A 60,489-nucleotide genomic window follows, 5' to 3' on the forward strand; every position below is an offset into this window, starting at 1 on the left:
TTCAATAAATTAGAATGTAGTCTGTTCAAAGGAATAGTTATAAAAACATGTTCAAAAGAGTATCTAATGACATTTACATGGGAAAACATGAGAGTTTGGGGAAAAAAAAGCAGAATACAAAATGTGTACAACTGTGATATAATATGTGTTTAAAAGCTGAAAGAAAATACATCAATATGTCAGCAGTGATTACCTCTGGGGCCATGAATTATTAGATAATCTTTTTTGGTCATATTTGTTCAATTTTTGTTCAAATGTTTTACAAGGGTTACCTTTCTCTTTTTAAAGTTGGGTTTTGTTTTCTTTTAACCTTCCAAAGTCCATTGAAACAGTCTAGCCAATATCTGTTATTCAGTGGGCAGAGGCATTTGAGGGTGTGGAGAGAGGCTCCAATTATATTCACTATACAAACCACTCACCTTTTTCCACCAGTAGCTGCAACTTCCTCCTTTCACACTTTTTATCTTCCAATATAGCTTCCCAGCTTCCCGGTCCATATCCCTCAGGGACATTTATTGAGGTCCTTTCCCAGTCACGGCTTGACTACCCTAACCCCACCCTCCCCAAAGCCAATCCACTTCCTCCTTCCACACCAGGCACAGAAGTCCTCTCCTCCGGAAAAGTCCCTGGACCTGATTCCATCCTTCTGCCATCACTCCTGTATTCTTTGTGCCTTTGGAGAAACCACCTCTTTTCTCAGTTTTTGACTGTTTTTCATAGAGATGGTGGTTTTCCCACTTGAATTACCTGAGAATGACCAATCTCCTTGTTCATTTTATTTCCCATACTTCCACTTCCTTTCCTGTCTTCTGCCCAACCCTGAGAGCAAAGAGCCCAGAACTTAACACCTTGTAAGCTCTGGAAACATATTAACCAAAGTAGCTTAACTTATTGATGATCTGCTAGATACTAGGTGCTTTCGGGGTGAGGGGATGGTATCCAAGTTAATTCTCTCACAACCATGCAGAGTAGATGTTAGTGCTTTAATTTTGGAGCCAAGTAAACTGTGATTTAGAGAAATTAAGAAGCAAATCAAAGGACAAAGAAAAAAAAAAAAAAAAGGACATCCAGCTACAAAATCAACAGAGCCAATATTTGAATTCAAGTCTTTTACTCCATTTCCAAATTCTTTCCAAGGCTTTCAGAGACTTAGTCTCAAGGCACTTCTCACACCCAAGTCCCACCTCAAGGCATTCTTTATCAGAGGTCAAACTGCATTTCAGTTCTGTCTTCCATCTAAAGCAGCAGTGGTGACTGTGTGAAGGGAGGATATTGGTGCCCTCTTACATTAGGATGAAAGACTTACCTTCAGTGGGGGCGTTTCTGTCGTACACAGCCCTTGCTGTTTAGAACATGTATGGGATGAAGATTTAAAATTCAAACATGAAGTTATTTACATGCTGGACTTCACGCAGGCATATACAGAGGAACCCAGTCTGGAATTCACAAAACTTCAATAAAATAAAAAAGCCACACTGTGAATGCCTGGTCGAGTGCTTACCTCCCCTACCCACAAGGTGCTCTGGGGTCACGGGGAGCACTGTCTCACAGGATCTCAGGGCCAATAACCAGATTACAAAGTTGACACCATGAGTTACCTCTGCAAATAATTTCTCCATAAATAAGCCCTTCTATAATAATGAATGAACACAACGTAATGAAATGCTCAGTCAACCTAAGCCACAAAAAAGGAAAATGGTAAGTTTGTCCCTCTTCTAAAGGGTATATGAGGTCAGGTTAACAGATTTAGAAAATATTCCATTCTCACAAACAAATTTAGTGTGTATTTCTACTCCTGGAACTATGAGACAATTGGATTTTTAAGGATTTAAAAATAAACAAGTATTATGTTTATTTAAATATATATAATTAAGTATATACCAGGTATGAGTACATGTACATAATTATTCATACCATTTCGAAAAGTGCGTGCATCTTAATGCATGTATGAAATTGGTTGGTGGGGTTTTTGTTTGTTCATTTTGCTGCAACAGACTTGTCTCTTCTGATATGTCCAATTCATGTACCCTATAATGATTCTCACTTATGCTAAACACACTAGCACACTAACCAAATAATATTCAGAGTAAAAAGACACATCACCCAGATTTTTCTATTAGAAGCTACAAAATGTTGGAAACTCATATTATCTGATATGTATATGCAGGTCTCAAGCCCATAATAAACACAATTATGTTTCTGCAGTAAAATGCATGACTATTAACATTAGGTTGAGTTAACAAAGACTATAAATAGCGTCGCCTCTGGCTTTGCCACAAAATGGATGCAAGTCAGGCCAGGTTTTGCCACCCAAATGAGTTAGAAACAAAATTTTTGGTTTTCAGAATGTTGCAGACTTTGGAATTACAGAAAAGCATGTGTGGAACCGACTGTATAAACATGAGAAAATTTTTACAAATAGATGTTTTTAGGAGTCAGATGAACACATCTGAAGCAACAGACTAGAAATGTCTTTTTATTATTTTTTAAATTTTTATTGAAGTATAGTTGATTTACAATGTTGTATTAGTTTCCAGTGATTCAGTTATACGTGTGTGTGTATACATACAGACTAGAAATTCTATTTATGGAAATACCATAAAAACACCATTGAGATGGGGCTTCCCTGGTGGTGCAGTGGTTGAGAGTCCACCTGCCGATGCAGGGGACGCGGGTTCGTGCCCCGGTCCGGGAAGATCCCACATGCCGCGGAGCGGCTGGGCCCATGGGCCATGGCCGCTGAGCCTGCGCATCCGGAGCCTGTGCTTCGCAACGGGAAAGGCCACAACAGTAAGAGGCCCGCGTACCGCAAAAACAAAAAACAAAAAAAAAACACCATTGAGGATCTCCATAAAGGCACTATATGAAAACCATGACCCTATTACAGTGGGGCAGGTGGGTCCTTCCCTGGTCCAGAGAACCATATGTACCATTCAAATCCTAGCAGAAGGCAATGCCTAGAACAGCTGTGAAGCAAGCTCTGCTTTTAGCAACCTAGAGTAAACAAACACCTGCTGAGTTTTAACTCTTCCCTATTCTTCCAAGCCATCACTCTGAAACTCTAAAAACCAACGTGACTCATCCACACCTTCCGATGCTTTCAGTATTCATTGCACTTAGATCAGCACAGAAACATAATACCTTTATTAGTGCATAATTTACAAAGAACTCACATCTCTCTTAATCCTTTCAACTGCTTCAGTGTGGTAATATCTCCATTTGTCACATGAGAAAACTGCTGCTCAGAAAGTTTAAATGACCTGCCCAAGGTCACACAGGCAATAAATAGCAGAGCTGGGCAAAAAACCCAGGTCTCAGGTCCTCCCTCCTCACTCACAGTGCTCCAGCCATGCTGGCCTGATTACATTTTTTAAGCTGCTCAAATACAGTACTTTCAAATCAGGAGACACCAGTCTCCTCTGCCTGGAGATGCCCTCCTCCTCCTCCACCTCCCCACCCCATACCATCTTCACTTCATTAACAGCTTAAATATCACCTCCTCAAGGAAACCTTCCCTGAATTCCTCAGACTAACCTAAACCCCCTCCCCACCCTGCTAAGTGCTCTCTTGACACACTGTATTCATCATTCAAAGCACTTATCTCATTGGTAATTAACTTAATTGTGGAATCATTTACTTAACATCTGCCTTCCTGACCAGATCTTAAGCTCCATGAGGGCAGGGACTTATGGTGCCCATTTTTTCCCTCCTACGAGAGCTGCACAGTGCCTGCTATTTGGTTAGAAGTTTGATAAAAGATCAATCAATAAAAACATCTTCTGACTCAAAGATCAGTATTCACTCCACTGTACAGAATTATCACACCATTTTCCAAGCCTATTACCCTCTTGGTGGTCTTTGTTGTTTGTCAAAGACCTTCTAGTTATTGGTGAAATGGGTACTTTATTCCACAGGCCATAATGGTGATACACCCTCCACGCGTTTAGGTCTTTCCACTCTGTGAGTTACAGGGTCATAATAATAGCATTTATTATAAACAGTTTGGGGTTGTGTACTTTACTTGGATTGTCTCACTTGCTCCTTATAACATTCTCTGACATAGATATCTTTATTTCCATTTTGTAAATGGGGAAAATGAAATGCAAATAAATGTAATAATTTGCCCAATGTCTCACACATAATAAGCCAAGATGTGAACATTTATCTGACTTTAAAGACCCTGCTCATCCTGATGACCAGCTGTGGGAAGCATCCCCAAGGCACCTAGGGGTCTGTCTGAGAGTTATCTGCACATCAGCATTGCTAATGTGGATAAAACCGACGGGGCAATCATTATGTGGGTAAGATTTCTGTTAGGAGTAGATTCACCCTGCCACAGAGCAGGGAGCTTGGTGGGGACACAGGCAGGGTCCCTCTCCAAGAAGACTTCTCCAGTGTTTTTCTGTATGTTCCCTTTTAGCAATATCTCTACTTACTTGCCTTATTTGCAGGTGCTGTTATTTAGCTGTCCACAATGCTGGGATGCCCATACCCTTCCCTTGCTTCCCAGTACCCTTCCCTTACTGCCCAGTAGCCCTTACGGTTAGCAGACTGAAGCTCCCTCACCGGCATTAGGCCTGGCAGGACCGCTGCTCATCTCCCACCACTCACAAGTCCTCTAATGGCATTACGGGTATAATTTCTGGTGCATGCATAAGTTTACACCCACATGGCAGCTCTAATGGTGGCCCAAGTCAGACCACTCTACTAGTACAGCAAGATGCTACCAGGAAGATGGTCCTGCTGCCTTTCCTGCTGCTCTTAAGGAAGTGCCCTTCCAAAGATCAGCCTTCTTGGTCTTATTCCAAGATCCTGCTGTGAAATAGGGACAAAGGTGGAGAATTTCCAACTGTATCTGGAGCAAACTTTCATTCTGTCTTGATAATTACAAGTAGGACAGAAGAAGGGGACAAATAAAAAGAAGAGGGAGACCAAGACCCAGTAGACCTTAGGAGAACAGGTGACCCTCTTGTCCCTGGTTGCTGTAAAGCAGCCAGCAGGCAAGACAGGGTGTCTTCTTTCATCTTCCTTCTGTACTCACTGTCCTAAATCCTAGAACCAATGCCCTTTGAAGTCTCCCTCCCTAAATCCAACCCAACTGAAGCTATTGTGGGGAACTTTTTAAATAGCAGGAATGTACCAAGCAAGTATCCCTGAATTTGCTAGCTTCTTACCAACATGTTACTAAAGGGATTGAGGGTAACAATGTAGCCTCTAACTCTAGGGGCCCATGATGGAAGAGCACAAAGTAAACTGGAGGTTAAAGTGGGAAGAGCAGGATGGTGGTCAGGAAGGAGGATGAAATGGCTCCAAATAGAAGCACGACTAGCATGGGCTGAGCACCTACAACCATTTTTCTCGATTCTAAGTCCTGAGTAAATGTGAGTTCATTGATGCATTAATATTTCAGTAAGTATAAGCTCTGTACAACTTTGTCAAACGACTATGGTACGTCGTCCACTAAGTACTCTCACTGGGGCAGATCCCGACTGAACTCCACCCAGTGTCTTCCCAGCGCTAGCTTTGTGTCCAACCTCAGAGCAATAACTTAACCTGACCACTAGATGGCACTAGTTACAAGGCAACCTTAGATTCCCTCCAGAAACAGTATTTTTCCCAACTAAGGAGAATTTCCAGGTTTGTTTGTTTTGTAACTTTTAAAAAAATCATAATTATAAAGGCCATATGCTCACTGTGAAACTATATCAAACAGTGTATGAAATAAAAAGGAAATGCCTCAATTCTGGCAGTTTCCTAGCCTTGATTTGAATACAATAGTGTGTAGCCCTGATTAACCCCAGTTAGGCAGAAAGCTGTGCTGGGCTAATATGGCTATCACCATAATATCTCAAGGCCACACCAGAGGTATAGCCATACCCAACACAAAACCACTGTACCCAGGACTATCTCCCCCCGCCCCGCCCGCCTCCAGACACACATGTCTCCACATTCAACTCCACTCTCACTAATTTTAAGGCCCCAGTCCCCTTTACAGTTTACCATCTCCTTTTAAAATCCTTGTCCTTCTTTGAGGGAATAGCTTCACCAGACTAACTGAGCTGGTTGAACTTCTGTGGTTTGTTAGTAAGTCAGTACCTGAATCAACGGTTTCAGGAAGCGTATTTAAAATCCTACAGTCAAAGATATTAACATAATAGGTTTTTTTCCTCCTCTATAACATTTTTTTCTGAGATAAAACTATACCTAACATGCCTCCTTTATCAGATGACTTGGCAACACCAACCATTTGGAATGCTGCTGAGAACCAAGGGTAAATGGGAATCAAATTGCTCCAGTTGGTCAAAATGGCTGTCCTAAAGCTCATTCAACAAGAAAGACTAAGTTTGAGTCAACTTGATTGATTAAAAAATCTGGACATCGGTTTTCTCATCTGACATTTGAAGGATTCTTGAGCAGCTGGGTGCTGTGGCTCCAGAAGCCTCAATGTCCCCTGAAATATACACAGAAATGGGATTGCTGCTGGTGGGTAAAACTAATGTCTTCCTTTCCTGGAGCAGCAGGGAAGATGACACAGAGAGGAAGACTTGGGTCCTGTGAGAGTCTTGGAAGCGGTGGAAGTGGCCGTGGGGAATAACATTAAGAGAAGGGAAAGGTGAGGGGGAAGGGAGAGGAGATGCTGGCTCCGGCTAAACCACCTTTGGCCCCTGAAAATCAACCAAAGTCATTTATCATTGGTCATCCTTACCCCTCAAAATAGCTCCCTCCAGGCTAGCAGACACCTGAAGTTCCTCATCACACAAAGCCCTTAATCCAGGATTCAAGGTCAAAAGTCAAAACTACTAACCTCTGGGGACTTCCCTGGTGGCGCAGTGGTTAAGACTCCGCGATCCCAATGCAGGGGACCGAGGTTCAATCCTTGGTCAGGGAACTAGATCCCACACGCATGCCACAACTAAGAGTTCGCATGCCAGAACTAAGGAGCCCGCATGTCTCATCTAAGACCCAGTGCAACCACACACACACACACACACACACAAAAACTAACCTTTGAGTTAACAAGTTGGTGTGATCTAGATTAAGTAAGAGTGTAAATATTGACCTAGAGGGATTACAATGCAAGAAGGTGCATGAAGGGGGAACCCACAGCCTGAAAGGGAGGAGACTACAAAGCTACAAAGCGAGGAGAATACAAAGGCTGGAGATCAGAAGGTTAGGATTCCACTTTGCTGTTCATTCTTTCCACAAACCTATTCTATTATGTATCCCTCACTCTTCTAGCCAAGGAGGATACAGGGAAAACAAGATAAAGTCCTGCCCTCATGGCTTGACTTTCTATGCCCAGGCCCTGCACAAAAGGTGTTATTACGGTTTTTGAGAGCCAGACACAGACCTAAGTACTTTGCGTACCTTATATTCAATCCTACACGGAAGTAAAGAAACACGGAAGTTTCTTTACTTTCCAAGGTAACAAGTCCTCCCCCAGGACAGTAAACTGGAGTCTGACATCAATCAGCTGCATGGAGCTGAAATTTGCATCTGAGCATCCAGGTTTATATAGATATATATTATATATATATATATAATATATATTATATATTATATATATTATATATCCATATTATATATATTATATATATCCATATATATATGGAGACGCAGGTCCGCCATATTCTGGAATAGGGATATAAGGAGTCCTGAAAGAGCTTTAAGATTTCCATACTACAGAATTCTCTCTCCATATAGTTTTCTCTGCTGGGAGGCCGGCGGGGTGCTGTAGTGGCCAGGCTTTAAGATGATGGCCAAAATGACAGTCGCCCAGCTCCAAAATGGCCACCACTGTGTTTTCCTTCTATCGGAGCAATCGTGTAGTGACTGAAGGGCCATCACTGGTGGGTGCTCTCAGGAACTGGGCCAGATGCCAAAATGGCCACCTGGGTCTTCCCTCTCCTAAGCTATTCGCCCCGCAACATTTTAGGCTTCCATAATCCAGGATGGACAAAAGCAGAGGAACGAAGCGGACAGGGGAGGAAGGCAGGTAACCAAGGGCGGTGGGTCTGAAGTGACAGGGCAAGAAAGGTTTGCCCTTTGGAACTGGATGTCACTGCACGGTCCGCAGGCGCCTCGCTTTTGCCGGAATATGTGTAGTCACCGCCTTATTCTCCGCCCCCAAGGGCTCCTGGCAACCAATTATCGGCGGGAAGTTGAGTACGTCAGCTGTTGCGAGGCAGACTGGGAGCTCCTCCTGGGCCTTCCCCTGCAAGATCCTTAGGGAATGTTGGTGGAGAGTGAAGGCGTTGGGGAGATTGTAAGGAGGCGGCAGGAGCGGGAAAAAAAGACGAGAAAGGAAAAGGTATATTCTCGTAGGGTCTTATAGCTAGGGAAAAACCTTAGAGTTACCTAGCCTAACTTCCCATTCTATGTTGGCTGGATGTCCAGGGATGGGAAGCTCGCTCCCTCAGTCTCTGCCAGGGCTGGACGATTCTGATGGAGAGAAGATTCTCCTTTGTATTGAACTGAAATCTACGTTCGAGGACTTGCACCTAATTGTTTTACCCCACGAAGACCTGCAGAACAGTTTAATGCCTCTTCCATAGGACAACTCATAACATTTTGCTCAAAATCAGCACAAATTCATTCCCATTTACTGGGGGGGCGCGGGTAAGTAAGCTTAAGTGTTTGACTCACCTGATTCATAACAAGCTGAATGTTTTTCTTTTTGAAAAAATGAAAAAATTTCAGAATAATAACAAAAAAGACACCAAAATGGGGGAAAATGTTAATAGATAAAATGTAAACCTTTGGGTACAAGAACTCACTTGCTGGGTACCTGCATCAGCTTGATTCAGATCAGTGTTCTCATTTTTCCTGCAGACCCATGAAACACTGGGCTAAACAGATATAAATTAGACATTTTACAGCCTATCGGTCACTGAGTCTCCATGGAATTTGCAGACCAGTTTAAACACACATATACTATGAAAATAAGACCACAAAAGTGGAAAAGAAAATATCAATCTCCTCCTGAGATTTATACCACTAGAGGGAGTTCCAGAAGAAAAATCACTGCAAGTGAGAGCTAATAACGGCACTTACAGAATGTTTACTGTGTACCATTCACAGTTCCCATGGGTCATTCATGTAATTCTGTTCACAGCCCTAATGAGGTGGATGTCAGTATCCCCCATTTACAGAGGAGAAAGCTGAGAGGTATAGTGTGTCCACCTGTACAAAGTATACAACTTTGTGCTGGGTAATTTATCAACATTTATTAAAACTGCAATTGCACATGCACTTTGAGCCAACAACTTCACCTGTGTAGAAGGCAGTGAACTTCATGGGCATTTGACAGGCAGTCACACAGGGCCCATGCTTAGGAAGGGACACTATGTTTGGGCCATGATGCTCTGTGTCACTATCTTGAAATTCTTAATAATTTTCTTTCAATTTGTGTTTTGTAAGTGAAGTCTGATGGGGTAATAGAACATGTGCTGAGGGCTTGGAGCCGAGGTTCAAGCTTGATCTCACTTCTCAGCCTCCCCAGGACTGGTTTTTAGTTGCCTTCAACTCCCCCCAGGAACCATTGCCACTCTCTGTGCTGCCCTCTCCCAGCAGGAGCCTGGGCACAGGGGAGAGGTGGGGTCAGACATATATACCTGTCTTGCCAAGTTTAGAGGCAGGACCCCAGGCACATGGGAAGGCCTGCATTCACCCCCCTAAGTATCCCAGTGCCTGAAGGAATGTGATATTAAATAGCAAAAACAAAAACAAAGCCACCATGACAGGTCAAGAGTGAAACCACAAAGAAAGCAAGAACATTCTTGGGAATTCCCTGGCTTTCCGGGCTTCCACTGCAGGGGGCCGGGGTTCGGGAAGCTAAGATCCCACAAGCTGCAGCACAGGGCGGCCAAAAAAAAATGCTTTTTTCTTCATCTTACTGAAACTTTTACAATCAGAGCCTAATATAAAGCTTGACACACATCGTTTCTGTTAAATATTTATTGATGTAAATTAATTGAATACATTTTTATTTAACCTAGTAAAATGGATATTTTAAAAATTGAAACAATCTAAATGTCCTGGGAAACTAGTTAAATAAGTATGATACATTCATGCCATAAAATATTGTGTAGCTGTGTAAAATAACAAGAATGTTCTTTAGGTACTAATATAGATTGTCTCCAAGATAAATTGTTGTTACCATTTATGTTAAAAAGGGAGGGAGGGTAGATTAGTTCTCACACGAAGAAACTTTCTTGTGGGGCTCCCTCTAGTGGCACATATGTGGAAGGATTCAGAGAAAACAAGTTGGCCCAGGATGGCTGGGCGATTTTCAAAGTATGTCATTTTATATCTTTTGGATTTGGAAACAGAAGCAAATGAACACCCAAATAAACAAATAAATAAGAACTCATTTTCAAAAGTTCAAGAGGGCTATATTATGTATTAATATGGAATTATGCATTATTAAGTAAACACCACAAGAAGAACACAAGAAGCAGAACAGGGCATGATATATATTTTACACATTGTCTGGAAAAGCTTACGCAGTACTGCTATTGGGTAACATCTAGGTAAGCTCCCATTTATTGAGTGCTTACTATTTTACATACGGATAGTGTGTTAATATACACGTGAACATATTTATAGTATGTCACTTTGCATACATGACTGTGTACACGGCCTGTTATCAGTCCTGGTGAGAGGTGTAGATCAAATGGAAATTACTGAGGAGAGTAAGAAACAACCCAAGAATATTTGCAAGATCATATAACATACGCCACACAAAATTAAAGTAACTTTTAAGAGCTGAAGGAAATGACCAGCCTGACCAACAACACAGGGTTGTTAGACACGTCCACACCATGCACCATGCCCAGCAAAACCCAGATGTTCCTATACCCAGATTTCTGTAAATGGCAACTCCACTGGCTTTGTTTTGCTGGTAGCCCTGCCCCTTTCCCTTGTCCAGAGACCATGTCATCCAAGGGACTGCTCGCCCCAGCTCCAGAAATCCACCCCCTTTCCAAAGATGTGAGGCAGTCGAGGACGTGGAGGCAAGTGAGGTGAGCTCTTCAGAGGTAGGTGGTGTAGTCGTTATAAGTGGTTTTGGTTGGTTAGCTCCTGACCCTCTCTGATCTTTTAACCCTCCACTCCACCCTGATCTCCTATCCAGCTTTTTTTTTTTTTTTGTGGTACGTGGGCCTCTCACTGCTGTGGCCTCCCCCATTGCGGAGCACAGGCTCCGGACGTGCAGGCTCAGCGGCCATGGCTTACGGGCCCAGCCGCTCCACGGCATGTGGGATCCTCCCGGACCGGGGCACGAACCTGTGTCCCCTGCATTGGCAGGCGGACTCTCAACCACTGTGCCACCAGGGAAGCCCTCCTATCCAGCTTTTGACAACTGGACGAGTGCCAGACAAATTCAAGCACCTTACGACCCCCAAACCCTGTCCAGGAAAGCATCTTGTGCATAACTTTCTTACCTGAACCTGAACTTGTATCTTGGAGGAAGAGCATCACAGGATATGTTAGGTTCTAGAAGGAGAGGATCCCCACGTGAGAGGAAGTCAGGCAAGCACAGAAACTCCTCTTCCCACCTCATTCATCCCTCCAGACCTTGACTTTCACCCTCACGGCTTCAGAATAGCCAGCCTGCTTGTGCCCAAACTACAACCGCCTTGCAGAAAAAAAGAATACACCACTCCCAGACTCAGCTGACTGGAGTCCATCCTTCTAGCCCCTCATGCTCATCTCAGACAAGAGCAGAAAATGTCTGTCCCTGTTCTGTTCCTAGCCCTTGAACGGTGCTGCCCAATATAATTTTTTGTGATGATGGATATGGTCTATATTTGTGCTGTCCGATGCAGTAACCACTAGCTATATGTGCTACTGAGCGTTTGAAACATGGCTAGTGCAATCAAGGAACTGAATCTTTAATTTTATTTAATTTAAACGGGCACTTGTGACTAGTGATTACAGTATTGGACAGCATGGCTTTAAATTGTCCATCCTGACTTTTTTTTGATGAGACATCCTTAAGATTGGAAAATATATTTTTCAAACTTGGTGCTGATACTGGTCTCACTCTTTAGTGATCAGCCAAGTCTGGGGATAAGGAGAAAGATCGTATTCCCATCCCAGATCTCACTTTCCCCTGTGACAGAGGAAATTGGAGAGTGATGCCCAGGCTGGGGGCTGTGTCCCGACTGCTGATCTGTCCTCAGTGCCTGTACTGATTGACAGCCACTGACTTTGCAGATCTTGCTTTCTTCATGCCTGCTTCTTGGAGCACAGGTGACCATCAACTCCTGACACTTGACTTGTGACTTTATTATTTTTTTAAATGCATTACTTTTATATATATATTTGGTTACACCAGGTCCCAGTTGTGGCAGGCAGGCTCCTTAGTTGTGGCATGAGAACTCTTAGTTGCAGCATGCATGTGGGATCTAGTTCCCTGACCAGGGATCGAACACAGGCCCCCTGCATTGGGAGCATGGAGTCTCATCCACTGCGCCACCAAGGAAGTCCCAACCCCGTGACTCTCTGAAATGTATTCTTTGGGAGGGAGAAGCTAACTAAGTCCAAGCAACACATCTGAACATAAGGAAGGGCGTTTGGATTTGCGGTGGGAGAGAGAAAGGTCAAACATCAAGAGGAAAGAATGCCCTGGTAATGACAGTTATGAGACCATAGAAATAGGAAACCAAGTCTAAATGTTCCTTCCTTTTTAAAAATCCAACACAGATCCCTATCTTTTGGCTAATACCTGGAGGAGAGGGATTGAAGGGACCTTGCAGGTTGCACCGACAAGCTGTAGCCTGCGGGCCAGTGAGTGATCCATCCCAACAGGTCAGATCCTAGAAGCCCCCTCAAAGGCTGGCCACCGGGAGAGAGTGGGGGAGGAAGGCCTAGTACCAGGCAGCCTCTGCTCCGTAACTCTGAGGGGGTGGGGAAGGCAAACCCTGGTCATCCCCTGGCTCTGTAGCCCTTTTGTGTAAGTGCCTGGCAAGGGTAACGTGGGGCTGTGCCTGGGAGCACAGCTGCGACTCTGCTGGGGAGGAAGCAGGGCCAGGGCAGCTCTGCCCTCCCCGATCCTCCCCTGGGGCTTCTTCAGCCGTGGGGACACGCACCCCGAGGGCCTCTGTTGGCCTGACCCTGCTGCAGGGGCTCTCTTTCCCCACTGACAGTGGAGATGGCCAGTTTTTTGAGCTCCTTTCTGCCCAGCTGCCTCCCCTCCCTCCTCTTCCTCCTCCAGCTGTCTTCCAGCTCTGCAGGTAAGATTTCTCTTTATTCCTGCCCTGGGGAGACCCTGAGAACAGGAAGGCTAGTTCCCTGGGCTCACCTCCTTCAACTCACCCTCAAGTTGCCATGCAAGTTATCTTTTCGAAACATAGATGTGCTGACATGGTTCCCCTCAGATACCGCCAGTGCCTCCCTACAGCCTTCAGAAGGAGACCCAAATCCATCATGCGACCTTAACTCAGGGCTCTCCTTGAACTTGGTCTTACCTATCTTTCCAACTTTGCTTTCTCACCTATCAAATGGGGAATATCATAATAACAGCCTCTTGGAGTTGCTGTCAGGGTTCAATTAGATAAGGTATATATAATATGCTTAGTTGTGCCTATCCCATGGTAAATCATGATAAATGTTTGTTGAGTTGTAGTGTCTCATCATGTTTGAGAGTTCTGTCTCACACTATCAGGCACTAATAAGTTTTTACAGAGGATCCCTGCTCTCTGAAGACAGATTCCCAATCTCAGGGAGCTGCCTAACAGAGAAGGCTCAGAACATATACTCCCTCGGGAAATGGCTGCAGGTCTAATGGAGAAACTAGCTTCATCTTCTAGTAGCTCCAAGGCTGACAAGGAGATATATCCCATAGAGGAAAAAAGACTGGGAACATGTACAGGGCAGGGTCCAGGAGCTGTAGAGAGGGCTGAAGATACAGAGGAAAAGAAGGAGGAAAGAAGGAAAGAAGATCCTCCACCTCTAGGGTGGAAGATCTCAGAGGAGAAGAATTTGGGACCAGGGTGTGAACAAATACAGAGGGCTGAGAAGTGATGGAGAGGTGGTGGTGGAGGAACGACCAAAGCAAAACCTCGAAGGGGAGAAGAAGGATCAAGTTGGCCAAGACTGAACAGGGAGGCCCATGGGACAGTTAAACTGCAAGATACTGGACCACATTCCAAGGTGGGACCTAAAGGCTGGGATGACCACATGCTAGAATGTTCTGTCCAGGGAACTCACGGTATCTCTATAACCAGAGACCTTTAAGAAAAATTGAGCTTCTCCCTGGCTCTAGAATTCTATTTAAAAATCAAATGTCTTCTTTCCCTGTTTAGAAGCAGCCCTTCCCATGAAGGGTTTGTTTGTCAAGGTTCCCTCTGATGCTCAGTTTCTTTTCTTTTGTGTCTTGGATAGGACAGTTCAGAGTAATGGGACCAGGGCAGCCCATCCGGGTGCTGGTGGGGGATGAAGCGGAATTGCCCTGTCGCATATCTCCAGGAAAGAACGCTACAGGCATGGAGGTGGGATGGTACCGACCCCCCTTCTCCAGGGTGGTTCATCTCTACCGAAATGGCAAGGACCAAGATGAAGAACAGGCGCCTGAATACCGGGGCCGCACGGAGCTGCTGAAAGAGACTATTGGGGAGGGAAAGGTGACCCTCAGGATCCGGAATGTAAGGTTCTCAGATGAAGGAGGTTTCACCTGCTTCTTCCGAGATCATTCTTACCAAGAGGAAGCAGCAATAGAATTGAAAGTGGAAGGTGAGTAGTGTCTATAATAGTAGGTATTGTCTGTTGGGTGGCCAGGACGTCCCTTTGAGCCTTCAGTCATTCTCTCAATTGAGATGAGATCCTTCAACCCAAACAGCTCATTCCTGGGAATTAACTCCATAGAGATACGCACATCAGTATCTCTGGGAATTCATATGCTCACATTGTCCGTTACATCATTATTCTGTAATGATGTAAGGAAGCCAGAATCAGAGTCCGTGCCCATGAGCAGGGAAGTGACTGAGTAAACACTGTTACCCATACAGTGAATATCATGCAGCCATTTAAAAGATTGTTGTAGGACCATTCCAGACAGCTTGGAGGCATTTTACAAGGTATTGTTGAGTGATAAAAGCAAGCTACAGAATCTAGGGAACAAAAAATTTATCCATTTATATAAAAGTGTGTATATAACATGCACATTTGTGGGTACGTATAGAGAACTTTTAAAACTTTTTAAGTAGAAAAAATGAAAAATGTAGGCAGCAAAATCCAAAATAATCCATTTGTGATTATTTTGTGCTACTAGAGGGGAATATTACTTATCTGAAAGATAATCAAAGTATCCAAGTGGACCTTCTCCTTTCTTGTTTTGCTTTGGATTGTCTTTTCATTTATTTGTTATAAACAAGGGCCTTATTCCTAAGGAGTCAAACCCTATTACAGTGTATTCCTCATTTGATGTGTTTGTGGTGTTTTATTAGATGAGGAACATTATTAAACAATATATTCCTGGTAAACATCGTTGCAAGGAATTAAACAAGTAGAACTAATGTCTGAATATAATCATAAAAAGAGATGTTACCTATAGATTTTACCTCCACTGATTCCTTTCTCCAGAATTTCATTTGTGGTATGTTTGGCTTTTTGTTTGTTTGGGGGTTTTTTGCCGTACGCGGGCCTCTCACTGGTGTGGCCTCTCCCGTTGCGGAGCACAGGCTCTGGACGCGCAGGCTCAGCGGCCTTGGCTCACGGGCCCAGCCGCTCCGCGGCATGTGGGATCTTCCCGGACCGGGGCACCAACCCGCATCCCCTGCATCGGCAGGCAGACTCTCAACCACTGCGCCACCAGGGAAGCCCTGTGGTATGCTTTATGTGAGGGATGACTTTGAAATTTATTTTTTTGTTTTATCCCCGAGGGGTTAAGACACGGACAAGGAGGGGGAGATTTGAAAGTTAATTGCTATTTAATTGAGGAACAAAAATATTCTGAGGCCTGGGCCTCAGGTCATTTCCCTTCCCTCCTCCCCACCTGCTGGGCAAACATCAGACAATTGATCACTTTTGTATCTCAAGGGCCACTGTTGCAGTACTGGGACCAGAAGACGGCATTGTATGCAGGATAACAAAGCACTATTTCTAGAGACGGATCTCAGGGATGTGAAAACAGCTTTGTGTGTCACAGAATGTTCTTCATACAGCTGTTTACACTGGGGGATTTTTACCTGCAAGGAAGTTTGATAGTGAGGATCTCTCTGGTTTTCCGATTTTCCTCATTCCTGTTCAGTAGCTTCCAGGCTCAGTAACTGCCTCCCCAAGTACATCCCCACCCCACACCAACAAGCAAACAAACAAACAAATGAACTGCCTGGGGAGAAAGTTTTCCTTTCGGTGGATTTCCACATTCCCACCCTCTTCTCCTTTCTCATAATCTGCATGCCTAAGAGTCTTTTAAAAAAGAGAGTTTAATGGTGGACCACCCACCTAGCGTGAGGAAGCTGAGACAAATTTAGGACTGAAATGCAGTAACTATGTGATTGTCAGGTTTCAGGTGTAATTACCTCACCTCTTTCTCTAAAGAGTTTCTAATCTCTCCTTCTAACTTTGTATTTTTCTTGTCAGTTTTGTGATTTTATTACTAGTTGTCTCTAAACCTTTCTTAAAACTCTTCATTATGAAACTTGAAAACATATACAGAAGTAGAGAGATTATTATAATGAGCCTCCAAGTTCCCACCACCTGACTGCAACAGTTATGACCCAAGGACAGGCCACCTGTTTCACTAGACCCCACTCATCACCATCCTCCCCAAATGAATTCCTCCGGCAAATCCTAGGCAGCATTATTGTGTCGTTGCTAAATCCTCAAAACCGTATGTCTCGAATAGAAAAACTCAAAAACAAAACAAAATCATAACCAAAATACTATTATTACAACTTTAAAATTTAACAAAAATTCTTAACAATACTCAGTCTGTGTTCACATTTTTATGATTGTTTTATAAATATATTTTTACAGTTGGTTTGCTTGAATCCAACCCAAACAAGATCCACAGGTTGGTATTCGCCCTGTAGAGTTTCCCACGATCTAGATTTTGCTGATTTCATTCCCACGTTGTTTAATACAGTGTTCCATACCTTTTATTTTCTGTAAACTTATAGATTAGGATATGAACAATCAGATTCAGGTTCGATTTATTTTGTCAAGCATATTTCATAGGTGATGCTATATACTCCATTCATATCACTTTACATCAGAAGTCTCATAATATCTCTTTTTCTCTCTTTTTGTGATCCTAACCCTTTGTTAAAATATAAAAGGTGTACAAAAAAAGGAACTAAAATATGTAATTGTTAAACATGTTGCTCCAGGTAACTTCCAATGAGAACTTTGAAAGTAGAGCTGGCTGTGTTTTCTTCTGGGGAACACAGTAACAGACAAGAGCCTGAAACCGCAGCTTGAAGGATGGTATTTATACCTAAGAAACCAGTTTGATGTTGTTTGCTGTGACTTAATGCCTACCCTGATGGCAGTATCTTTATCTAGCCCCCTAACGCAGAGAACAAGATGTCAAGGGCCGGCCCTGAACATTGAGATTATACAGGGAAAGCTTTGGGGCACTGAGCCGACTCGAGAATGGGCAATAGATGGCGCCAGAGAGCCAAAGGTCATCCCCTGTCTATCTTTCCCACTCCATGTCCGCTCAGTTACCAAATCCGGCGGATCTTACTTTCTCAAAAGCTCCAGAAGAAAGGTTCTTAACTCTTCTTTGTGTCATGCACCCTTTTGTCGGACCGGTAAAGTCATGAACCCCTTCTCAGAAGGATATTTGAAATGCATAAAACATACTTGTACTGAAATACAGTTATCAAAATATTAAAGTAAGATATGGGGTGGCCCTAATAATAGTGTCATTTCAAAATGAACATAAGTGACATTTTGAGATTTCTGTACCGTGATATGAAAATATTTGTGATTTTTAGGGATGACAAAGTCTCAGGTTCTGTTCATATTGTTGTGGAGTATTTCCTACAAACATAATTGAAAGAAACACTAAATTTCAGCTTAAAGTTTACTGAAAATATGTATTTTTTTCCTATTTAAGTTCACCTTGACTTCCTACACTGCCACCACTGTCCTAGGCTCATGTGTTTTACTTTCACCATTACCATGGCCTCTTAATTGACTGCCTTCGACCCCCTCCTCCAGTCCTGCAGTCAGTAAATCAGACCTTGTCACTCCTCAGCATGAAATGCTTCAGTGTACCCCGTGACCTTGAGGATCAGATCTAAGTCCTTTTCGTGGTTCTCAGAACTCTCCGAGACTGGCCCAGTATACAGCCTCGACTCCTGTCATTCTAAACCACTGGCCCTTCCCAGAAACAACCACTTACTTTTCCTTTAAACCTAAGCTTAGGTGTTAGTTCTGAGTCATCTTCTGTGATCCTGACTCATGGAGCTGTGGGCACTGTGCTGGGTGTTGATGACGCAGTGCTGGGCCCCCCGGTTCTGCCTTTCAGATCCCTTCTACTGGATCAACCCTGGAGTGCTGGCGCTCATCGCGGTTCTGCCTGTGCTCCTCCTGCAGATCACTGTGGGCCTTGCCTTCCTCTGCCTGCAGCGCAGACTCAGAGGTACAGGCTGGAGGGTGGCTGGCTGGGGACCCTTCCCTGAAGTCCCTGGTCTCTTGGAGCTTGGTCAGCTAACGTTTATTTTTGAGGGACTTCTGGGTTCAGAACTCCATAACGACAAGTTTTACATCCTACCGAATGTAAATATCATTTAGATAATAGGGCCTTTCATTTCCCTATGAGGTAGGGCTGATATATAATAGCCCCATTTTAGAGAGGAAGCAACTGAGGCCTGGAGTGGTTCAGAGATTTACTCAAGCTGGCACAGCTTATAAGTGGCAGAGCTCAGGCCTAAACCCCTATCTTCTGGCCCCTGAAACATACACAGCAGCTTATGCAACTGGGGGAGTGTGAGCTTCAGAATCAGGCAACTCTGTGCTACTAGGTTTAAATAAAGATACTGTAAGTAAAAGTCCCTACCACATAGTAGGTGTTGTTTCCTCCTTTTCCATCCAACACTGAGGACATGTGTTCAACCGCCTGAAGCTCCTCTCTTGTGCCCAAGAGCTTTCATTTTGAGACTTCTCCCCGCCACCAAGCATTCTCAAAGCCAAAGCCCTCAGGGCCTCCAATTCTCCTCCGCCTCCCATTCCTAAGAGGATAAAGCAGCAAGGATGGCTTGGAGTATATGAAGGGGGATATTGGTGGGATCTTCTCTTCCCTTGACCTCATCCCAGATACTCAGTTACCACTTCTCCCACATGAGAAAGGTCTTCAGCCCACATGGCTGAGCAGAAAGAACCTGATCAGTGGAGTTGGCCAGCCTGGGTTTAGATCCAGTTCAGACAATGACGGAACTCTCCAAGCCTCAGTTGCCTAGTCTGAGTCAAGTAGAGATAACACCCTCCCTCCTACAAGTTATGGGAGGATTAAAGGGGATAGTGTTATGTAAAGCATCTAGTACAGAGCCGGTCACAAAGCAGCGGCTCAACTAAAAACTTAGTTCCTTCCTTCCTCATTCAGATGTGAAGTAGCTTTAGATTTACTAAGTGACAACCCAGCGGGGTGGAGTGACCTTGTGAACTGAGAACCAGCAAGAAAAGGAGCAGAGAGCAGTGGGGGCGGTAATAAAACCTTAGATTCCTTTGGGGCATTGGTGAACATCGCTGTCTACTGAGCTTCTCCACTTTCTTTAACCCAATATTTAACCCAGGCAATAGCCAGGGAATGAGCCTGAACTCCTGCTTTCAAATCTGGTGCTCTTCTCACTCTAAGGGAGTTCATGGGCTACTGAGAAACAACCTGCACAAAGGCCCAAGGCAATGGGTGTGGAGGGGCCCCATCTAGTGCCTGAGCTGGAACTAAAAATGTCGCCTTTTTCTATTTTAGGAAAACTTCCAGCAGAGATGGGTGAGTTCCAGGCACCTTCCCTTCCCATGCCTCCCTCCAGGTCTTCTGGTGTAACTGAAATGGTCATTTTCTCAGACCATCTCTGCCTCTGTCCCAATACCCTGTGCTCCCTTCAGGCGGGAACTTCACTATTAAAACTCCTATAACCAGTCATAGAGTCTCATTCCTCTTCCCTGCCTTCAGCCAGAGTAGAAGTAAAATCCTACAGCTTCCTTTCCTCCATCGTGCATCACTTACAATTTAAAGTGACTAAATAACAAAGGCTCAGAGGAGAAAAGATTGTTTCGAGTGCCATACTAATAATCCCTTTCCATTTGTTCTTTCAGAGAATCTCCACCGGACTTTTGGTAAGTCCTGGGGTACCCAGCCCCCCAGGTCAGCTTGGTGCTTCACTCGGCTCCTGTTACCTGGGGATGTAAGGACCCCTGGCTTCTGGTTGGTTTCCTCCCTCTTGTTCTTTCTTTGAATGTCATCATCTGCACCTAGGATGGGTTAGATAATAGCAAACACTTACATTACGCTTTCATGTACCTGGCACTGTAACAGCTTCCCAAATGTTAACGTTCTGGGAATTACAAGTACTTTATGTACATTACTTCTTTTTTCAGGAATTACAAAGGGGAGGTAAACAGATCCTTTGCACGTCAACTTGATGTCTAGTTGGGGAGGTGATACATATACATAAATTACTGGAGAACAAAGTACATATACATCACCGACAACTCACAGAGGAAGGAGTTTTCACAGTACAGAATGAGTAACTACATGTGACTCCTCAGGGAAGGCGACTTGGGGGAAGAGTGAAGACATCAAACCCCACTAGAATGTTGGCCTGGACTTCCTGGTGGTCCACTGGTTAAGACTCTGCACTTCCACTGCAGGGGGTGAGGGTTCAATCCCTGGTGGGAGAACTAAGATCCCGAATGCCATGCAGCAAAAAAAAAAAAAAAAAAAAAAAAGAATGTTGGCCCTAGGACATCTGTCCTTTTTATTCACTGCAGATTGTCCAGTGCCTAACGACAATGCCTACAATAGAAGGGCACCCAAATATTTGTTGAATGGGTGTTGCAGAAATTATAAGATGGTCCCTGCTCTGAGCAGACTTCCTGAACAGCCTCTCCTCCTGAGGCTGGAGGTGCCCCTGGCTCCACGCTAGCATTTAATCAGTGTGCAGGAAAAACAACACACATAGTCTGCAACTCAAAGGGAAGGAGCAGGATCTTTGTTTTACAGGATTCAAAAAAACAAAGGTCTTAACTTTTTGTACTCTTTGGCAATCTGGTGAAGCCTCATGGACCCCTCCCTTCCCAGAATGTTTTGAACTGTACACATAAAATATAACACATAGGATTACAAAGAAAACCATTGTTTTGAAATAGTTTTCGAAATATAAACCAATTTGTGATAAAGTAACAAATGTACATTAAATAATATACACTAAATACAAAATATACATTAAATAATAAAATGTAGCAGCAGGTCTAATAATTTGGTGATTTCAAAATATTGATAAACAGTATACTGAGATTTCTGCAACAACTTTGAAGGGAATGTTTCCATTGGTGATAAAGTCACAGGTACTGCCGATAACTGGTTTGTTAGCTACATTTTTAGTGTAAGAAAATGCTAAATTCAGTTTGAAGTTAGTGAAAATAAAAATGGAATGCTTTTCTCATCCAAATTCATGAACTCCCTGGACTCTATCCACAAACTATTTTGGAACCCAGGTTAAGAACCTCCCCCCTCCACCACCCAAAATAAACCCAATAATAAATGGAGAGGGGTGGGTGGGACACAAGGGGGAACACATGTTAATCCTGTTTGTTCTGTGGCAAACGATTCAGATCCCCACTTCCTGAGGGTGCCCTGCTGGAAGATAACCCTGTTTGTAATCGTGCCATTTCTCGGACCCCTGGTGGCCTTGATCATCTGCTACAACTGGCTACATGGACGACTAGCAGGTGCAGTGCTGGGGCAGCAAACAGGACCACTGGGCAGCAGGGGATCAAGCCAGCCCTGAGTGGGAAACATAAAGAGGGTGGATATGGAACCAGGGCTCAAGATTCAGAGCTGGAATTTCCTTCCTGCTCTGTCCACATGGCCAACTCCAGGCTCCTCAGAGAATCCATAAAGAGCCACTTACTGAGATCTGTGGGGTCCCTTAGTGGAAAGGGGGGGGGGTGACTATGAATTCCACAGGGAGGATGTGGGAGGAGTTAGTCATCTTCCACTCATCACCTATTTCTCTTTGTTTTCAGGGCAATTTCTTGAAGAGCTAAGTAAGTTTTCTTCTCTTTCTTATAAGCTGAGAGCAAAAAAAAAAAAAAAAAAAAAAAACAAGGAAAGCAGCAAGAGGAAGAGGGGGCTAGTGAGGGAGCAAAATCCCAAAGGAAAGGAAGGGCTGGTGAGCCTGGCTGGAGGGAGGATTCCTCCTCCACCTTCGTGCTCCAAAGCAAGAATCCCACTCCAGCTGGCCTCCTTTCTCAATTGTTCCCTACAGCAGCTGCCCTGGGCCTCCCCTCCAAGGCCAGATGACTCCACAGGGTTTTCTTCTCCCTGGTGTGACAGTTTCATGACAGAAACTGTTGACAGCTTTTTCAAGTCATTTTCTCCTCCTTCTAGGAAACCCCTTCTGAACGATGTCGCATCTAGGCAGGGTGGAGAAGAGCCTGGTTGGCCCAAAGACTGGTCCTCGGGGATGTCACATCCATCAAGTTGCACTCACTGGCCTCTTTGCTGTGGGGACATTCCAATCTGCACTTGCAGGAACGCTCTGAATTCCAAATAGGATCAACTTCTCTTCTGTCATCTACTTTGTCTCTCCCTTTCCCCAGCTCCTTCCTTCCTCTCCCCCTTTATGCTGCCCACATATTTCTACTCCTTGGTCTATCTTCCATCTGGAAGCCCTCTCTGGTTACAGCCAGGCAGCTGCTCTTCTCTCCATCAGAGGGCACCTGTGCTGCAGAGTAACACAGACAAGAGGGTCTCTGCCATGAACCTCCTCACTGCAAATTATAGTACACCAACTTTGCAAATGGTGGTCGTTTCTTCCAAGATCTCAGCCCTGCTGGGAAGGAGCAGGAAAAGTCCAAAACATCCAAGACAGTGCCAAGTGACCTGCAGAGTGAGGACATGGGGAGCCCTAACCAAAAACAGGAGATGGGGAGAAACCCGCAAAACACTGGCCAGAGCTCCATCTTGCCCCAGGCAGCCTACCGAGGTGCCAGGGGAGCAAGGGGTGAGAACTGGGCCACACACCTGCTTTAAAATGCCTCCCTTCTACATCTGGCCCAGATGGGTCCCTCACACTCTCTCCCCCACTCATCTTTTTTCTCCCATCTTCATATCTATTGGAGTGTCCACTGTTGTCTTCAACAACTACTACTTGATGGTCTGTCAGACACAAAGAAACAAGCTGGGTGCTAATTAATAATACTACAAGTTTCCATGTACCACCTCTTGTCCCTTTTCCTTTCTGTATTTCCTTCATTATTCCTTCACCTCTCTCTTCCTCTACCCCAGTCTCCTTACCCTGGAGGTTAGCCCTCAGGAAAACCAAACAGAGAAAGACCTTGGGTGAAAAGGCCATTTATTTACATTCCCAGATCTTCACTGCCTTATCTGCTTTCTTTCCTCTGTTGCCTTCTCCCCTCCCTTCCTTCCCTCTCCTGAGGGTATGGATCCAGGAGAAAGATCCGTCTCCTCCCCTGCCACAGTGGGCGCATCGGGAAAGAAGCCAAGCGACTGACCCAGGATCGCCCAGCATTTATGGGGACTGCCCAGGCAGAGCCCCTTGCCCCTGTAGCCCCCCCAGTGACCCAAAAGGTCCTCTTTCTCCCCAAAGCAGACGTCGCAGATAGGGCAACAGTAGAGCTTCTGCTTCCAGTGAGTCTGCTGGTGCCTGACCAGCCCAGAGAATAAAGTGAAGGACTTGCCACAGTGGAAGCAGCAGTTGGACTGCTCTGTGAAGTGGGCCTTCTGGTGGCTGGAGAGACAGCTTTTCTTGCTAAAAGTCAAGGGACAATGAGGGCAAGAGAAGACTTTGAGTCTTGAAGGCTTTCCTGGGTGAGAGCTGGACTTGGTATCCAGGCAGGCGGTTCTCGTGTTGGCTGCCTGGGTCCTGGTCACAGGCTCTGCAGTTGTAACGACTGGGCGCTGAGCCTTCCCAGTGACTACCTGGTTCTTGGTTGCAGGTGCCGGGCTCCTGTCTATAGATGGCTGGGTCTGAGCCTCGGGACCGGCGGTTTTAAATGAGGGTCCTTGGGTCCCGGCCACTGGTGCATTGTTTGCAGTTGCCAGCCCCTGGAATCCAGCTGTGTTGTCTGGAATCTTCAGGATATGCTTCTGGTTTCCAGCCCCCAGCTCCTGGCCCTGGTGTATCTTCTGGTGGCGTTTGAGCTCAGACTGGTCCCGAAAGCACTTCCCACAGAAGGGACACGAGTGGGGCCGGTAACCCAGATGGACACGGCGGTGACGGCTCAGTCCAGAAGCATCACAGTAGGTCTTGTCACAGAGCGAGCAGCAGAAGGGCCTCTCCCCAAGGTGCTTGCGCCGGTGGTAGCTGAGGTCCTTGGGGTTCAGGAAGGACTTCCCGCACTGGCCGCAGCTGTGAACAAACTGGTGGTTGTAGAGGCTGGAGCGCTTGCTGAAGCACCTGCCACAGGTATGGCAGGTAAAGGGTGGCCCAGCCCAGGATGCTGGGGACACTGGTGTCCTGTCCAGGGACCCAGCTGGAGCAAAGGATGGGCCTGCTCTTCTGCAAGCAAGGGAGACCTTCTTGTCATCGCTATTTCCCTCATCTCCCAAACTCTGACTCTGTTCTTGAAGTTCCTCTCTCTTGTCTCCTGTAGGGAATGAGGAAGAATAGCTCACCATGACAACCCCGACACAAGCTCTCAGTCCAAGCTACTTCCCCTCTTTCTGCCCTCCCCCTCCCCCCCGCCACATTCATGCTCACTCTTAGACCTCAGAGGCCAGAGATAAGAATAAACTTTGGGGTTTTCCAATTAAAAGCAAATAAAAATTTAACTGGAATCTTCCAAAAATATCAGAGATCAAAATTTTAACCACATTTCTTGAAATCCATTTCATTTTTTTTTTAAATTGAAGTACAGTTGATTTACCATGTGTGTTAATTCCTCTCATTTTCAATTTTGTTCGTACTCCCAGAAATCCCAGATACCTAGAGGTGACCTCATAATATATCATGCAAATTGGGACGCTTGAATGACGGGAGGTGCTATTAACAATCAAGCTAGGATGAGAAGCATAAACCAGGACTGTCCTGGCAAACCAGGAGTGTGGTCAGCTCAGACTTAAATTTCTCTCAAGTCTTTATTCTACTCTTAAGAACAAGTCTCCCCTGCTCCAACTCAGCATCAAGCTCATCTCCCTTCCCTTTCTTTTCTTTTGGAAAAGACTCTAAAAAAAAAAAAAGAAAAATTTATTTACTTATTTATTTTGGCTGCGCCAGATCTTAGTTGCAGCATATGGGATCTTTTAGTTGCGGCACACATGTGGGATCTAGCTCCCCACCCAGGGATCAAACCCGGGACCCCTGCATTGGAAGCATGGAGTCTTACCCACTGGACCACCAGGGAAGTCCCGGAAAGGACTTTTTAATCAAGGCGGTATCACTGACATAAGCAACTGACATGGAATCTCTCCATCTCTAGGAACTGAAGATATTCATTTGTCCTGAATGCTTTAGATACTCATCTTCTTGAAGCCAGGGCACTTGAGCAGATGAGGTCAAGGTTTCTTCCAGCTCCACGTCTGACCAGGCAGGAAGGATGCAGGCTCGGGGCAGGTATGCAGACCCCGATCCTCTTAGTCATTTCTATCCTCCCAAGGCATGTCCTGGGTCCTTTTCACCCTCCTCTCTCCTTTGCAATTCTTACCTGAATGAAGGCCTTCTCCGTTTGGGGGACGGAGACCTGCTCTCCACTGTTTCTCTTCTTGTTCAAACTTGGCGATCAGGTCTGGATTAGACAGAAAGATTCTGACTGGGGAGTGGGAAGGAGAGGAAGAGTTGGAGTCCCAGGCTCGGCCCCTTCACACCTGATGGGGATAACAGGCTACCTTCTTCCGTTATCTTTGGTTTAAGAGCCATAATCTGGGACACTTAGGTGCAGGGAGGAGACACGCAAAAGGCCAGCTCTTAACAAAGTGCCTGGTATATAATAGGAGTGACTCAGTAAATACTAGTTGGATGAATAGGCAGATTTGCATACTTTGAGAACATTATTGTCATGTCACAAGCCTTATCTTTGCCTTCATGCAAGCTTTCATTTCTTCTTTCACCCTGAGCCTAGTAACCCAGATCTTGCATACCTGGAACGTATAGAACCAAGGATCAGTGAAGCTAATTGTGAGCTGATCTACCTGCCCAGGGAAACAAGATGTCCCAGAGGCCTGGGACAGAGGGCTTGTGAGGAACCCCAGCCTCTTACCCACAGACATCAGGTTTCTGAAGGTCTCTGACATAACGTCCTGGTAGAGGACCCTCTGACTGGCATCTAGACATTCCCACTCTTCCTGGTTGAAATTCACTGCCACATCCTCAGAGGTGACTGGCTTCTGGAAGAACAGGAGAGATTCAGAGAGTCTGTATATAGACAGACAGACATCCTGTCTCAAGATTCAGACAACTAACAGAAAAAGAAAAACATGGAAGGAAGGGAGAAATAGGAAAAGACAAGTACAAAGCCAGCAACTTTAATGTACAGACAGGAAAGGAAGGATGGAGAGGAGGGAAGAACAATGTGGGGGGAGAAAGGAGGGGTATATACTGAATATAAGTAGGAAGAACGCAAAGGAAAAAGGCTGCCACTCTGATGAATTTCAGCAAGGACTCCTTGAAGGATGCCAGGGTGGTGTGGAGTCTGAAAAAAAGTCCTTGAAACCCCTTCTCCTGAGTGCTGTTTATCTTGGAACACTCTTGAGATTCCATTTGTTCTGTAGACAGGATAATGGATGAAAGAGCTCCTGGAGTCCAGGACCCAGCCCCTCCCTCTGTCTCTCGCTAGGTCTCCTCACCTTCACCCATGCCTTCCACCAGCATTCTCCCTTCACGGCTTCCTGCAGGGCCTCCTCATCCACCTGAGGGAGCAGCTTCTGTACAGGTTCAGTTGGCTTCAGCAGGTCAAACACCACCTCTTCCCTGATGTCTCTTTCTAGCTTTATCCACTCCTGGTCTGGCCCCCAAGGCTGACTGGGCTCCTTCCTGGGGCTATCTACCTCCCAGTGACTGAGCAGATGGAGAGACTTTGAAAAGGCCCCAGGGTTTGATGTGGCCTCCAGTGGCAAAGGTATCTGCTCCAGGGGGCTGTCTTCCTTTTTTGTCCTGCTGTCCAAATTCTCCTCTTTCACAGCTGAGAACATCTTTGATTCTCTCCAAGCCTAGGCCACAGAGTTCAGGAACCTGGTCACCCTCGGCTCAGCAGCCGCTGTTCAGTAATGCCAGCTTGGGGCTCGGAAGGTGTCGTCTGCCTTCTGCTTCACCTGTTTCTAGCCGCTGGCTGGTGCCCACCTCTAGGAACCTGAGGTCAGAGAGAAATGGTATCAGCAAGAGGGGGAGTGAGTGAGGAACAGCAGTTTCCTAATTTGGTCAGGGAACACCAAGAGTTACTGAACTCCTGCTTTGTACCTAAAACCCCTCAGCACTGCCCCATGAGGTAACAATTAATGACCCCATTTTAAGGAACCTAAAGTAGAGATGCTAAGTAATGTGCTCAAGGATACTCCCGGTCCACAGCAGAGTTTGTGTTCAAAGCCTTGACTCTACCACTGAGGACATGATTGCCACTGTCCCAAAGCCCTCTCTAGAGCAACATCACGGTATTCTGGAAAGAAAGCATGTGCCTGAGGTAACCAGCCCTGGATCTGCCACAAACCACCTTGTACAAGTTTCTTCATTCTGATCTGGTTTTATTGGAAAGTAAGATTAAAGGAGACTCTCTAAGATCCCATCCAGGACCCAAAAATATACGATTCTGTGGATTTTTAATACATACAGATACTTGTAAAGAATGATAATGGAGGGACTTCCCTGGTGGTCCAGTGGTTAAGAGTCTTAGCTCTCACTGCAGGGGGCATAGGTTTGATCCCCGGTCCGGGAACTAAGATCCCACATGCCTTGAGGCATGGCCAAAAAAAAAAAAAGAATGATAATGGTAACAACCCAACAGCAAATGCTTCTGCAGGGCTCCCAAGGAGCCCGGCGCTGGGCTGCCTGCCCAGCCCAGGAAGTTCCTGCTCTGCCCACACGTGGCTGAACTCCCACCTCCTCCTACTGACAGCCACTCACCCCGCTTCTCCTCCCTCCAGATGGAATGAAAAGAATGAAGACATAAAAACCTGTTGACTTTCTTCCTTTCACTTCTTTGAAAGGTGGTAGAATTGAAAATGCCAGCAAGGAAAAGGGCATTCAACAATGGAGTTAGTGGGATAGCTAAAAAGAAAGCTGACAGGAAAGGTGCATTCCTGGGAGGTGAAGTTGAGTCCCTCCTTCCCTCCCTCCCTTCCTTTCTTTCAAGACCATCCACAATCATCGCGCGAGAGGGGCAGATCTGGATTATTCTCCTACTCTCCAGCCAAACATAATGAAAGTAACACTTCAAAACAGTCTCAGTAATAGTATCCTCAAGGTCCTGGCTTTCCCGTTCTCCCGCAGGAAAGACCCACCCCTGTCAGTCATTCTCAAAAAGCATTTGCTGCAGGTGGTAGCCTGAGGCCCTCGGTCCAGATTCTAAGCTGGTTCTCTGGTTTGGGAAGGGAGCATGACTATGGAGACTGAAATTTCTGGCAGCTGCTGCCTGCCTCTGGCACTTTTATCTCGATAGTACTTTCTACATCCACACGCCCCAGAGCTCAAGCCGGCTGGGCCACGATGGAAAGAGGCTGGATATAACTCAACAGACTTTCGGCGCAGACCGGTTTATCTGTTCCCGGCCCGTCCCTGCCCTTCCAGAATGTAAATTCCTCGAGGGAATGTGTCGCCATTTTCCAGTTCTCTGAGTCCACCCAATCTCTCTCTAACCCCAAACCCGTCCATGGTTTCCCATAGCAATTCTGAGAACGCCCGAAATCCCCACCACACCTGCCAGGCTTCGTGGGGTCCGCCCTCGCCTCCCCCCACCGTGGTGTTCCAGCCACTATTGTTTTCTGCCTTTCGGCAGAGCAAAAAGACCCTCGGGCATTAGCCCTTCTCACCCGGTCTTCGGGTCTCTGCTCTGTCCTCAAAGACCCTTTGCAGCTCCTGCCCAGCTCTACCGGACCAGATCGCGAGCCCACAGGGCGTACCTCCCGTCACTGCGCGCCCAGCCCCACACTCCGGTCTCGGGGCCTCCCGCGGGCAGGGACGGAGAGTTTCGCTCACCACTGCGTGGCACGCTCGTTAATACCCACTGGTTGGGGTTTCTGTGCGCTGAACTGGTCCCGTTGACTGGGACGGCACTGCCCGATGCCTGTCTGCCCCGAAACTTCGTTGCTGGGATCCCGACTTTTTCAGCACGTGCCAGGAGCCCGTCCTCTTCGCCAAGTCCCCCACGCGGCCGGAGTGGTCGGCGCCCTGGGCCATACCCTAACCCAGGTTTCCCCATGGGCCCCAGGGGTTGGAAGCTCCCCCAAGATGCGGGGCGCGATGCTCCCCTCGCCTGCCGAGGTCAGGGACGGAAGGTTGCGGCACAAAGACCCTTCACTAACTTCCACCACCGCGAGCTCAACTACCCTCTGTCCTACTCACCCGCCGCTGCCGAGGACCGGGACTTTGGGACGCAGGGTTTCCGAGGGGCCAGCGGCGAGCCCGCTCCCCTCCAGCGCACGTTTACCGGCTGCCCAAGACCCCGTCCCGGCCCCACCAGTGCCTGGCACCGGCCTCGCTCTCCTCGCCGGTTTCCGCAAGGCCACCGTGCACCCTGTCGGGTTAAGCTTGTGGGCTCGCCAAGGTCAAGAGTTCACAGTCTAGGAAGCTTAAAAGGAAGAGGACTCGCCCCGCCCCACTAGCCCATTCCTCCTACCAATTGCAGCCGCTGGTCCCACCTAGCGCTCGGATCTCATTCCCAGTCTTAATTTAGTCTTGGGGGGTAAAAAGGATTAAATTACCTCTGATTAAAACACATAATCACCAACCACCATCACCTAGAGCCCAAAGGAGAAAACTGAGACCTTTACGCGCTCCCAGAAAGAGACTTGGAGGCACAGAGCACCTTAAAAAAGCAAAGCAGGGGTTTCTGGTGGCACAGTGGTTGAGAGTCCGCCTGCCGATGCAGGGGACGCGGGTTCGTGCCCCGGTCCGGGAAGATCCCAAGTGCCGCGGAGCGGCTGGGCCCGTGAGCCATGGCCGCTGAGCCTGCGCGTCCGGAGCCTGTGCTCCACAACGGGAGAGGCCACAACGGTGAGAGACCCGCGTACCGCAAAAAAAAAAGCAAAGGCAGGACTGCACTGGTGGCACAGTGGTTAAGAATCCGCCTGCCAATGCAGGGCACAGGGGTTCGAGCTGTGGTCCAGGAAGATCCCACATGCCACGGAACAACTAAGCCCGGGGGCCACGACTACTGAGCCTGCGCTCTAGAGCCTGCGAGCCACAACTATTGAGCCTGTGCTCTAGAGCCCACAAGCCACAACTACTGAGCCCGTGAGCCACAGCTACTGAGCCTGTGCGCCACAACTATTGAAGCCCGCGCGCCTACAGCCCGTGCTCTACAACAAGAGAAGGCACCACAGGAAGAGAAGCCCCTGCTTGCTGCAACTAGAGAAAGCTTGTAAGCAGCAAGGAAGACCCAATGCAGCCATAAATAAATAAAATAAAATAAAATAACTTAAAAAAGAGGGAAAGAAAGAAAAGTGAAGGCAAACCACTGCGACTTAAATGGTGACAGCAGACAGAGGTAGGAGAGCAGAGAGGATATGTTCAGGTCAAGTTCTACTTACCTTGGCCACTTACCCAAACCCAGTTTGACCTTTATCAGTAATGCCTTTTTTTTTTTTTAAATCAGCTCAACGGAAATCACATTTATTTCCTTTCCACTTAATTAGCATTTACCATATACCATTTTGTATCATGATCATACTTTTTTTTTTTTTTTTGCGGTACGCGGGCCTCTCACTGTTGTGGCCTCTCCCGTTGCGGAGCACAGGCTCCGGACCCGCAGGCTCAACGGCCATGGCTCACGGGCCCAGCTGCTCCGCGGCATGTAGAATCTTCCCGGACCGGGGCACGAACCCGTGTCCCCTGCATCGGCAGGAAGACTCTCAACCACTGTGCCACCAGGGAAGCCCCTATGATCATATTTTATATTTCACATTGGCATGGGGTTTTGCAATTTACAAAAAAAAAACCTTGTAAACATAGCCTCCATTAAATCCCCACAAACATCTTGTGAGGTAGGAATTTGTTATTCTGCCTTCACAGATGAGGAAACAGGCTCAGAGATGTTGAGCCTTGCCAAAGCCCACATCTGGCTGTACTGGGACAGGAAACCAGATCCCCTGCTTTCAAGTCTGTACACTGGAGTCTTGGATCCATGGTTAGTACTGGATGGCTGGCAGATGCAGGTTTTAAATCTCTTAGTGTTCCCAAGGTACCTGACCCTGTGATCTGCCCTTGTGGACAGACCATTCATGTGGGTGGGCTGAGGAGGCTCCCACAGGGTCAGATGGAGACAGTAGTCTGGTGGAGATGGTGATGGAGGAAGCCTGTGCTCAGTGGCACCCCTTAGGGTTCTGGACCTGCCACCTTCCTAACATGGTTACTGGGTACACTCATCTTGAAAAGCAGTATCAGCTTGCTACTGGGCTCCTATCGAAACTAAACACCCGACCCATGGAGGCCTTCTGACACTCTAGCTTAATGCTCACATTTGGGGGTAGGTCAACTTGGACTCAACTTCTAACAAAGTGGGAAGGACCCAATAATCCTCATTTGGAAATGGTATATTTAAGGATGTGGCCTGGCTTCAACATCTCTACTTTACATGGAAAATTGGCAGATATCCCTCTGGGAAAAACTTTATCCCCTACTCTGCCAACTGAAGCAAAGCTGCTGGTTCCATGGGGCTCTCAGTTCACAGAGATTCCCCTAAATGCCTGGCCCTGGTTCACTGTGGTTCGGCTAGGCTTAAACCCAGCGCTGTCCCTGGCTGATGCAGCCATTCAACCTCATTGCCAGTGATGCAGAGCCAAAAATGGACGCTGTCGCTCCTCTTGGTGGGCAGAACACAAGGCCATTTCATAGCTCTCGCCAATAACCTCTTTGATCAACCTTCCTATAATTTTACTGACTCTTGTGCTGTTGCCTACCTATGTGGTATGCCACTTGAAAAACTAGACTGGTGAGACATCTGTCTTTGGAGCTGCAAACTGTGGAAATAAACCATAACTGCTTATCTAACCATCTGAGTCACTCAGGTGAATGCCCACAAGAAGAGCGTGGTTGCTGATGGAATTGACTGGAATCAAGCTGCTGATGGAAACATGTTTTGTGAAGACAGTCCCCACTGCTGCCTGAGTTGATCATCATACTAGACATGGCAAGACATTCACCATCATAGACTGGACACAAAGTAAAGAACTCAGTTTCTGATTTGGACTTGCAATTACTGCCAAAAGTTGACTTGTCTTACGATGAGGGAGGCCACGTAGCAAGGGCCATTGTCCTCATGTGCTCCTGGCAGATGGACTTCATTGGCTCTTTGACCCCCTCAAGGGCTATCAGTGGAGCCTCACCACTGTTGACACTGTAGGGTACAGTGCTGCTATTCTAGCCCAGCCTTCTCCATCCATACCATTGTGCCCCTTGAAACTAATCTGTGCCATGTGTTTGGCCTCCCAGAAAACACAGCAATGGCTTGCCTTTTATTTGCCTATGCTAAATGGCCTTGCTGATCTGCTTACCATCCCCCTTGAAGGATAAAATGTACTCCTGTTCAACCTTACTGTAATTTGTAGTGCTACTCCAATGAAAGATGTTATAATCAGTTCTATTTAAAACAACACACCAACCTTGTACACCTTATATCCTGAGGCTCAATTTTCAAGCCGCTATGACTTCCATGTTTAAAGATAATAACAGGTATGCTTTAATGAGTTCAAATTCTTATCTCATGTAACTGACTCAGTATGAGAGTTATAGTAATTATCTGCTTTGTCTCCTGCCCCTGTGACCTGATAAGCTCTGTTTCTATTTTGGACTTTCTTAACCCTCCACTATTGGTTCAACTCAGCCTAAGACTCAGACTTGTCCCATCCCTAGTGGAACCCAATTCAATAGTTCTACGTCCTGGATTTGTCAGTGCTTCTATTCCTATTCTTGTGTTTTATCCTGAGTCTTATAACTGTTTGTTTATCTTATTCCTTTGGTACCCTACTCCAGTTCCTTAAATGGGTTCCATTGGTTCCCTTGACTGATCTCCAACTTCTAAGGACTGTTACTCTTCCTTGGCCTCTTGTTTTCTGTGTCATGCGTTCTTACACTTGAATTGTTGATCCGTCTTGCTGCCAAATGCCTATCAGCTCTTCTGCCTGTTGTTGGCACCTTCTCCTTTTCGTTCCACCCTTAACTGTCCATTGGATTTAGCCACACGGAGCTCTTTGCTGATGACTCCGTAAAAAGGGATTTGGTGGATTGATGGGCACTGAAACTAGAATGCAGGGAGCTGGTATAGACTTTCTAAGGGACGTGGCTTTAAAGGAGTACAAAGAAATAGCATAGTAGCTTATTTATTCTTTTTTCAAATTTTTTTGGCTGCACCGCTCAGTTTGTGGGATTTTTCCCTGACCAGGGATTGAACCTGGGCCCTCAGCAGTGAGAGCACAGAGTCTTAACCACTTTTGTGAAGCTAATGCTTCACAAAAATGAAATTCTCCTATAAATGCTATGAACTATTATTTTCCCACTCTACAGATGAGGAATGAGCATCAAAAAGGATAAGCAACTTGAACAAACACAAGGCAACTAAAAATAGCCAAGCTAGTTTTAAAATCCAGAACTGACACTTCTGTATCAGATATAAATGGGAAAATAGTCACTGAACGCTGTAGAAGAGAACTAGCATTAAAAAAAAAAAAAAAAAAAAAAAAAAAAAAAAAGGGGCTTCCCTGGTGGCACAGTGGTTGAGAGTCCGCCTGCTGATGCAGATGCAGGGGACACGGGTTCGTGCCCTGGTCTGGTAAGATCCCACATGCCGCAGAGCGGCTGGGCCCGTAAGCCATGGCCGCTGAGCCTGTGCGACCGGAGCCTGTGCTCCGCAACAGGAGAGGCCACAACAGTGAGAGGCCCACGTACCGCAAAAAAAAAAAAAGGTGGGGCTTCCCTGGTGGCGCAGTGGTTGGGAGTCCGCCTGCCGATGCAGGGGACGCGGGTTCGTGCCCCGGTCCGGGAGGATCCCGCATGCCGCGGAGCGGCTGGGCCCGTGAGCCATGGCCACTGAGCCTGCGCGTCCGGAGCCTGTGCTCCACAATGGGAGAGGCCACAGCAGTGAGAGGCCCGCGTACCGCAAAAAAAAAAAATAAAAAAAAGGTTAATTTAAGAGACATGACTTTATCATGAAATCACTGAATCTTTTATTTTTCCTATTTGACTTCTCATAAAGGGTGGTATAGTTAAGAATCTTCTTTGATATGGCTTGATAATTGTACTGTCTTCTCTATTCTGAGATTTTTCCATAAGAATATTCACTTTAATCCGACTGCTACTGCATGGCTGGAAGAGTGGATATGCAATAACGCTTTCATACTCTTTTATCTCTTTCTTTACACTCTCATGCTTCTCACGTATAGGAGGCTGGCTCTGGTCTTTTCTCAAGACTCCTTCCTTGAGTTTTTGCTGTACAAGTTCTCTCCCTCGAATCATGCGTTCCTGGTGAGCTTTAATTTGCATCTGTTCCCTCTCATTTACCTGCTTTCTCCTCTGTGCGTCATGGATGCCATGTACTTCTGGCACAATTTTGGGCAATTTTATTTCACTAGGGCATGGTGGTAATTGTCTAAATGTTTTATTCTTAAACTCTCCGACCTGTTCAGGTCGATGTATGTGCATTTCTACATGTTTCACTTCTCTCTCAGGTACCAAATAATATTGTTTTTGTCCTTCTATGCTTTGGGTTGTTTTCCCCTCCAATCTCTTCTTGATTTCATTGCCTGTCTCTTGTTCTTTCATCATTTCCATTATTCTTTTATTATAATAAGGCTCCGCTTTGGCAAGCCTGTAGTCAAGAGAAAGACCTTGCTCTCTACTGAGTGTTTCATACTCCTCCTGATATTTTTGAATCATCAGTTGTCTTGCTGCTGTTGTATGCACGCCACCTAGATTCTGTCAAAGTGAGGTACAGAATTTTATAATATGACCATCTTTTTACTTTGAACATATTTAAACAGGAGCTTACGCTCACTATTGACACCAAGAAATGACCATGGTCTTTCATTAATTTCGGAGCAATAGTGATTTTACTTCCATCATTCCTAGGTGAGCTTGTGAGCTCTGAAAGTTGGCGTTCTCACCACCAAAATCAGTAATTAGTTTTTTAAAAACATAGGGTTGGAGTTCTAAAAATAATACTTTGTTTTGCAAGTAAAGATTTAACTGGAAAACATTTGCCACTGTGGACACACTACTGGAAAGTGTCACTTGGACAGAAGGATTTTAAACTTAACTTTCCTTCTCCTAGTCATTTCAAACTGTATGATGTTAAGATAATTTATTTACCAAGATTTTTTTCTCCAGTGGGGACAGTTGACCTGCAGCAATCCTAGGGTCTTTAGATACTTTAGCCCAGGACAATCTGTAAGACAAAAAAGCAAAGGTAGATTAGAATGCGGGAGATGTCAGAACAAATCTGCTCTCATACTGACTAAACCAAAAAACCCAATTGTTTTGGTCATGGTCAAGGGTATTTCCCTCAGAAAGAAAAAACCTGGTAATAGGTAGGACTACAGCAGGGCCATTTCCCAATGGGAAACCACTACATTCCTATGGTAACGAATAATGAATGCTCTTTTAATAAGATCATATAAATAAGAGCACATACAGTCATCCCTCGGTATCCACGGACACCCCCCCGCAAGGTCCCTTGGTTCCGGGACTCACCACCCCCACCCCAGATACTAAAATCCATGCCCTAGTCCCTTATATAAAATGGCACAGTATTTGTATACAACCTGGGCACATTCTCCTGTACACCTTAAATTATCTTTCAATTACTTGTAATACCTACTACAATGTAAATATTATGTAAATAGTTGTAAATACAATGTAAATAGTCGTAAGTACAATGTAAACACTATGTAAATAGTTGCCAGTAAGTGGCAAATTCAAGTTTTACTTTTGGGAACTTTCGGGAATTTTTTTTTTTTCAAATATTTTCCACCCACAGTTAGTTGAATCTGCAGATGGGGAACCCTCAGATATAGAGGACCAACCATAATCCTTTCATATAAACTTAAAGCATACTTCTCCTGTGGACTCAACATGAACCATTCTGAATCTTGTACCAGGGACTGGGCAAGGGAAGAGACAGGCTCCTTGGTGAAGCTTTGCCCAAGCACATCTATGACAGATTGCTCAGTCCCACTGCCTCCTCTGTCTTCTGAGATAATTCTAGACTTCAGTGTTATCAGTTCATTCTCTTTGTGCAGTTTCTTGATCCAGGCCCTCTCTGCCTCTATCACCACATACAGCATCTCTGCCCTATAATCTTTCGTTCTGAAATTCTGTTCTTATTTGATCGCCCACCCCTCTGCTTGCCTGCCTTATTCTGCCAATCATCCTTCACCCTAAATCCATTATGAAACCATTCCCTGTTGATCCGCTTGGGATGAGACTCTGTGGTTACTCTGGGTTTATTTATAGGGACAGCCTGATGGCAACACAAGTGAAGACTGCCAACTTTTTGTGTGTCATCCCTGGTCTAATCTGAGCTCACTGTGAGGTCATATTTAAGCCACTGAGGATGCCTGGCATCTCATCTCTATGCCTTTATTTACACCATTTATGGTTTAGAGCATGGGCTTTGAAGCCTTACAGGGCTATGCTTGAATCCTAATTCCACCACTTCCCAGGGTGTGACTCAGGGCAAGTAACTTAATCTCTCTCTAAATCAGTTTCCTCATCTACAAAATGGAGATGTAAGACCAAAATTTGCCTCTTTGAGTTATAAAGAACAAATGAGAATTAGATTAAAGAGCCTGGCAAAATGCTTGATATACAGTAAGTTCTCAATAAATGGCAGTTGGGGCTTCCCTGGTGGCACAGTGGTTAAGAATCTGCCTGCCAATGCAGGGGACATGGGTTCGAGCCCTGGCCTGGGAAGATCCCACATGCCACGGAGCAACTAAGCCCATGTGCCACAACTACTGAGCCTGCGCTCTAGAGTCCATGAGCCACAAATACTGAGCCCACTGCCACAACTACTGAAGCCCGTGTGCCTAGAGCCTGTGCTCCGCAACAAGGAGGGCACCACAATGAGAAGCCCGCGCACTGCAACAAAGAGTAACGCTCCGCTCACCACAACTAGAGAAAGCCCACGTGCAGCAACAAAGACCTAATGCAGCCAAAAAAATAAAATAAAATAAAAATTTTAAAAATTAAAAAATAAATAGTATCCATCTCCACAGGTCAAGCCCTGACTATAAAGTCTGTCCAGTCTACTCTATGTAACAGTGATTTTTGCCACGCTATGAATATGAACACAACATTTTTTATTTCTACAACTCATTTGAAAATCAATCATGGTTTCCACTGTGCTATCTGCATCCATATATCACTTTTAACATTTTTATGATGAAATTCAGACTCATAAAGAGTTGGAACTATAATTTTTCAATCTACAAATACAATGATCTATCTATCATATCAGAAAGGATCTGATAACAAATACTGGATCTCACTGACCTCTTGGGCATATTCTTATTTGCCTGACTACATATACCTATTTTGAGATTTTAAAAATATGACCACCTTACTTTTATTTCTCTGTACATAGTATCTAGCACAGTACTTAACATTAGAGTCTGTAATCCCAAATTCTCAAAATTAATGATTTGTTGATTGGTGATTATCCTCATCACATAATATCTGAGTATCTTTCTCTCTTACATTCCCCATGACACTGTATCTTTTTATTAAAACATTTACCAGTCCTCTTTGTAGTATACAGGCCTATTTGTTTTATATGCCTATCCTGGGCTCTCACATTTTGTCCTATAAGTGTACTTTCATTGCATTCTAATTATTCATTTGTACTCCTTAAGGTCAGAGACCATAGTTTTCAGCTTTGCAGCCCCAACTTCAGCTCCAAGACTGACATAGGTGCTTAATAAATACGAACTGAACAGATTGTGAGCTTTTGTTGGGAAAGGGCCATGCCTTATAATGCTTAGTTCCTTTACTGCATTAGGACAGTATTCAACTCATGGTGGATCTTCACTGAATTTTGTCAAACTTTAAAGGGAAAGTTGGCGAGAAAAGACGGCTGATTTCAATTTCCATTTTCAAAGGAGAAAGACACACAGAGAAGAGAGAATAAAAACTTGCCTACCATCACGGGCTCAGCAACAGACCTCTCCTTGTAGGACAAATTATTATGAGGCTTGTCACTCTCCAGTAGCTTGCTCAGAGTTTTAATCCCCTCACTACTGTGAGTGTTTCCATTATTGCACAGAGAAGTAGATCAAAGCCTCTCTCTAGGAGAGATCACAGCTTGTCTCTTTCAAAGGAGAAAATAGTGATGGCTCCAAAACCTTTATATGTAAGGCGCTTAGCACAACTATCAGGTTGAGCGGGGTTGGATGGACTGAAAGCGAATTAGGAAATTCATTTAGAAGCTGTCCCTTCAGGACAACAAGATTCTATACTTTAGGGACTTCCCTGGTGGTGCAGTGGTTAAGAATCCACCTGCCAATGCAGGGGATACGGATTGGATCCCTGGTCTGGGAAGATCCCACATGCCGCGGAGCAGCTACGCCCGAGCGCCACAACTACTGAAGCCGGCGCGCCTAGAGCCTGTGCTCTGCAACAAGAGAAGGGACCACAACGAAGAGTAGCCCCTGCTTGCTGCAACTAGAGAAAGCCCGCACACAGCAACGAAGACCCAACTCAGCCATAAATAAATTTATTTTTTTAAAAAAAGATTCTATTCTTTATTTATTTATTTTTGGCTGCATTGGGTCTTCATTGCTGCATGCGAGCTTTCTTTAGTTGCGGAGAGCGGGGGGCTACTCTTTAATGTGGTGTGTGGGCTTCTCCTTGCGGTGGCTTCTCTTGTTGCGGAGCACGGGCTCTAAGCATGCAGGCTTCAGTAGTTGTGGCACACGGGCTTAGTTGCTCCACGGCATGTGGGATCTTCCCCGACAAGGGCTCGAACCCGTGTGCCCTGCATTGGCAGGCGGATTCTTAACCACTAGGCCATCAGGGAAGCCCAGATTCCATACTTTAGTTGGTAGGTTACAGATGAATTAAAATAGCAAGATTTAAAAAATACTTGTCCTCATGCTTTATAAAAGTTCAGGGGAATGTCAGCTGTCCACCTAAGGGATGACGATGATGAAGTAGAGTTGGTCCATGGGAGGCGGGGGACAAGGTGGAAGGGGGTCCGCAACTGAAAGCCAAACTCGATCAAGTCTTACTGAAATCCTACCCAAGGTTGCTCCCTTGACTAATGCTAACCTCCCTCATCTGGCAGGCATCTAAAGAGGAAGGAGTCCCAACCTCTTCTGCTCCGCCACCTCCAAGGTCCTGAGCCCCTTCCCAAGTGTCCTACTTCATCCCTCATCCCTGTTTCCTATCGTGCCTAAGGACTAGATGTTCCTCCTCCGCCTTCACCCTCTCCACTTCCCGCACCGTAAGAAGTCGACTCACCCCTTCCAACGGCCCAGAACAGCCCCCACAGCACGCGAGCCAGGAGGGGCTCTGCAGAGAGCCCTTGCTTAGACCGCGAGGTCCAAGGAGCGCTAGAACTGTAACTCCCAGAATGTTTCGCTTTGTTTCTAACCACTGCCCGGCAGCTAAAGAAAAATATCAACTCAGGAACGGAGGAAGTAGTAGTTTTCTCGTCCAAAGAAATTAGTATTCAGTAAGGTTAGTACGATTTTTCAGGAGAAACGCTCCCCGCGACTGCGTCCCTTTAAAATTCGAGACCAATAAAATAAACACCCCAGTACTGGGTACTGAGGGGAAAAATAACCGGAGGCACATCTTCGATCACCTGTTTCCTTAGCCGACGTCACAGAACCAGGCTGAAGGCGGCGCTAAAACCTTCCTTCAGAGAGGTTCCTCCCCGTCTCCAGGCTCTCGGGACCACGTTTGCGATTAATTATGACGTCACAGCCAATCGTCAGGCGGGACGCATCGACGCTCTAGCCCGCCGTGCTCTCACTGCTCCCCTGCCGCGTAGAGCAGGTCCTCTAGCCCGCGGAGCTGGCTGGCCACTCACGCCAGCCCCAGATAAGCCCCCAAGTCGAAGTACCGGACCCGGGCTTGGAATTCCAGATATTTGGGCTCCTTGGTTGCAGAGGAACAAGGCGTGCGTGGGAGAAGGGCTCGGGTTCTGTATGCTTAGGTCCAGGGACAGAATAGGAAGGACCCGTCAGTGGGGAGGGAGTTACTCTCTTTCTTTTATTAATACTCTCGTCCCCTTCCCAGCCCTCGACCACCCGTCCATCATGGACCTCGCCAGCACCTGCTCCAGCTTTCAGTCTGACCTGGATTTCTGTCCGGATTGCGGCTCGGTCCTGCCTCTTCCCGGAGCTCAGGATACGGTCGCGTGTACTCGCTGTGGCTTCTCCATCAACGTGCGAGGTGAGGAGCTCGTACGCAGCGGCCCCGGCAGAGGGCCCAGCGTGGAAGGGTCAGAGGCTTTAGGACCTCAAGATCGGTTGGATTGAAGAGGGGGACCCTAAAGCAGGGTATCAGGCACTTTTGGTCTTGGGTCGAAATCTGAAGGGAAGAATATAAGGCCTCCTGGCCAAACCGAGAGGGAGTTGTGGGTGTCAGCCCTCTCCAAACCAACTCTTACTGCCTGCGCAGACTTTGAGGCGAAGGTTGTGAAGACCTCATTTGTGTTCCACAAACTGGGAACAGCCATGCCCGTGTCGATGGAGGAAGGACCTGAGTTCCAGGGACCCGTGGTAAGTGAGTGACATGGAGGACTGGCCCCGTTAGGAGGGTGGGAAAGAAACGAAGGGGGTATTGCACAGATCTGGAGTGTTTTGTACCCAATTCTAAGAGGGAAGAGGGGTCTTTAAAACAGCAGTGTCTGAGGAGTGTGATAGCCTGATGTCTGTGATCAGTAGGGGGAATTATTAACCCACCAGTTGCTTCCCAGGTTGACAGGCGCTGCTCTCGATGTGGGCACGAGGGAATGGCATACCACACCAGACAGATGCGCTCCGCTGATGAAGGGCAGACCGTCTTCTACACCTGTACCAACTGCAAGTGCGTATCCTTTCCCTCCCCTCCGCCCTTTCTCAGTCTGTTTGCTACCTAAACAAATCCAGCGATTTACTTTTTGTACTGAATAAACAGTTGTTTCCTTTGGTCCCATCTCTCATTTCTGTACAGTTCAAGTAATAGGGAGATTTGTGGTCTTGTTTTTTTTAATTACACTTTTCTTATCCTTTTTATACCCAGTGAATTAAAGCTTTTAAGATATTTAAAAGGAAAGAAAAAAATACAAAAGGCAAGTATTGCTTGGTGATCAGTGTGTTATGTTGGAATCTTCCACTGCACTCAACGTAGTTTTACTTTGGTGAGAATTACTCTTGAGTGATTTAAAGAACACGGAATAGTTTTAAGAACTCCTCTTTCTCTTTGGTGTTCTGCAGTTTCACTACAATATATCAAGATGTGGCTTCCTTTTATTTATTGTGTTTGGGATTTGTTGGGCTTTCTGAAAGTAAGGATTGATTTTTTTTTCCAGCAACCTTGGAAAATTATCAGCCATATCTTATTGAGTATTGCCTTTCCCCTATGTTCTCAATTCTCACATTCTGGATCTCTAATTAATTAGTTGTTTATTAGACCTTATCTTCTATCCTCCATTTCTCTCGCCCTGTCTTTTATATTTTCCATCTCTTTTTATTCTGCCTCTGGGTAAATTCTTCTGGTCTTTCTTCCAGTTCAGTAATTCTGTCTTCAGTTTATTTCAATTATTGTTACTTAAAAAAATTTTTTTGAGTTCTACTTGATTATTTTTCAAATCCCCTCCTCATTTTTAATAATTCACACTTCTTTAATCATATTTTAAATTGTTCCTTTTATTCTTAAAATATATATTACATTTAAATATACTAAACATGATATTTATATTCTGTCTGCTAATTCTCATACCCACAGTTTTTGTGGGTCTGATGCTGCCATCTGTTATTTCTACTGACTCTCATGGTGCTTCTTTTCTTTTGTGATTTTTGATGATAAGCTCAGATTTTTTAGAATTTGGACTATGGAATTCTTTGAGGCCTGGGGTGAAAGCTGTATTCTTAGCATTTGTGTTTCCTGTTCAGGTGTCTTGAGGTGCTAACAAGCTAGAATCACTTTAAATAAATTCTCAGCTTCATGTTTTTTGGAGCGCACAGGTAGTATGAATTTGGACTGCAAATCCAATGTAAAGGCCAGCTTTTGGTTAGAAATTCTCAGGGGAGATTTTTTTTTCTCCCTCTACCTAGTGAGACAGTCAAATTCCTCTTCTGAAGAGTTGGATTTTTTTTTTTCTTGTTCCCTTTTATACAAAGAGGTAGCCCTTTGGGGGTCTCAAACTTATTCAGAGTATCTCCTATCAGACATTGTAGGTTTGTCTCTAGTTCACCCATGTGGCTATCAAAACAGCAAGGGCACCATGGTAGCAGGGGCTTCAGTTTTAACTTACCTGTCTAGATTCCTGGTTTTATATCATTTCAGCCAGTGTGAAGGTTGCCTTTACTTTCTTGCCTTCTCACCAATGGATTAAAAATATTTATAGTTAGATGTGCCTTTTGCAAATATTTTTTTCCCAGTCTGACCTATTTGTTTTCTTAACTTTTTATTTTTTTTAATGAGCAGAAGTTTTTAATTTTTATGAGTTCTAGTTTATCCTTTTTTCTTTTATGGCTAGTGCTTTTTGTTTTCCTAAGAAATCTTGGCATACTTCATAATTTGCAAGATATATTTTTAATCCCAGCATTTTTAGTTGTCTTGAATTTGTGGAGGGTTGTTTAGGGGAACTAGTCCTCCACGGTCATAAATGAAAGTCTTTCTTGATTATTTAATTGATTGTCTTATCTTACACTGCTAGAACTTCTTCGTTGGGTCAATATAACAAGTCCTTTCTTTCTCTATAGGTTCCAGGAGAAGGAAGACTCTTGATTTTTTTCTGAGCGACTCAACAATCTCTCCTTCTCTTCCTTGGAAGGTGAAAGATACTGGGTTCTTAGATCCTTTGTCCATCTCCTGATTGCGGTGTTTTGCTCCCAGAGGAAAAGCAGATCATCGTGTGGGGATTACCGTTGTCCCCAGAGTACTCCTACCCTAGTTGAGTTTCCTTTATTAAAGTTACAGTTTTCTATAAGAGCCAGACATATGTATGTTATTTATAATCTGTCTTCTTCCAAAAGAAATTTTTGTTAGCTTAGAGAGATATATTTTTCCTTTCAACAAATATATCAGCTACAAAAAGAGAATATAAATTAGTACAACAAAAAGAAAAAGGGAAAAAAATAAATAAAACAAAAAACAAGGACATAAAAATGGAGCCAGGAATGAGGTTAATATAAAAAGGCAATTATAAGTACTCCCTCATTATCTAAATCTATTTGGTTCCTGAGTTTAGGGAAACAAAGAGTGGGAGTTTGGATAGTGGGAGGTTCAACAGAAAACTTAACCAGATTCAGTTGATATGTAAGTCTGGACAATAAAACAATCTGACACTCAGAGATACAGGTGGACACTTTGGAAATTTTTTTTATTGCTCTTGAGATAAATGTAATATATGTATATATATTTTACATTGTGATAGATTCATATATAGAAAGGTAGAAAGAAAAAAGTAAAAATCAAAAGGAATCCCATTCCACAGAGATATTTGGGGTTTTTTTTAATGGGATTTACTATACATGCTGAGTTGTATCTTGCTTTTTTCAGTTCAAACCAGAAACTTAAAAGGGAAGCAAATGCTTAGTCCAGGCACAATAAACATTCAAATTTCAGTCTGGGAATGCTGATTCCTGCATTCCTTGGTTTAAATGGCGACCAAGAGGTGATGATAACGATTATCTTGTAATTGTGCGGCCCTTTATATATTGCGAGCTCTCTAACATACACTGTCTTGTTTGATCCCACAGCAACGTGGAGGGATGGGCAGGGCAGTTTTCTCCACTGTATGTTTGAACAGTTCTCCTGCCTCACTCCTGAAATCTAAAACAAATCTGTTCATGTTTCTACCCAGCTTTAAGCCTTTCACCGACTGGATAAAGTGCAAGTTTCTTAGCAAAGCATACAGGGCGTCTTATATAACCACGCCCACCTGTCAATCACCATTTGGAACTCCCCTTACATCCCTTCAGTATTAAACTGCATTTCCTTCAGTGCGCACAACTACGACTTTGTAAGCTGCTTTCTTTACCTAAAAAACCCATTTGTCTGCCTTCCTGTTCTCTTTTTGCCACTCTTGTGCTCCCTGAGAAACAAACACATATTTTTATCTTATAAACTGGCCTATATTGTAACTTATGACAATTTCTGTGCTTAATCTTACTCATCTCCACCCCAGAGCAAGGGTAGGCAGTATGTAACTAAATTCAGTTTCAAAGATGAGACTTACATCTATGTTAATATTCCAATGTCTTATATTTCTGTTAGTATTTATGCCAGTCTTTCCCATTAGACTGGGAGCTAAAACGCAGGGTGTGAGTGTTTTATGCTCCTCCATCTTCAAGTTACAGCACAGTGAAAGGAAAAAATCCAAGTTGAAGACGCATTAAGCGCCCTGCTCGAACACCTACAGGCACAGGGCGAGGATTAAAACCCAGATTCTTTTTTTTTTATAAATTTGTTTATTTTTAAAATTTTATTTTTGGCTGCATACAGTATTTGTTTTGCTCTTTTTGGCTGCGTTTGGTCTTCGTTGCTGCGCTCGGGCTTTCTTTAGTTGCAGCGAGCGGGGGCTACTCTTCGTTGCAGTGTATGGGCTTCTCATTGCGGTGGCTTCTCTTGTTGAGGAGCACGGGCTCTAGGCATGCAGACTCAGTAGGCGTGCAGGCTCAGTAGTTGTGGTGCACAGGTTTCGTTGCTCCGCGGCATGTGGGATCTTCGCGGACCAGGGCTACGAACCCGTGTCTCCTGCATTGGCAATGCGGATTTTTAACCACTGCGCCACCAGAGGGGCCCAACCCAGATTCCTAATCAAGTGTGTTTCTAACTGCTCCCAGGTCTCGATTCTTTAATTCCCAAACGAAACAATAAGAAAACGAAGCTAGGCCGTGGTAGGATCATTATTATTGCCCCTTTGTTTTCTCGGCGCTCCCACACAGCCAAGGGATGGGGGTGGGATGGACTCAGCTACTGGACATCTGAACCACGTGCGGTAACCAGTCTGCAGCGCCAAGCCCAACTCTACCCTCCTTGACCGCAGGTTCCAGCTCAATCTCTGTGGCGCATGCGCGTGCTGCACTTGCTCGCTCCGCCCCTGCTTCCACATCGCAGTGACGCCCCTTCCGCCAAAGTTGTGTAGCCTTCTTGCGGCGCCTGCGCACTGTCGCATTACGGCGGAACTAATCCGGCGACCTTGAGCTTAGACACATTTAGTGCCAGGAAGGGAAAAGGGGGACCACAGAATGCGTCACACACCCGGAAGCGGAGATCCGGAAGTGGGGTTGGACAGGTTATCCCCAGGGGTGGGGCAGCGGAGGCCCAGGAAGAGGGGGGAAAAAAGAAGGTGGAGGATCCTGGCTACTAATCTGAATCCGATACCGATTGTCTTAGACCTCAGAGACACAGAAAAGACAGAAGGGTGCCTCATCCCCCTTCCTCCCCTCCTCCCTCTCTTCAGCCTTAGCCATGGCGGAGGCAGGGGCCGGGCTGAGTGAGACCGTCACTGAGACAACGGTTACCGTGACAACCGAGCCCGTGAGAAAGGCGGGGGGCGGTGCTGTTTAGGGGTTGGGGAGATACCGGGAGGGAAGGGATAGCGCTTTGGAGAGTTGCTGGAGGGGCTGGGCCTGGGGATATGGGAGGAAGTGGGGTTGGGAGAATCTCAAGGTATTGGGAGATTTGGGGTGTGTCAGAGTTGGTGCAGAAGGCTGGTCAAGAGACCAGCAATAGAGTTAGGATATAGGTGATGCTTCTTGGAGTGGTGGTGTGTATAAGTAATGAAAAAACGGGAATTTGGAGATTAAGGAGCAAGGGATGTGCTGGGGGTAAATGAAGGGCTGTGTGAGAAAGCATGGTTGGAGGCCAGCTGCAGGGGAATTTGACTGGAACCATACTTATCAGTAAATATTTGTTGAAGGAATGATTGTAAAAGGAAGCAGAGGGAATGAGGGAACAAGAAAAGGGAGATGAAGATAGTATTTTGAAAAATCAGAGGAGATATAAATAGAGAAAAATGTAGTATTTTTGCAAAAACAACTTAAGCTGCCTTCAAAGGGAGAAGGTTGTGTTGGGTTTAATAACCCTTGGACTAAGGGAGTTTAGAGTAATAGTTACTAGAGATGCCAGGATGCTGGGGAATAGGTTTCTCTGTATACTAGTGGTTACCAAGAACAGGAAATAATACTTCATGATTCCTCAAGGGACTCCCTGAGGCCAAAAATCTGTTCTATTTTATCTTCTCCCAGCCCTCAGCTCCTCTGGCACTATGTCTGATCCTGATTGAGTGGGGGAAGGGAAGAGAGGAGGCCCCCGGGAGGAAGTGGGAAAGGTTAATAGGAGGGGACTAGCTAGGTATGGCCATCCTTCTTAACGTTCCAGGAGAACCGGAGCCTAACCATCAAACTTCGGAAACGGAAACCAGAGAAAAAGGTGGAATGGACGAGTGACACTGTGGACAACGAACACATGGGCCGCCGCTCATCAAAATGTGAGTAATTGTTGGCCCACAGTAACCCTGGAGTCCTGGCTCCCCTCAGCATGTCTTCTGCCTTCTTACATTCACTGACCTTCCCGAAGCCCCCAGATGCTCACAATCCTGTGGCTGTCCTGGTGGTTCTCCGGTATCAGGGAGAGAAGGTTAAGGTTAGAGGAACAGAGGTAGGGAGAGGCTTGAATTGGGATGTGCCAAGGCTTAAAGTCAAGAGGTATCTGAGGTGGGAGAAGTGGAGCTTCGGATTCCTGGCTGGAAAGGACGAGGGAGTTGGGTGTCTGAGTCCCAGGGTGTGGGCCTGGGGAAGTTGGTTCCTGGAAGGTAGGAGGAGAAAATGGTGAAAGTAGGGATTTTTACTGAGATCCAATGGGAATGGAACTGATGCTCCATCTTATCTCTTCCTCCTTTTTAACTGGGCTCCTCCCTCCAAATCCAGGCTGCTGTATTTATGAGAAACCTCGGGCCTTTGGCGAGAGCTCCACGGAGAGTGACGAGGAGGAAGAGGAGGGCTGTGGTCATACACACTGTGTACGGGGCCACCGCAAAGGACGGCGTCATTCAACCCCGGGACCAAGCCCCACCACCCCTCCCCAGCCTCCTGACCCCTCCCAGCCCCCTCCAGGGCCAATGCAGCACTAAATTCCTCTCTGCCCCACCATTCCTGTGTCTGTCTGGCCCTGAATGTATTCATGTGGCTACTCGGGGACTTAACCCATGGTTTGGTCCCTTCTCCAGCCCCCTCCTCCCCTCTCCTCTGCCTGATAGAGGGAAGAGGGGGAGGAGGGTGGACAGAGATCCTGGAATTCTGACTTGCTGCTATTCCAGAACCCAGGCTTCTGGGTTCCCCCAGCCCTCATTTCTGCCTCCTCTCTTCAGGGATCCAGGCATCTTGGTCCCAGTCTTTTCCCTTTGTTCTCACTGCCAAACTACCTGTCCTGTGATCTAATTATCCTGGCCCCTTGCACTCTCTACTTGAGTTCCAAACAGTTAAATTGGGTTTCCAACAGCCCCAGCTTTCACTGCCAGGGTCCTAGTCAGATTCCAGGCAATCTTGCCCCAGCTATGCTTGTTAATCCTGGCTTAGAGCTTTTCCACTAATGTATTTATGTCATCCTAACTCTTAGTCCTTGCCTGTGGGATGTGAGGTCTTATGTGAGACCTCAGGGCTCCTAGCCCTTTCCCTCCTCTCCTGCCCACTCCCGTCATGCCCTTAAGAGGAGTTAGGAGAGAGAGAGGTCTTTGTCATTCTCACCTTGGGAGAATGGGAAATGGAAAAAGAAATAGTCATGTCTTCTCCCCTCACCATTCTCGTGTGACTTAGGGTTTCTGACAAAGCTGGCTTCAAGACTGGTCACTTAGAGCCAACTATCTCCTCAGCCTTTGGTCTTCCAGCTTAGGAGACAGATCCAACACGGTCCCAGGGGCCTGCGTCCCTGGGAGAGGAAGGAACAGGGAGGGAGCAGAGATGTACTCTCATCCCTTCCTTCCTAGGCTTTGATGTCTCTGCCAGCCCAGATGTCCTGGCCTTCCCCACCCCTTACTGGGATCTAGATATCATTTTCCAGGCCTCTTGCCATGCACAGTTGCAGAGATCAGTCAAATCCATACTACCACTGAGATCTCATTTATTGCCACAGATGCACAAAATAAATAACCCAACATCACAAAATGTGTTAAATACGGGCCCATTTATACATATGGGGAAAGAAGTGAGGCTATATACAAGGGTGAATTTGGGGTGTCTGGGCCATTCCCAGGTTGAGGAAAGGAGAGGTAGCACCATTGGTTGCTTGTTGTATGTGCAGGGGGGAGGTTTTAGGAAGGTTCTTAATGGGAGAAGACTGTAAGCATAGAAAGCCGCCATGGTGGAGTAAAACTGGCCTGTCCCCTTCTCCCCCAAAAAGAGGGCCCTAAGGCCCAGGCCAGAGTCAAGCCTCTTGTTTTGGGGGAGGAGGCTTTTGTTTCTCTTGAGGAGAAACCTCAGAATGGACGAGGCAGGGAAGCCCAACCCTCAGACCTGTGGAGAGGGCACTGGGCCCTTCTTTGCCAGGAGGAGAGGCAGGGGTGGGAGGTAAATGTTTGACAGGCAGGGCCTCTGTGTATTAAACATGGGCCAATTACCAGTACTGATGGGGCAGGACCTGTTCCCCAATTCAGGCCCGGGAAAGATAGAAGGGGAGAGATCCCTTGGGAAGTACTGGGGTAACCAAGGGAGAGAAGCATCCCAAGATTTGGTGGGGGGAGCAGGAATGAATTAAGCTTCGGGCATGGATGCGGAAACTGGAGGCCAGTTGAGGTCCTAACTATCTGGAAGAAAACAGACAATGTAGGTGGAGGGGTGCTTATCAATACACCGGCAATGGGCGTGGACATGATGCCTGGAATGAGTAAGGATTTCCGTGCCCAAGAGGAAGCAGCCTTATTTCTGACCAAGCCAGAATAAGGGTTGTGGGTGAGCTTCTCAGCCTTCCGCTGGCACGAGGCAGAGGGGGACGCGGGGGTCGCAGGTGCACAGCAGCGGGAAGACGCGCTCACCCAGGGGACCGGGCGCCTGGAAGGCGAAGAGCAAGTCCAGGGAACGGCCGTCGTAGAAGGCCACGCGGCCCCGCTCCCAGTCCAAGTCCACGCGGATGCGCCGCGGCTGGGGCCCGGCGCCGCCCAGCGGGGTGGGCTCCGGGGCCGTGAGCGCCCACAGGCGGCCGCCGCGATCCTCCACGGCCCACACAGCCTCCGCGGGACATAGGCCTACTCTGCCCTTGCGTCGCACCGACTCCCCGGCCACGCCCAGGGCATAGCGGCTCTCCCCGTCGTCCTTATCCTCCCCGGAAGAGTCTCCGCGGGAGGCGGTGTCGGCGATCTCCACCTCCCAGCAGTGGCGGCCAGCCCTGAAGCCCTGCGCGCCCAGCACCGCCGGGAGCTGATCGAAGCGCCCCGGGCCGTCGCGGGGTGCGGGTGTCCCCGGTGGGGCCAGTCGGACGCTGCGGCGGTCCGCGGAGACCAGCAAGCGGCGGTGAGCGGTGCCAGGATCCAGGGTCAGGTCGGCTGGAGAGGAGAAAGCAGGGGGAGGACCGTGTGAGCTGGCTTTCCGAATCAGAGGAGGGATAGGATGGAGAGGATGTGCGGAGGGTACACAAGAGGCCCACAGCAGCTCAAAAGGCTGCTGTAGGACCGAAGAGGGTGAAGGCATACGAAGAGCAGGCTTGGGCAAGACCCAGCCTGCGCTGATGGGCCACTTCCTTCTGGAGAATTGGACTTGGAGAAGGACCCTGCTGGCCCAGGGCAGGGGGCACAGCGCAGAGACTGAAGGAGGGGTTGCCCGGGTTTGCGAGCTTGGCGGCAGAGTGAGGCTCGTCTGACTTCTAGGGAGGGTGAGGACTGATACCTCAATCTGCAGCATCTGGGGCGGGGGTGGGGGGGGTGGGAGCTGGGTCAACAGGATGGAGAAGATGGAGCTAAAGAGGAAGACTGATACCAGATACCAGTACCGCACGTGATAGAGGGGAGGGCCAGAGGGAGAAATCCAAGTATCCTGAGAAACCAGCCCACCACCCGCAGGAACAGGTGGGAGTAGACAGGCCTATTTCTATAGGGAGCGCAGGGCAGAGGAGAGAGAAGGTGGTGATAGCCAAAGGGACCAGAAAGAACTAATCATTGGCCTTGTGTGTATGGGGTGCTTTGAGGAAAGATTTCTGGATTAGGGGTGCTAGAAGCAATCTGGGTTGGGTGGGATGGTGGGTGACCAAGAGGGCGGAGTACCTTCTCTAGGCAGTTTAAAGAAGGGCAGAGGGCAGCCTTGGAAGTGATGGAAGGAACTCCCCAGAAGCTGCAGAGAAGGCCCAGAGCCTCAGGGGCAAGGAGACGCGGGAATCCTGGGACACTTCTGGAAGGGAGTGATGAGAAGTGGTGGCAGCAGGGATTCCCCAGAAGCAGCTGACCCCCAGGGGTCTGTTGTGTGAGTGTATGAACAGGTAAGAGGAGAGAATAGCTGGAATGTGAGGAATGAAGGATAGACCTTATAGGTTGAATTGTGTTCCCCCCCCGAAAGTTGTGAAGTCCCCCCAATACCTCAGAATTTGACTGTATTTGGAAATAGAATCTTTACAGAGGTAATCAAGTTAAAATGAGGTCATTAGGGTGGACCCCAATCCAATATATCCAGTGTCCTTATAAAAAGGGGAAATTTGGACCCAAAGACAAGTGTGTATAGAGAGAAGATGCTGTGAAGACAGGGAGATGCCATCCACAGGCCAAGGAACGCCTGAGGCTATCAGAAGCTAGGAGAGAGTCCTGGAACAGAGTCTCCCTCTCAGCCCCCAGAAGGAACCAACAATGTTGACACCTTGACTTCTACCTCTAGAATCATTTAACTTCTGCCTCTAGAACCATGAGACAATAAATTTCTATTGTTTAAGCCACTCGGTGTGCAATGCTTTCCTATGGCAGTCCTAGGAAACTAATACAGACATCAAAAAGGACTTGATCATATTTGAGAGAGGAAAGGGAATAAACTGAAAACAGCCTCTCATTTAGTTCCCTCCCTTGTGCCTTCCTTACCCGTCAGTCTATGAAGCATGTTTTTGACCACTGGGTAATCTTCAGGGAGATCGTCCTCTGAGTTAGATGACTTGGGAGTTGGGGCATCAAACCTGGATAGATGAGGGAGAAGGGTCAGGAAATTGGTAGACACCCTCTGCCCTCTGATGTCCCCACCTCTATCCCACTCACACCTCTGGAGCAGAAAAGGGTGAGGCCACACCCACAAAACCTGTCTGTGAGTGGGGACAAAGGTGTGGCTCCTGTAAGAAGATGGACGTGGCAGCTGATAGTGGAAAAGAAAAAACAGTAAACATGGAACTCACCTTCTCCATGTCTTCTTCGTATCCTGGGGTGGGCAGAAAAAAACATGGATGTGAGCTCTGGGCTTCATACTGTGGGGAGCTCTTCCCCCACCTCCTCAGGTAGCTGGGTCTGATTTGGTGAGGTCCCTCCTCGCATCTCCGACTGATCTCACCTCTTTATCCCCTGTGCTCCCTTTTCCTCTCATTCTCCCCCTTCCCTTTTCATGACCTTTCCTTCCTCTCAGTCACCACTTTCTCATCCTCCTAACTCCACCCCTACCGTCCTCCTCCCTTTGCCGTGCCGCAAAGCCTCTCAGTTCCCCTTCCCCAGCCTCATCCAGGCTTTTTTCTTGCCCCCAGAGTCCTCACCGTTCCCTGTTTCCTCCCAGCCCGCCCCCCTTCCCTTTCTCAGTGGCCCCCATCCTTATCCACCTTACTGAGGGTGTATCCCAGATAAACATCCCCCGCCTCCTCCATCACACAGACCAAACACAAACTTAGAGTCCTTAGGCTAAGAGTTCATTTATAAAATCCTTATAATAAAGCTGCTTCCCCTCTTGCCATAAAAGCCCAGTGTCGTTTATAGGGCCCTTTGTTCTGTGTCTCTCTACCCTGACCAAGGAAGCAGCTGGACTTGGATGTGTCCCAGAAGGCCCAGCAGATCTGCAGGGTACCATGAGAGCCAGGAGAGGGCGCTGGATGCTCCCCATCCAAAAACTAGGATTCCCTCTTCCGGCTTCGCAGTCTAGTGGGAAAGACTGGGGCAGACCCGTAGGGTGGTGAAGGGGAGAGAGGAAAGGCAATTTGCCTAATTATGCCAATTACACCTAGACTAGGTATATGTAGACTTCAAAGGGTGGAAGCAAGACTCGAGACCAGCTCGGCTGCTGGCGAGAAGCCAGGCGGGAATGCGGGGCGCCTGGGGGTCGGCAAGGGAATGGGGTTGGTTGACGGCCAAAGAGTCAGGGCCCAGGAGGGACGCGGGAGGCTGGGTGGGTGGGTGATCAGGGTGGGATGTGGAGAGGAGCCAGAGGTCCCAACGTCTGTTTTCCCGGACCTTGCCGCCACCCGTGGCCGCCTCTGCCTGGGGCCCTGGGAGGAGCGGAGGATAACAATAACAACACAGCAAGGCCCAGGCCGGAGCCCGGGGACCCACCCCACGACACGGCAGGGGAGTTTGGATCTGCCTCCCTCCCTTCTTCCCAACTTGTGACAGCCGCCTCCTTCCCCGCCCCTCCACTCCAGCTTTTTGTCCATCCTCCCTCCTGCTTCTCCTCCGCTGGGCGAATTCTGCTCTCCCTCACCAACCTCCCAGGCACCCAGCACCCTCCCCTCCGCCTGGCCTCCGCCTCCGGGGCGCCTAGCGGCGTCTTTTCCCAGCCTCCCAGTTCCCGCGCTCTTCGCCGGGCCTTAGGGGTCTCCTCCTGTTCTGTCTGGTGCCCCAACCCCTTCCCTCCAGCCCCTCTCCCAAGACTCAGGCATCCGTCCAGCTTCGCTCTGGGCAAAGCGTCAACTCCCTCCCGGCATCTCTCACTTGACAGCTGCCGCCTCCCCGTCCTCTGCTTTTCTTTCCCCAGCTCCATCTTTTGCCTAAACTTCGAGAAGGGCCCCAGCTCGGGAGGTGACATTCCCCGCTTCCCCAGGGAGCCCGCGGATGGCCCCTTCGGCCGACAGCTGCGGACTCGCGAAGCGCACCCCTGCCTCACCTCTCCGTGCGGGGCCAGGCAGCCCATGGTGGGGATGCGGCCCCCTCGGCGTTTCCCAGTTCGGGCCCCGGGCTCGGCCAGCTTCTCCCGCAGCTCGCGGCTGATCCGCACTTCCACCGCCAGCCGCACGTTAGACCTCAGGCTGCGGCGGGGGCACGGCCGGCCGCAGCACGGGCAGGCGGTGGGGGGCGCCTCGGAGCCGGGGGGCGGCGGGGTCCCCCAGCGGCGGTCCAGGCACGCGCGGCAGAAGCTGTGCTCACACGCCAGGAGCACCGGGTCCTCGAAGAGGCTCCCGCACAGCGGGCACGTCGCTAGCTGCTCCAGGCGCTGCACCAGTCCCCGGCCCAGCGGCTCGGATATCTCCATGGGGAGCCAGCGTCCGGGTGCCGTCCCTTCCGCGACCACCTTCGGGCTACTCAGGTGGCTGAGCGCCTCTGCTGCTGGTTGCGTCGCTGCCCCTCTCTCCGCCTCCCACATTAACTTTCTGACGCTTTCTGGCGCTCTCCTGGAATCGCCTCTCTCTTCTACCAGTCTGTCTCCGCCAATCTCCTCACTACGTCAGGCTTTATAGGGAGGGAGGAGGCCCCTGCGGGAGGTAAACATCAGGGCTTGCGTAACACCCCATCTGGTTCTCCCGCTTCCCCGTGAGGTTTGGAGGAGGAGGGTGGAAGGGACATCTAGGTCTCGAGCCAAGGAGGTGTTCGCTAGGGGGCGCTCTGGGGGCAAGGTATCAAGGTGTGGGGTGGGTGGCCCCCGTCACCCCCCCCCCAATTGCTCGAATCTCGCCTCCCCCTTGGCCTGCTGTGTACAGGTGGGCAGGGCGCCCCGGCTCGCTTTTGGCATGTGTGCCCACATCGCCAGGGTATGTCATTCTAGGTGGCTGGCACACCTACATCTGGGGGCCTGGGGCCAGGAAGCAGGGATCCTGGTTTGTGCGGCTTTGGCAGGCCTCTGAGTGTTGGTGTGTGGCTGGCATTCCAGAGGCCTCTCTCCTCTCCATCTTTCTGCCTTACCTATTAAGGGCTTGAGGACACTGAAGCTGTGGGGTAAGTGGTGGAGAGCAGGCGCCCACACCCCCACCTCAAGGAGTCAGCGTAGGGTTCTCTCAGCTGTACCTCTGGCTGGCTCCCATGGCCTCCCTTGTTTCTTCCTATGTCTCTCTTTCTAGTTGTCTGTCTCTCTTTTCCCTGTGTATGTTTTTATTTCCACTTTTCTCTTTCTCTCCTTCTTTGGCATATACCCAAAGGTTGTCTATTTTCACTCTTTTGGTCAACTGAGGCCCAGAGACCTGGCACTGTCAAGGTCACACAGTAGGGGAATGACCTGAAGTGGAACCATACCCAGATCTTCTGATTCATGGCCTTGCTGTGATTCCACCCTGCCGCTCTTTAATTTCAGATTCCTAGAACTCCCTTCTACTTTCTGATTATTTTTTTCCGGAATTTTCCTCATGCCCTCTTCCCTCACCTCCATCTCTCTGTCTCTTTCCTCCTTTCCTCTCCTCTTCCCTCCTTTCCTTCCTTCCTCCTTGCTCCCTCTTCTTCCTAGTTCCTCCACCTCTCTCACGCTAGGCCTTTCTGTCTGGTACCCCTGTGCAGTTGTGAATACGTAAACATTCAGATGTCTACAACTATGATCACACACACTGTTGTACAAACATGTGCGTGTGCATCCAGCAATGTCTAAATGCCCCAAAATGCACAAATAGGCAGATACTTTCATATAATGCAAAATCACAGATATGCCCAAATAGTCTCATACACACTGAATATCACTGGGACGGACATCCAGGATTATTTAGGGACAGATAGACGTACTCAAAGAACACATGCAAAGAGACACTCTGTCATTAGTTTTATTGTCAATTAGAACAGCAATACAACAACAATAAGTCTTTATGAAGCAGCAACATGTTATTAGGCAACTCCTCCAGGCATCCTTCTCTCCCCTACTTATCAGGGAGACACTCAAACATGACACCCTGATAAACAAAGTACACAAATCAACACACTCATCTTGGAAAAACCTCCCAGCTCCATGCTCATCAAACACACAGCTATCCAAGAAAAAGACTTCAGATATGACCAAAGTCTATTTTGTAAAATGGACATCCATGTAATGATAGGTAGAATAAAGGTCCCCCAGAGATGTCTATGTCCTAATTCCTGGAACCTGTGAACATGTTACCTTACATGGCAAATGGGAATTAAGCTTGCAGATGGAATTAAGGTTGCTAATCAGTTGAGTTTAAAGTAGGGAGATTATTCTAGATTATCCAAGCGTCCTTAAAAGTGGAGGACAGGGACTTCCCTGGCGGTCCAGCAGTTAAGACTCCACACTTTCGCTGCAGGGGGGCGCTGGTTGGATCCCTGGTCGGGGAAATAAGATCCCACATGCTGTGTGGTGAGCCAAAGAAAAAAAAGAAAAAAGTGGAGGACAGAAGCGGAAGAAGACAACCAGAGAGATAGAAGCTTATCTCTCAGCCTGACATTGCTGGCTTTGAAGACTGAGGATGGGGGGTCATGAGCAAAGGAAGTGGGTGGCCACTAGAAGCTGGAGAAGGCTAGGAGATGGATTACAGATGGAATCCAGTCCCGCCGACAGGGCTTGATTTTAGCCCTGTAAATCCTATTTTAGACTTCTGAACTACAGAACTATAAGATAATAAATGTGTGTTGTTTCTCAGATTTCAAACAAAAGTTTGTGATAATTTGTTACAGCAGCAAATAGGAAACTAATACACATGCTTTCCCTTTCTCCCTCAGTCTCTGGCCCTTTGGGACTGTATGCACTTGTTTTTGCCCCTTCCAGTTTGTCACGTTTTTCGGATTTCTCTGCCTCTCTGGGCTTTCTTGTCTGTCCTCTTCTGTCTCTCTGTCTCTGTTTCTGTCTCTCTTTTTTTTTTTTTTTGGACTGCTTCATTTTCTTGGCTCTATCCCCACCCCAAGGCCTCTTGGACATTGGGTTCTTTCTGGATCTGGGCCTGGAATATCAGAGAAATGCCTCTGAGTCTCATCAGGAACCTTGTATCGTCACCAATTCAAGAGCCTTTCTATGACCTTCAAGTCCTAGTCGATGGTTCACATCCTTAGTTGCACATTAAAGTCATTGGGGGAACTTTTAAACTCCTGATGCCCAGGAGACACCTCAGATCAATTAAACAGAATCTCTGGGGATGGGTCCCAGGAATCAGGAGTTTTAAAAGCTCTCCAGGTGATTCCAATGTTTAACCAAGGGGGGAACCACTGTCTTACATGTTGAGGTTACAGGTGGACCTTCCCCTCCCCATTTTGCTCCTTATGCTTTACCTGCAGTGCCTTATATTTTCTGTTCCTTGAGCATAACAAGACTGACATTACCGCCAGGCCTTTGCACTCATGTTCCTTCCACTAGCAATATCCATGGCTGTCTCCACCTTCTCATTCAGGTCTCAGCTCAAAGGTAGCATATTCAGAGAGACTTCTTTCACCACTGTATCTCAAGTAGTTTTCCTCCAAAGTGCTCACTGTCTCTTTACCCAGATATATTGATTCATGGTATTTATCACTATCTGAAATGATCTATTTATCTGGTTTGATCTGTTTCTATCCAACAGAAGGTAGCTTTATAGGAACAGGAACCTAGCCTGGTCACTGCTGTTTTCCCTGAACCTGGAACCGTGCCTGGCATACAGACGGTCTCCATAAATATATAGCCAGTCATTGAACTGCCCATCACCAATAGGGCAACGCGAAAGGATCTTTTGACTGACTCTGCTTAGATCTTCTAAATGCTAGATACAGATATTCTTTTTATTGTTTTTAGATTTTTGAGTTTTATTTTATTTGTTTTTTATACAGCAGGTTCTTATTAGTTATCTATTTTATACATATTAGTGTATATATGTCAATCCCAATCTCCCAATTCATCCCCCCCCCCCACCTCTTTCCCCCTTGGTGTCCATTACAGACACAGATATTCTTATCCTTCTCAACCAACAGTCATTCTTCACTGGCAGACGCCAGGCCCAGTGCTGGGGGATGCTCATATGAAGTGAGACATGGTGTTCAGTCTGGCTCAAGAAGTTCATGATCCAGCTGAAACTTGCGTTCTATAACCAGATGATGAGGATTCCTGCTAAAAATGCTTTAGCTCAGCTTTTAAGCAGTAGTTGCTGTGAGTTCACACTTAATGATTTTAGGACATGTAGTACAGGGAAAAGGCATTTGGAAACAGACGTTGCCAGGAAATGTCTCACTTCTCATGACTGTCTCCCTCCCTCACCAGGATCTCCATCAACTCTGCACTTGATCCTCTAATTCCCCCTTGGGTTTATTCTATCTCCGGAGAGCTGGGAGGGCGGAGGTGATTTTTAGTGTGTGTTGGCTTGGCTTGGCTTGGCTTGCTCTAGTTGACCGTGACTGGATCCTGCCTCTCTGTTAGCACCACATCTTCTTAATGTAGGTGTCTCCCACATAACTGTTCGCCCCTCTTTCCAGCTGTCTCCAGGATGTCTGCTTGTGGTGTTGTGGAATGTTGCAACTAAACACCCATGCACGGCACTGGAGATGCTAGAGGTGCGAAGGCCTTACCTAATCCCCTCATTTCTTTTCCATCGCTTCCTTTTTTTCTCTCTTTTTGTTTATTCTTCAGTTTATCTCTCCCTCATATCAGTCACATCCCCATCTTTTTAAACAGCCTACAAGTCTTGGGACTTCCCTGGTGGTCCAGTGAGTAAGCCTCCGTGCTCCCAATGCAGGGGGCCTGGGTTCTATCCCTGGCCAGGAAACTAGATCCCGCGTGCCGCAACTAAGACCCGGCGCAGCCAAATAAATAAATATTTTAAAAAGTAATAATAAAGAGCCTACGAGTCTTTGGGAGCCTTGAAGAGGGAGAGGTAGATATGAAAAGGTGTTTGGGAGACTGATGACAAGCCAGCCAAGGTCCCTGCCCTTAGGAAGTATGATAAGGCAGGTAAAGTGTATCCATCATCATCCAAAATCTGCCATTACTGAATCAGGGAGTGTGATGAGGCAAACAAGGTATATCTATCATCAACCAAGATATGTCATTACCAAATTGCAAAGGTGTGCTGAGGGGAGAAGAGTGAGTGGAGGATTATGTTTACAGATCAGAGAATGAGTGAAAACGATTTCAGGAAGACTTCCTGGAGGAGGTGGCTTATAAATGAAGGATGGGTTGGGTTGAGCAGGAGACAAATGAAAAAGCCTGAACAAAGAATGTGAAGCATCTTTGGGGAAAAAACTGGAAGTGGGAAAAGAGGCCCGGGGTAAGAAGCACAAATGAAGGAGACCATTACTCTTTCTCAATTCCCACTTACTCTTCCCCTTCCCAAAGATTTTCTTCGAATTCGATTGCTTCCAGAAAGACTCTTTTTTTAAAAGACTGCTGTTTACAATGTGCTTTAACAGAACTGAAAGTCCTAATAGAGCACGGCTCTATTAGGAATAGGAATAGGAATATTTCCTATTCAAGGGCTCCAGGAACTCTGGGTAAAACACCCCCTGATGCTCAGGGCAGCTTCAGGAAGGGTGAACTTAAGATAGAGATAGACGACGAGGATTTGACCAGATTAACCGAACAATCCTGATGCTCAAAAATGTGACCAAGGTTATATAGGACTGTCATCTTTATTGCCTGGTCTCTTGTTTAACCTTTTAACAGCTGCGGGGTTGAGAGTCCAGCCATTTTACAGTGAGGAGTCGGATTCCAGCACGGTAAGGGATTTGCCTGGGCTCAAACAGCTGGTTAGAGGCAGAGCCAGGACTGAAATGCAGATCTACTGCCTCCAAATTCTGTGCTCTTTCCCTTAAAAATTACTTCGTCTCTTCTGAGACTTTATTTTCCCTCCTGTAAGCCTCCTTTGTCCCTCTCCCTTTAAATCCCTGCTTAAGGCTAACAGTTTCTCCAAGATGTTGCCCCTCCTCAAGTTCATTCTGGATACTCATTTATTCTCCTTCCTTCTGACAACCCCCATCAATGTCACTGACATTACTTTATCTATCCTTTAAATTCCCCCTTAAACATTTGCTAATCATTCTTCTCTTCTCAGTGCTCCCTAAGCCTTCTTATTCCCCCATCCTTTAGCAGTGTTCCTTTAAGAGCCATGCATTTATTCATCCATTCATTTAATCATTCAAGAGCTATTTACTAAGCACCTACTGTATGTCAAACACTGTTCTAGGAGTTAGGATACAGTGGTGAACAAGCCAGCCATGGTCCCTTTCCTCTGGCAATTTTATTTATTTATTTAGGCTTCGTTGGGTCTTCATTGCTGCGTGCGGGCTTTCACTAGTTACAGCGAGCGGGGGCAACTCTTCCTTGTGGTGTGCAGGCTTCTCATTGCGGTGGCTTCTCTTGTTGCGGAGCACGGGCTGTAGGTGCGCGGGCTTCAGTAGTTGCGGCACCTGGGCTCAGTAGTTATAGCTCCTGGGCTCTAGAGTGCAGGCTCAGTAGTTGTGGTGCATGGACTCAGCTGTTCTGTGGCATGTGGCATCTTCCTGGACCAGGGATCGAACCGATGTGCCCTGCATTGGCAGGTGGATTCTTAACCACTGCCACCAGTGAAGTCCCCCTCTGGCAATTTAGATCCTATTGAGAAAGACTAACTAATAAGCAAGTAAACAAATAAATTAACAAGATAATTATAGATGTCATAAGTGCTTTGGAGAATATAAAGTGGGTAATATACAAGGAATTAACTGTAGGAGGTGCACACTGCTTTTAAAATGGTGTTCGAAAAAGCTTCTCTGAGGAGGTGACATTTGAGCTGAGCCCTGACTGATAAGAGGGAGCCAGCAGTAAAAAGAGTTGGGGGAGAGCTTTCCAGGCAATGGGAACAGCAGGTGCAAAGGCCCTGAAGTAGGAAAGATCTGGATGAAGATCACATGCTATGAGGTGTGATGAGAATGGTTTAAAATGAGATTGGAGAGGTACTAAGAGCCAGGCTGTGCAGG

At 46.8% G+C, this 60,489-nt stretch overlaps 6 protein-coding genes across 12 annotated transcripts; 3 read left to right on the forward strand and 3 right to left on the reverse strand.

Annotated features, from left to right (window-relative positions):
* Positions 1-13,156: 13,156 nt before the first annotated feature.
* MOG (myelin oligodendrocyte glycoprotein) lies at positions 13,157-23,001 on the forward strand (the record flags this gene model as incomplete). Of its 2 annotated transcripts, XM_079933368.1 has the most annotated exons (7): positions 13,157-13,238; positions 14,389-14,736; positions 18,485-18,598; positions 19,925-19,945; positions 20,272-20,292; positions 21,790-21,906; positions 22,204-23,001. In XM_079933368.1, the coding sequence occupies 7 exons, from the start codon at positions 13,157-13,159 to the stop codon at positions 22,731-22,733; spliced, it is 1,233 nt and encodes a 410-aa protein (XP_079789494.1). In that variant the 3' UTR covers positions 22,734-23,001. The 2 variants fall into 2 exon arrangements, with proteins under 2 accessions (XP_079789494.1, XP_079789495.1); XM_079933369.1 differs by lacking the exon at positions 19,925-19,945 and having other exon boundaries at positions 18,485-18,619; positions 21,790-22,336.
* Positions 23,002-23,005: 4 nt separating this feature from the next.
* ZFP57 (ZFP57 zinc finger protein) lies at positions 23,006-40,212 on the reverse strand. Of its 4 annotated transcripts, none has more exons than XM_079933356.1 (6): positions 40,144-40,212; positions 35,649-35,724; positions 26,984-27,486; positions 26,398-26,524; positions 25,846-25,926; positions 23,006-24,789 (listed from the first exon to the last, which is right to left on the reverse strand). In XM_079933356.1, exons 3-6 carry the CDS (start codon positions 27,326-27,328, stop codon positions 23,555-23,557), a joined length of 1,788 nt encoding a protein of 595 aa, XP_079789482.1. In that variant the 5' UTR covers positions 27,329-27,486; positions 35,649-35,724; positions 40,144-40,212; the 3' UTR covers positions 23,006-23,554. The 4 variants fall into 4 exon arrangements, with proteins under 4 accessions (XP_079789482.1, XP_079789483.1, XP_079789480.1 ...); XM_079933357.1 differs by having other exon boundaries at positions 26,398-26,521; positions 39,798-40,155; XM_079933354.1 differs by having other exon boundaries at positions 39,798-40,155.
* Positions 33,704-35,324, reverse strand: LOC307192465 (uncharacterized protein ZNRD1-AS1). The gene has a single exon (XM_079933372.1). It carries the CDS (start codon positions 35,214-35,216, stop codon positions 34,488-34,490), a length of 729 nt encoding a protein of 242 aa, XP_079789498.1. The 5' UTR covers positions 35,217-35,324; the 3' UTR covers positions 33,704-34,487.
* A 78-nt stretch (positions 40,213-40,290) lies between the features above and the next one.
* POLR1H (RNA polymerase I subunit H) lies at positions 40,291-43,482 on the forward strand (the record flags this gene model as incomplete). Of its 3 annotated transcripts, XM_079933379.1 has the most annotated exons (5): positions 40,318-40,461; positions 40,581-40,736; positions 40,965-41,065; positions 41,263-41,372; positions 43,253-43,482. In XM_079933379.1, the coding sequence occupies exons 2-5, from the start codon at positions 40,601-40,603 to the stop codon at positions 43,275-43,277; spliced, it is 372 nt and encodes a 123-aa protein (XP_079789505.1). In that variant the 5' UTR covers positions 40,318-40,461; positions 40,581-40,600. The 3 variants fall into 3 exon arrangements, with proteins under 3 accessions (XP_079789504.1, XP_079789505.1, XP_079789503.1); XM_079933378.1 differs by lacking the exon at positions 43,253-43,482 and having other exon boundaries at positions 40,291-40,337; positions 41,263-41,424; XM_079933377.1 differs by lacking the exon at positions 43,253-43,482 and having other exon boundaries at positions 41,263-41,424.
* A 1,520-nt stretch (positions 43,483-45,002) lies between these two features.
* On the forward strand, positions 45,003-48,656 carry PPP1R11 (protein phosphatase 1 regulatory inhibitor subunit 11). The gene is made up of 3 exons (XM_079933380.1): positions 45,003-46,034; positions 46,878-46,986; positions 47,426-48,656. The coding sequence occupies exons 1-3, from the start codon at positions 45,966-45,968 to the stop codon at positions 47,626-47,628; spliced, it is 381 nt and encodes a 126-aa protein (XP_079789506.1). The 5' UTR covers positions 45,003-45,965; the 3' UTR covers positions 47,629-48,656.
* Positions 48,595-54,077, reverse strand: RNF39 (ring finger protein 39). Its single transcript, XM_079933367.1, has 4 exons — positions 53,534-54,077; positions 51,849-51,871; positions 51,544-51,635; positions 48,595-50,031 (listed from the first exon to the last, which is right to left on the reverse strand). Exons 1-4 carry the CDS (start codon positions 54,008-54,010, stop codon positions 49,451-49,453), a joined length of 1,173 nt encoding a protein of 390 aa, XP_079789493.1. The 5' UTR covers positions 54,011-54,077; the 3' UTR covers positions 48,595-49,450.
* Positions 54,078-60,489: the final 6,412 nt, after the last annotated feature.

This window comes from Stenella coeruleoalba (genome assembly GCF_951394435.1).
Source record: "Stenella coeruleoalba genome assembly, chromosome: 10".
NCBI lineage: Eukaryota > Metazoa > Chordata > Mammalia > Artiodactyla > Delphinidae > Stenella > Stenella coeruleoalba.

What these genes read in the sequence shown, in the direction of transcription:
- LOC307192465 (XM_079933372.1), bottom strand. Translation starts at nt 35,216, where the DNA reads ATGATTCAAAAATATCAGGAGGAGTATGAAACACTCAGTAGAGAGCAA.
- PPP1R11 (XM_079933380.1), top strand. Translation starts at nt 45,966, where the DNA reads ATGGCGGAGGCAGGGGCCGGGCTGAGTGAGACCGTCACTGAGACAACG. An exon ending in TTACCGTGACAACCGAGCCC is followed by an intron (nt 46,035 to 46,877) that starts GTGAGAAAGGCG and finishes TTAACGTTCCAG; the next exon opens with GAGAACCGGAGCCTAACCAT. An exon ending in GGGCCGCCGCTCATCAAAAT is followed by an intron (nt 46,987 to 47,425) that starts GTGAGTAATTGT and finishes CTCCAAATCCAG; the next exon opens with GCTGCTGTATTTATGAGAAA.
- ZFP57 (XM_079933356.1), bottom strand. Translation starts at nt 27,328, where the DNA reads ATGTTCTCAGCTGTGAAAGAGGAGAATTTGGACAGCAGGACAAAAAAG. An exon ending in GGTGGAAGGCATGGGTGAAG is followed by an intron (nt 26,525 to 26,983) that starts GTGAGGAGACCT and finishes CTGTTCTTCCAG; the next exon opens with AAGCCAGTCACCTCTGAGGA. An exon ending in CAGAAACCTGATGTCTGTGG is followed by an intron (nt 25,927 to 26,397) that starts GTAAGAGGCTGG and finishes TGTCTAATCCAG; the next exon opens with ACCTGATCGCCAAGTTTGAA.
- RNF39 (XM_079933367.1), bottom strand. Translation starts at nt 54,010, where the DNA reads ATGTGGGAGGCGGAGAGAGGGGCAGCGACGCAACCAGCAGCAGAGGCG. An exon ending in GCCTGGCCCCGCACGGAGAG is followed by an intron (nt 51,872 to 53,533) that starts GTGAGGCAGGGG and finishes TGCCCACCCCAG; the next exon opens with GATACGAAGAAGACATGGAG. An exon ending in ACGAAGAAGACATGGAGAAG is followed by an intron (nt 51,636 to 51,848) that starts GTGAGTTCCATG and finishes TCATCTATCCAG; the next exon opens with GTTTGATGCCCCAACTCCCA.